Below are 72,089 nucleotides of genomic sequence, written 5' to 3' on the forward strand. Positions count from 1 at the left end.
ATTGACATCAGATTTCAAAATACCAAATATGTACTAGGGGTTTTATTCCGGGGGGGGGGGGGGGGGGGCTAGGAGGGGTCACATTAGTAAGTCACGAAAGACAGTAGTGACCGTCTAGTTATAGTTCTTACCTCGAGTGTCAAATGTAGTTACGGTGTGTGTACATTCACTCTCCGGAAGTTCCCTCTTGCATGCCGAGAGATTGTTTACAAACTTTGATCGAGGTCTGTGGTCTCCAATCGAAAAAATCAAGTTTATATCCGACCATACGTGTAATGTAACGTCTTCTAGTTCATCCATGTTTCTTATTGGTTTTTAGAAATCATTAAAACGTGAGAAAACCGTAAAAATATCAATAGCTGAACCGACACTTTTGATAGCGTACATCATACATGATGCGAAAATCGTAAGACTGAGAGGGCGCTGTTCAAGATCTGCGAGAAATCTAGATTTGCACTGTCGATATCCGGTACCAGGGAGGTATACTTATTGTACTGGTTTTCAAAAGTTCTCACCGAACTGGTTAGTAAAAGTTCTCACCACACTGGTTAGTAAAAGTTCTCACTATATCGATTATCAAAAGTTCTCACCATACTGGTTATATATTATCAAAAGATCTCTCCATTCTGGTTATCAAAAGTTCTCACTGTACTGGTTATCAAAAGATCTCTCCATTCTGGTTATCAAAAAGTTCTCATTGTACTGGTTATCAAAAGTTCTCTCCATTCTGGTTATCAAAAGTTCTGACTGTACTGGTTACACATTATCAAAAGTTCTCACCATACTGGATATTATAAAGTTTTCACTGTACTGGTTACACATTATCAAAAGTTCTCACCATACTGGATATTATAAAGTTTTCACTGTACTGGTTACACATTATCAAAAGTTCTCACCATACTGGATATTATAAAGTTTTCACTGTACTGGTTACACATTATCAAAAGTTCTCTCCATTCTGGTTATCAAAAAGTTCTCATTGTACTGGTTATCCAAAGTTCTCACCGTACTGGTTATCAAAAGTTCTCACCGTACTGGTTATCAAAAGTTCTCACCGTACTGGTTATCAAAAGTTCTCACCGTACTGGTTATCAAAAGTTCTCACCGTACTGGTTATCAAAAGTTCTCACCGTACTGGTTATCAAAAGTTCTCACCGTACTGGTTATCAAAAGTTCTCACCGTACTGGTTATCAAAAGTTCTCACCGTACTGGTTATCAAAAGTTCTCACCGTACTGGTTATCAAAAGTTCTCACCGTACTGGTTATCAAAAGTTCTCACCATACTGGTTTGCAAAATTTGTGACCAAACTAGTTTGCAAACATTCTGTGACTCCAATAGCTCTCATACTTTCAGCTTGTTATATCAAGTGGGTGTTGCTTTTAAAATATTCCTATAAGCTGATTGGCTAAATTGGGGAACAATTACATACATTAGACTAATTATTCAAATGAAGTCATTATGTAAATGAACACATGTAACTGCAATGAACACAGTATGCAACACATGAAGTGTAATAATTTACATACATTAGATTAATTATTCAAATGAAGTCATGATGTAAATGAACACGTATTATAAACTGTAGACAGTCTACACATATACTACACAACCTTACAGGTCATCAGAGTCACAGATCAGCACTGTAGACAATCTACACATATACTACACACACTTACAGGCATCAGAGTCACAGCTCAGCAACGTAGACAGTCTACACATATACTATATACACTTACAGGCCATCAGAGTCACAGCCCAGGACAGTAGACAGTCTACACATATACTACATACACTTACAGGTCACCAGAGTCACAGCCCAGGACAGTAGACAGTCTACACATATACTATACACACTTACAGGCCATCAGAGTCACAGCCCAGGACAGTAGACAGTCTACACATATATTACACACACTTACAGGACATCAGAGTCACAGCCCAGGACAGTAGACAGTCTACACATATACTACACACACTTACAGGCCATCAGAGTCACAGCCCAGGACAGTAGACAGTCTACACATATACTACCACACACTTACAGGCCATCAGAGTCACAGCCCAGGACAGTAGACAGTCTACACATATACTACATACACTTACAGGCCATCAGAGTCACAGCCCAGGACAGTAGACAGTCTACACATATACTACACACACTTACAGGCCATCAGAGTCACAGCCCAGGACAGTAGACAGTCTACACATATACTACCACACACTTACAGGCCATCAGAGTCACAGCCCAGGACAGTAGACAGTCTACACATATACTACACACACTTACAGGTCATCAGAGTCACAGCTCAGGACAGTAGACAGTCTACACATATACTACACACACTTACAGGCCATCAGAGTCACAGCCCAGGACAGTAGACAGTCTACACATATACTACACACACTTACAGACCATCAGAATCACAGCCCAAGACAGTAGACAGTCTACACATATACTACATACACTTACAGACCATCAGAGTCACAGCCCAGGACAGTAGACAGTCTACACATATACTACACACACTTACAGGCCGTCAGAGTCACAGCCCAGGACAGTAGACAGTCTACACATATACTACACACACTTACAGGACATCAGAGTCACAGCCCAAGACAGTAGACAGTCTACACATATACTACATACACTTACAGGTCACCAGAGTCACAGCTCAGGACAGTAGACAGTCTACACATATACTACACACACTTACAGGTCATCAGAGTCACAGCTCAGGACTGTAGACAGTCTACACATATACTACACACACTTACAGGTCATCAGAGTCACAGCCCAGGACAGTAGACAGTCTACACATATACTACATACACTTACAGGCCGTCAGAGTCACAGCCCAGGACAGTAGACAGTCTACACATATACTACATACACTTACAGGTCATCAGAGTCACAGCTCAGGACTGTAGACAGTCTACACATATACTACATACACTTACAGACCATCAGAGTCACAGCTCAGGACTGTAGACAGTCTACACATATACTACACACACTTACAGGTCATCAGAGTCACAGCCCAGGACAGTAGACAGTCTACACATATACTACATACACTTACAGGTCATCAGAGTCACAGCCCAGGACTGTAGACAGTCTACACATATACTACATACACTTACAGACCATCAGAGTCACAGCCCAGGACAGTAGACAGTCTACACATATACTACATACACTTACAGACCAACACAGAAGATAGAATTAATATTATATGTAAATAAAAACATATATCCTTTTATTTTTTATTTGGGTAATTTTCTGTGGTTACAAAGTTAATTTTAAAAAAATAGCACCAATGGTATTGTAGAACAAAATGTGCAGTTTTTAAAAAATGTTTGCCAACATGCTGATCCATACTAGGTAAAGGTGTTCATTTACTGAATAATTATCCAGTTGCCTATCCAACAATGTTATCTTTGCAATATACACAATCATTTGGCTGTTGCTATGGGTATCATGTTGCTAGACATATTTGCATACATTTTTTGAATGTTCGTTCACTGGTCTATGAATACCTGATGTTATCTTTGCAATAGAGGTGATCATTTGGCTGTTTCCTGCATTAACACTGAACCCACAAGGCCTTCACTGGACTTTGGCGTTTATTATTTGTTCTATAAATCACTCATAATCAAAGAGGTCAACATGTGTTTCCATAATTTCCTGATAAAAATGTTATTTCAAACGTAATAAAGACAAAACAAGACTAAATGTAACAACATAAGTGACATCATCTCGCGCAATGCATCCTGGAACCGGAAAATCGATTATTGATTTCATTTTTTCTTTTTATGTACCTTTTGATGTGACGTCAGATTACTTTTCTGTTTGAAAAGTTTACCACAAATATCACATTGGTACGGTGTTTCTCCAGTATGTACCCTCATATGTACTCTCAGATATTTTTTACAACTGAAACGTTTTCTACAAACCTCACAACAAACATTTTTCTCCCCTGTATGTGTCACCATATGTATCTCAAATGTTCTTTTGATCGCGAAGTCTCTTCCGCACACATCACAAAGATATGGTTTCTCCCCTGTGTGTGTCGTCATGTGATCGGCTAAAGTGGACCGCTGGTGAAATCCCTTCTTGCAATATCCACAAGGGAAAGGAAAGTGACCAGTATGATGCCGTTCATGGATGTCACAACTTCGTCTGTGACAGAAAGATTCATCGCAAAATTTACACTGAAACGGTTTTTCACCCGTGTGGATTCGCGAATGAGAATCTAACGAGCCTTTTTGTCGGAAACTCTTTTTACATTTGGTGCATTCAAATGGGCGTATATCTTGATGTATTTGTTGATGTTTTCTCAACTGTAATTCACCACCAAATATTTTGTTACATAGATTACATTCCAACATCTCATGACACTTGAGATGCTCTATAAGATCGTTTTTATCCCAAAAAACCTTCCCACACTCGGGACACAAACACAACACTTCCTCGTGATCTTCCGGTACTTGATTAGGATATAGAAACATTACATGTTGTAGATTTTCCTGCGTTTTTGAGTTTTTGATCTGTTTAACATAAACTATGCCATTGGTGGCTGTATTGTTTTTAGTTGTGTTACTTTTATTCGTCATGGTAACATCACTGGATGAGTGCGCACTCATATTATTACTGGATGAGAGCGTAGTCGTATTATCACTGGCTGAGTGCATAGTCGTATTATCACTGGACGAGTACGCAGTCCTTGTATTGACACTGGATGAGTACTCAGTTGCTGTATTATCACTGGCTGAATACATAGTCGTTGTATTATCATTGGCTGAGTATGCAGTCCTTGTAGTATCACTGGATGAGTACGTAGTCGTTTTATCACTGGATGAGTACGTAGTCTTTTTATCACTGGCTGAGTTCACAGTCATTGTATTATCATAACTCCCATTCTCTGACTTCATATTTCCAACGACAACAAAATGATTCTGCACTGAATCATCATCATGACCATCATCCTCAGCACCGGAATCTATCTCTTCTTTTACAACAATATTTCCATCCGATGATTTCCATTCACCTGTAGAAGTTATTTGTGGAAGTACACTTTCACTTGCTGTTGCTATGATATCTTGTTGGTTTCCATGGAAACTACAATCTGATGAATCTGTAACACTGGGATTCAGTTTAACGCGTTTATTTGGCAGATGCTCTTTTGTTTTTCCATCTCCATCATCACATGACTCACGTCTTGTTGTAACCTGGCATGATATTTTGTTGCATTCAACGTTAATTCTATTTGGTACAGACATTTGCGCTGCTGAAATATCACTATTATTATCAAAATCAGTATCTCTTGTAATTAACAGTAAGGATGAATCAACACTTTTATCGTCTGTATCACTCATTTTACTGCCATCAATATCTATTGTATTTCTCACTGTAGTGTTCTTTGTTACAACATTATTTACAATATTACATTCTTGCAATGATACCTCTGTTGTTTGGATACTTTGTACGGGCGTAGAATGAAATCCGAGTGTACCATCATCACTTTGACATGGTTCTGTGCGTTGAATGTTTCGCTTCACATCCGAGCATAAATCAGCAATATTTTTGGTCTGTACTTCGGTGCTAGGATCAACCCTGAACAAAACTTTGTCACTCAGCACAATGTTATTACTGTATGATGGTGCCCCCTGTTGATGTGTTTCTTTGAATGACATAGAGTTGATTCTTGAACTATCTTTATCATTCCTGTACACCTCTGAAGGGTTAATATTCCCCTTTACATATATAACAGTATTATTAATTTTTCTGCCGTGTTTGTCGGAAATCACAGAGTCTTTCCACGTTTTGTTACTTGTGACAATGCTATCTTCTGACATTAGTAATTCCTCAAGTTGTGTTTTCATTGGGTTTGTAACTTGACATGCAAGCAATGCTGTGTCTTTAGTACTTGAATCTACTTCTTGCAGGGATTTCACAGAACTGATACTTTTCAATCTGGGTAAGTTATCTTCATTATCGTGTAATTCTCTTGTTTGAGCACTTGAAGAATTAGTCTTCTTTAGCTGACTGTCGTTTACTTCTGATTTTGAAGTAACACGCGGTAAAGTTTTGTCATCTAGTGACACACTTTTACTCAACATTTGAGGGTTTTGTCCAACACTGTCAGTACACATGTTATATGTTTCATTGTTAGCCTGGTGTGACACTGCTCTTTGAGCTGTATTTTTCATTTCGATTCTTTTTGTTTCATCATTTTTGGAATCCACTTTTGGATAAATGATCTTGAACACAATCTGTTTCTTTACTTCTTCCGGTGAGTTTGTAGTTTTCTTTCCTATGTGTTTATTATGATCTAACACATTACGTAAAAGTGCACCGATTTCACCAGTATTATTTTCAGCTCTTTGTGGCGTATCTTTTGGCGATGTTTTCAAAATTCTTGCTACCTGTTGTGGAAGACTTTTACCTTCTGGTTGTCCTTGCGTGTTGCTGGTTATCTCTTCTAGTTGTCCTCGCATGTTGCTAGCTATCCCTTCTGGTTGTCCTTGCCTGTTGCTGGTTATCTCTTGTGGTGGTCTTTTTACAGTACATATTGCCTGTTCTGGTAGTTTATACACTGTATTTATAACCCCATCTGGTTGTCCATGCATGTAGCTGACTCTATCCTGTGATGTTCCTATTTCAGACATAGCTATGTTTTCTGGTGGTCCAGTCGTAGATGGATCAATGTTTTCTGGTGGTTTTTGTGTAGTTCTTTTAATGTTTTCATATATTTCTTGCACAATACTACTGTTCAGCTGGGGTGTTCCTGTTTCAACATCATCTAGTTGTTGTGGTTTCGTTGTGATAAGATGTATTGGTCCTTGTACACTACCATCTATATGTGGTGGTTCTGTTGCAGTTTGATGTGGTGGTCCTTGTACACTACCATCTATATGTGGTGGTTCTGTTGCAGTTTGATGTGGTGGTCCTTGTACACTACCATCTATATGTGGTGGCTCTGTTGCAGTTTGATGTGGTGGTCCTTGTACACTACCATCTATATGTGGTGGTTTTGTCATGATTTGACATGGTGTTCCTAATTCAGTACATTCCAATACTTGCAGTGAATCATTCAATGGCTCTCCATCTAGTGATGTCATATTAACTTCTTGTTTCTTCACAACTCCATTCAGACACAGAAAGTTAACCAGGACACTTTTATCTGTGAAAAGAAAGTTAACCAGGACACTTTTATCTGTGAAAAGAAAGTTAACCAGGACACTTTTATCTGTGAAAAGAAAGTTAACCAGGACACTTTTATCTGTGAAAAGAAAGTTAACCAGGACACTTTTATCTGTGAAAAGAAATTCATGGTTTTAAGTATTCACTACAATGTCATTTGACTTATTGAACGGTTCAAACTCTTCACAGAGTATTTCTAAGTTCCTAAACTAACTTCGCAAAATTAAAATGACACTGTTAGATTTTGTTATCTTGAAGAAGGAATATACCTAGCTGTTTTGTATGTACCGATATCTACTGCATAATTGTACTGTGGGTCCTCATTGACTACATAAGGGCTAATCATTTATTGACGTGTTTCTGCGATGCTTGGGTCGCAATAATGTGGAGTCGCAGTAACAACTAACATGTCAACAAATGGTTAGCCCTATGTAGTCAATGAGGACCCACAGTACAAGGATATTGTAGTACAATTATGCAGTAGATATCAGTACATACAAAACAACCATTTTAACGATGTGCCTAAGGACTGTGCAGAGTGTCTAGACATGTTATCATCTAGTGTAGATCTTGTCACTATCCAGCCCACGTCATAATAATTATAACAGTTTTTGTTTTGCTATTTACCATAGTGTGGAATCCACTATCTTATTAACCATTTACTGTAAACAATATTTACCTTTATCTGTTGGATTGTTGTCTTTAAAACGATGTAATAAAAATTGACTACATTTCTCAAAGAATTTGATCAGTCTGTCTGTATTGTTGGTTCTCTTAGCTTCGTCCCATACTTTACAACAATCTGTAAAAGACAAAAAAAATGCATTTACCATTATGGGTGAATAAATTTAGTTTAATCAATTCTCCAATCAACTTAGTTGATCTGTATGTTCATTGATTTATTGCAATAAATGGACATGTGTTTACAATAAATTAAAGTAAATAAATAAACTATGTACAAGAGAAAAATATATCAACACACACAAACACAACATTCATACATCCATCCAAACACCCCCCCCCACACACACACACATACATACATACATACATACATACATACATACATACATACATACATACATACATACATACATATATACATACATACATACATACATACATACATACATACACATACATACACACACACACACACACACACACACACACACACACACCATGGAAGTATAACCCACGTTATACTTCCATGCATACACAGACACACATACATACACAGACACACAGACACAGACACACACATATGAACAAAGAAATACATTTTTTAAGGTCAACTTATCCGGAAAGTAAAATTATGATACATTTTTCCAACGTTTAGTGTAAATGAGTGACTATTTACATGTACACGTGTGTCAAGTTTGAGAATGTTTGGTATGTTTGCAACTTTGTGCAATATTGTGTCATGTTTAATCGCAAATATTATCATCTGCATTGATTGAATCAGGTATCAATGATAAAAAATCTCTGATTACACCACAATCCCTCAACCCTCAGAGAAAATGGTGACCGACAATTCTTACCTCGAGGGTTAAATGTAGTTTGTGTACATTCACTCTCCGGAAGTCCACACTTGCATGCCGAGAGATTGTTTACAGTCACATCGTCAAACTTCGATCGAGGTCTGTCACCTCCAACCGAAAAAATCAAGTTTATATCCGACCATACGTGTAACGTTACATCTTCTAGTTCATCCATCTTTCTTGTTAGTTGTTAGAAATCATTGAAACATGAGAAAACCGGAAAAATAACAACAGCCGACAGAGTTAGTAAATGCTCAAAGCATGATGGGAATACTATATTTGTGAGAGGGCGCTATTCAAAATCAGTGTGGCTTAGTTAAATATCGATCGGATGCACATACAAGAAACTTGAGATGACATATTGTATTATGTGCCCTTGGCAATGTAATGTCCTACCATTCCTACCAAAAAATTTCGAGACTTCATGAAATTCTTTTTTTAAGTGTTTGTTTGTATGTTATCACAAAATTATTGCATGAAATAATTAATAACCATAATCTCTGTGACTTATGTCTAAGAATCAAGAAGTTCAAAAAGTTCACAGAAAGACAAATAATTTGGTGACAATTTTGGGAGGAAAATGATTTTGTAATAAATATATCAAACGAAATATTTAGTGCCTTTCAGCACTTGAGTTCCATAAATATTTAGTGCCTTTCAGAATTCGAGTTATATGAATACTTACATTATTTTTGAATTTTTTGAAAATTATTTAGACACTTTAAGAAATTTCAGTGCAAGAAATTTGTCATAAAAAAATGTTGTTGAGGTCATAATTATTTAGAAATTGAGTTGAGAATATTTTGAAATGTACCTTGTAATACGAGCATGTACATTGTCACTCTGCCCTCACCGGCCTGATAGTGAAAGGGGTTGACTGATGTGTGAGGGCGCTCTATCAGGCGTGCCTTTCAGACTTCTCAAGTGAATAAGGAGTTGAGAACTAGTATAGATGTTCAATCTTATCTCTTTGTGGGATATTGTACAAGAATTCAATACATAAACTATATATATATATATATATACTACTACATCACGTTGTTCCACCCTCCTCTCTCCCAACATGAGAGGGTTGACCGATGGCCCATCCTCACTGGCCTTCTCTCTACAAATATGAGAGGGGTTGACTGATGTGTGAGGGTGCCCCGTGTTTGACTAATGTGTGAGGACACCTTGTCAAGACATCGGCATATTTTATATTACAGATCAACTGCACAGTGAAATAGAGTCATCATCAGTACACTCTACACATTGTTAACAGTGGTGACAAGACTGTCTGATGTCTGGAACACAACAGATCTATAACACTCAACAAAACTCATCAACATTTTCCCAATAGAACAGAGAGCCTCAAATAATGTGGTTCAAATTCTGAAGTACTTTATTTACAAAACATGTCAGGCAAAAACCCCAAACTCAACTATTACATTGTCTGCATTCACTTTTTTGTAACACAGTGGTGAAATATATAGAACAGGAAGTGAAAACATATATAACAGGAAGTGAAATAAATATATGTCTACATTCACTACAAGCTAAATTGCAGCACTTTCTTTTCACAAAAATAAATCTTCTGCCCTTAATGTGCTGCCCCTCAACTAAGCACATATATAAAAGGCTTCCTCATTGGTTGAGGTAGTACCTCCCATCAGCCAATAGAAGAGCACCTTGCAAATGAATATATGTGGGCTCAGAACAAGTGAAGATTTAACCTTAGGGAGTTACCACAAGTTCAGCAATACATATTTATGGAAGGCATCCCCTTATTGGCTATTCAATGCAATGAAATGCAGTACTGACCAATCAAAAACAAGGTTCTACCTCAAGCTACTGGCCCTCGTACAGTTTGAATGAATAGAGCCAATGAGTGTGCCCCTCTTGGCCAATTTGATGTACCACCAACACACCTATCTCATACTATGTGGTGATTTACAAGCAGTATGTCTAAGCCAATTTGACGCATCACTGAATATGTAATTTCCAGCAACATGGTTACACACCAAGTTTGGTGTTCTCCTATCTCTATATAGTGACTCACAAGCACTGTGTTCTTAACAAATTTGAATTGCCACGGACACAGCAATTTCTAGTGATACACCAAAATATGGTGTTTTCCTATCTCTTACTATATGGTCACTCACAAGAAAACATAGATTTTATCATTTTGATGGACAAATCTTTTCTCATTCATTAGAAGATATATATAACCCAATATATGCTATTTTAAGTATCCTAGGTAACGAAATATTATGAAAACAAAAACGTGTAACTGAGTTATCTTGGACAAAATTGAGCCAGATAACCAGATCTGGACTCATTAAAACAATATCTTCTGAATTTACTGTTCAGGTCAGGTTCTTCTAGGAACAATTTGTCTTTTTAAGAAAACAAATGTTCATCAAACTTTGCTAATCTGTCATTTACATTAACACCAACAAACAATAAATTCATTGGGGAAAACCACAGGGGTCAGGAAGAATAAATTATTTATTTTTTCACATTTTTCCTCCTACCCTGTGGAAAATCTTTGTAAAACCGAAATCATGCCAAACTGTTTGCAATATATAGCAGTAAACAAAATGCCCTTCTTTTGAAGTTTTATAAGTTTTATCCATCATTCGTATCACTTTAATAACACGCAATCATAAAAAGTTTCTCAACAGTATTTCATTTGTGACTGCTAGTCTTTCTAAAATGTTAAGTTTTTTGTGCAATATAACAAAATAATCTTGTCGCCATCATTTGGTATTTTCAATTTTATTTCATTTGTTATTTTCGAACATAATAACTTAACACATAGACCCAAAAAAAAAAAAGGAAATTTGAATATTTGATCACAAATTGTAGAATTCATCTCATGAACTTTTGTCTGTTTCTTGACATGTATACAAATGAAAAATAGTTGCCTTCAGCTTTATGCTCTAGATAGACTTGTCGTCTGGGTGTCACATTGTTGTCACTTTGATGTAGTAACAGCAATATGGAGCAGCCATAATGGTGAATTGTTCAGTCTATGTTCTGGATATCACACATTACATGTCATTAACCTTATAGAATATAAACATGTAAAGTATATCCATCACTGTGGCAACAAAACATGAACACATTTGAAGAATTAACAAAAAAAAGAGTCAATTTATCTGCAAGTTAGTGTGTCCTCTATACCAATTTGATGCAAGGCAACTAAGGATAGCCCCTAGACTAGAGTTTGGGGGTCTACAGTTAACGTCTTATACACACACAGACAAATATTACAACTACACTGCTATATAATGTTATATATACACACACTGTAAATGATAATTTCAAATATATGACTTTCTTTGACAAAAAAATTCAAATATAAACACAGTTTTCAGAGTTAGTGATGCCCTCCATTTTATAGAATGGTGTAGGTCAGTCAGAGAGGATTGACTATTTGAAGGTAAAATTAGTGACAGAACCTGTGTCCCTGTATTTTAAATCTCTACCCCACACTCTTAAATATGGACTAATCCAACCTTGTAATATAGAAGGATCATTCCAATATGTTGAGAGTTGAGGGAGATCATGTAGTTAACAATGTCTTGATTTAACACCAGGTGGGTTTTTCGGTTTGGTTTGGTTTATCTGAGTCGTTTTGGTGTGTGATACATCACCATTCTATGTGAAGCAAATATACTTAGTGCTACTCCAAGGAGGGATAAAACAACTGCTGACTTGTTCATGGTCTTTTCAGTGGAATTCTGAAAAAATAAACATAAAATTTGTCAATGTTTTTTTCAAATACAATGGTAAAATATATTACTAATTAAATGCCAATGTGGTCTCTAACTAAACCACATCTGGTCAAAGTCCCTCAATCAGCACAAAAAGTTGTTCATCCAATCAGTAAACCCCAGCTGTTTGTGTGACTATAAGTAGCATCCTGAGCTGACAAATATACCATATTTGGACATTACTGTACCATATTTGGACATTACTCTACCATATTTGGACATTACTGTACCATATTTGGACATTACATAACTGCCTCAATAAACACTAACTTTATGAGGGACTGTGTTATTGGTTAGAATTTTGTGACTGATTGACAAATCATTGCATAATCAGTGGTAGTCTGAGTGGGCTACCAGCTGCAAATTATGGTAGTCCAATGACAAGAATTGGTAGTCTGTGGACATGGGACTACTGGTCATTTCGAGTCCTGCAGACATAAAACTATTTTATTAATACACATATATCCAATAGAGGAAATCTGTTTTTAGTTCAGGAATATAGCATTATTGGTCACAATCCTTGGGCTACCAATTTCTGAAACTGGTAGCCAATTAGGACTATTACAGAAAAAAAGTTAATTTCAAACCCCGATAACATGTCTTTGTTAAAATAATAAATAACAGAATTCAAGCACATAAAAACTAGCTGTGAAAGACATCTATCCTTCAGTATAGACAAAATCTTAATATCTCACCTGTGCCACTCTGTTGCCAGGGGTTACAAATCGGCTAAGTCTGCTGACAATCATGCTTGACTATAGAGGGCGCTATACTGGTTACTGAACTCTCACTGGAGATGCAAAACAACCTTCAATAGAATAGAAAGGATATTTTCTCTGTAAGTTAATCAACTGGATGACTGTTTTTCAGTTCCTGGTATTTGTGATGGGAATGTTAAGGATATAAAAGGCATGCACGGTGTAAACGACAGTGGAAATATTTCAAATAATGATGTATGCAAAGTTCTGAATGTTGTTTACTTGACCCGACATCCCCAGTACCCTAATTTGCAATCTTTTGTTACTCAGTTTCCATTGTATTCCTGTCATTTCGTTAATCCTTTTTCCTGCGGACATTTTAATGTTGCTTTCTGACTTTACTGTCATAATCTTGGTAAATCAACTATAAAATGTTCAAAACATGAAAAGAAAGTTGACCTCTGAGTGTCTAGACAGAGGACAAGGTGACCTTGAAAAATATGTTTTGATGTGCTTGCAGAATTTCACAAAATTTTAACTTAATTCATGGAGGTTGCTTAATTGTGATAGATTTCTTTACAGCTGTACCAATATGTACTAAAATATGTAATTTCTAACTAGTTTTTTTCAGTACATTGCTGAGTACACAGCAGTGCCCTTGACCCAATGGAAATTGTAATATTTTAATCTCATGCAAACATTTTCTTAATGTATTCTTTCACACATGTTTCTCTCTAATATTGATTGAAGTGTGTTGAATTAAAAACGTGACCGCCAGGCGAACAGAGACGGCGACGGTCAACTCCACCGTTATGCAACACACTGCAGACATACTAATAGGTCATTGACACTAGCCATCACGTTACCGAAAACGTGTTTGATCAAACTGCACTCAAAATAGACAAATTCGAAAAAATATTTCAAATATTTTCAAACACAGCAATTACAAACTTGCTTCCGACATTGTAAGGCTACGTCGGTGTCATAGAAAGTTGTGTACTCGATGCAATAAGTCTTCGAGTACTGTACGAATGTAAATTAATGGACAGATTGTAAACAAATAAATATGGCGGAAAATGTGGGTTCAATTTCAAAGACGAAAACAGAAGACCTAAAGTTTTAGAACACTAATATTTTATGATTTTAACAACTCTGAATTAAAAAGAGTGTAGAATTCTATCACTCCCACTCATCCGACCCCATATTTTTCATGCATTCAGAAAAAAACAAATACCGGTTCGTAGTAAAAATCCAGTCAAAACCGGTCGACTACACACCGGTACCATGCCAGTCGGCGGGATGTTGTTGATCACTGGCAACATTCAGGGCAAAATTGTTCAACGTACAATTACAAATGCGATGTTACTGTTCATCAGAGTTTGCCTAAATAATGCTCACGGAATAAAAAAATTATGAATAACAAAAAATGTCGGGTCCTACCTTCTATCGCAGCAGAAAGTGCCCACCTCGCACCTCACGACATTTTCACGTTGCAGCTCAATGTGATTTCGTCATACGTGAGGGCGCTCTAATTTACCACGAAGTCAGTGGAGTGACGTCAGTAGATTTCCGGCCTTATTCGGTAATGTTCGGATAAAAACGGCAGGTCAAGGGTCAGTGTGGTCATTATGCTCGGCAGGAAGTGTCATCCGGTGGAATTTCGGCTCAGTATTTCTTTCCTTTTAGAGGAGCACGCTACTGTAAGTATATTTTCCTTATCCATAGTTCAACAAATACACGTTCTTACGTTTATGTCAGGAGGTAGCGAATGGTGATCGAATCGTACTTTAACTGTTAGATGTGTTCAAAATTTGACAGTTTACAGTCGTTGTTCAATGTACCGGTCAAAATTCCGTTTCTCACTGTCTTTTGTTAATCAAATGTTCTATGTTCATCTCTTTAGCACGAGACGTTGATCTTGTAACAAATCGTTTTAATCCATCAACAAATATTGCACAGTTTATTTATTTATTGTTGTTGTGAATGTCCAGAATCAAAGGCGATGTCTGACTTTCAGTAACTGCCTGGTCGGTCTGTAATAAATGATGGGAGTTGTGTATGGTCTGCAAGACGGTACGTCTGTCGGCCTGTGGGATCTACTTGGCCCAGAGCTTGAACAATAACGAATTGTCTTACATGACAATATAGCTATGTGATGTTATTTACCACATTCCTGCCCCGAAACGTATTCCGTAACCGTTTACAAACACGGAGTTATCAGCTGATCGCCCATATTTCACAAACTGTCTACAGCACCGTTAACATTGTACGCGGTGTGCATTTGTAAATTAGGGAGTGTCGAGCACGGCTTGACCATGTAATATTTTAATTTTTCCACAACCAAAACACGGTGTCAAGCGTCTACAATCAAATTAAATCTAGGTTTAATTTAAAATTGATAAATTCTATAATTAGTTTACTGCTTGTGATGTAGGTATTTGTATAAAACGTTCGAAATGGCGTCTCGTGAGAGAAGTGGGAAGGTTTATTTTGACTCGTCTATACGATGATGTCATCGCTTCATGGAATGAATCATACATTTACTACGCAGGGCTTCCCAGCGATCAACGCATTTTCAGTCCCAACTCATGGTCAAAACATCTACACGTGTCACATGTTTTGTGCAAAATATAATCCACATTTTTACGCATTACACTAAGAGTTGTAAAACTGTGTATATTTTTTTAAACATATTTGCCTTGATTACGTGTTGAGTGGTGGTCCATTATATACTCCATAGATAGCCTGATAGGTGTCATGAATCTCTCTCACAGTGTTGTTACCTTGAAGTAAACCGATTATTATACAAATCTAACATGTCATGTTAAAACATGATTTGAAATAATTTATGTTCACATAGTTTTAAAACTTGAGCTTAGAACTTCACACATAAATTTCTATTAATCTCTCTGCGTCAATCTTGTGAATTTTTTACTCATTAATTTCGTAATAATTATTAGTTCATATCCATATTTTATGTCAAATTTATTCAGATTTTTGAATGAGTACATTTTTTGTTGTAAGTTTTTGATAAAACATTGGATGTATTTTAACTGCCGTTAACTGTCTTGTCAAGTTTAAATGTCTCAAGTTTTTTTGGAAGATATCCAATACCAACAAAGGGTATTGTTATTCATTGTCCAGGGATGCCTTGCTCTGTGTTTGTAACAAGTACATTTAAACTGATACATTGATTCGAAAAATTCAGGGTCATTATTCATAAATAAAGATTTAAATTTTTGTGAAATGTTAAAGGTTCCTATTACATCCCTAACCAAAGTTATGGAACCGTAACTACCATTGTGATGGCCTAACTTAAGTTGGCTAGTTTTAACTACCACTGTGTGATGGTTAATGTTAGCAAACTTTAATACGCTTTCTACCAGGGGGGTATTTGTTTGTTCACAAAAGCTACAAGTTGGGAAAACAGGATTTTAAGTACATGTACTAACTACTGCAATGGTCTAACCAGTTACTGAGTTAGCAAACCTTAACTACTACTGCAATGGTCTAACCTGTTAGCAAACCTTAACTACCACTGCAATGGTCTAACCAGTTACTGAGTTAACAAACCTTAACTACTACTGCAATGGTCTAACCAGTTACTGAGTTAACAAACCTTAACTACTACTGCAATGGTCTAACCAGTTAGCAAACCTTAACTACCACTGCAATGGTCTAACTTACATAAACTAGTGAACCATTATTACCACTATGATGGCAAATGAAAAAATGGTTGAATAAGTGTTGCTCAACAAATTTGTAGAATTTATATGTGTATAAAATGAAATGTAATTTAAGGAAGAAATGTGACACATTGTAGGAGTTGAACTCACATCCCCTGAATAATTTTTTTTTTTTCATTTTTTCATTTACACATTTGCTCATTATACATTACAACTTCTTCTTTTTTAAATAACGAAAGTTGAAAAAGAAAAGCAGATTATTTGAGCATTACCAGTTTCCTGTAGTACAAATATATCCTGTTATTTTCTCAACAAAATGTTTCATTTATGCAATGCCTCTCCAAAATATCCACTGATAATATAACAGGATATGACGTATTGAAAGTTAAAACACTTTTACAGTTTTGGTTTTATATCTTTTAGTTTTTATGTTCATTTGGAAAAATAACTGGACATCAAAAATCTACCAGTAATTCATTTGGTAAGGGACAATAACATAATGTCAAAACAAGCTCTATAAATGAACTTTGTTCATTTAGGACAAACATCCTCCCCTAAACAAACGTTCACAAGTGCCAAATTGACATATTTATATACATGTAAACCATGATGAAAATTGTAGCGGCCACATCGCTATGATCGATGCAATGTAAAAATATGGTAAATACATTCGGAAAGCCAGCACTGTATTTCACATTAGAAGTAAAATTTTAATCAACATATCAACACCTCAGTAGTAAATACAGAACCTGTTATCATTAAAGGCGTGAAAGTTTTCGAAATTTGATTAGAAGTGCTGTAATCAGATGAAGATAATGTAATATTTAGGAACAACTTCTGTCTACCAATCTTCTTGTAAGGAAGACTGCACACTTTAGAAACTTTTCCCCCTCTCTGCTACTTTGGATTTCAAACATTATAATAAAATGGTGGCGTCTGTTCAAATAGTTATTGAATTTGAAATGATTGTTGTTTGCTACATATTTAGTCAGGTGAACTATTTCAGTAAACAGAATCACAAATCTACTTGTAGCAGTGTTTACATGCCACTGAATTCTGATAAAATAGCAAACCTGGTGAGGTCAAGGGTCAACACAGGGTCTGTACAGACATTAATAACGAACCAGACACCACAAGACATGCACAGCTGATTACTGCCATTCAAGATATTCATTGTTGATTACAAAGTTCTACAGGTAACACATTTGTTATAACCCTCACAACATAGTCATGTCTTCTCACCTCCATGTACAGATTTCAAAATTGTTGGCAATTGACCAAATACCGTTGGAGTGTTACAAATTCGACAGTTGATCATTTGAACACCTGAGATGTTTAAAACGTTAACCGGATTATTTAGGAATGTATTATTATCTGGAGAATTAAATTGCATAGAGATTTACAAGTGTTAAGTTTATTAAGTACGCTAATTCAAACAAAAGCCAGTATTATCAACTATACACAGGTAAGGGACAAGAATTTAGAAGAGTTGACTAACTGTACAATAGGTGCACATTTGTATTCAAGCTAGGGAGTTACAGTTAGGTTCAGGAATAGGATTAGACCCCCTAACCTGATTTGTATTAGCAATATGTAAGAATGAAGAACAGTGGACTGATTGTGCAACAGATACACATTTGTATGCAAGCTAGGGAGTTAAATTAGGGTTAGTTTAGGGATAGGAATGTGTTTAGACCCCTTAACATGATTTGTATTATCAGTGTATGGCAAGAACAGTAGCCCAACTGTACCATGATTGATACGTATTTATAATTCAAGCAAGGGAGTTAGAGTTAGGGTTATATATCAGTTTAGGGTTAGACCCCCTCCCTCCCTCCCTGCCTTCCTCCCTCCCTGCCTGTATACATCAGAATTGTATTACATTTTGTATCTGCAGTGAGTTGTGATTGTTCCTAGTGGTGTTCTGTTGAGTATAATAACTTTGTACGTTGTATTAGGTTCAAAATTGAAATGTTTTCCATATGTGTAGTTACCATAGTATAGTGTGCACACAGTTATACTATTATGATGTAGTAGTAATATGTGCTTCAACATGCACATACCTACACACATACATGTACACATACACACATGTACACACATGCAAACATACACATATATGCATACCTACACACACACACACATACATACACACATATACCTACACACATACACATACACACATGTACACACATACCTACACATACACATATACACACATACACACACACATACATACATACATACATACATACATACATACATACATACATACATACATACATACATACATACATACATACATACATACATACATACATACATACATACATACATATGCATATATGCATACCTATACACACATACATACACACACACATACCTACACATACACATACACACATGTACACACATGATGCACATACATACATACATACACACACACACACACACACACACACACACACACACACACACACACACATATGCACACACAAGCAAACAGGAAAAAATGCTATAGATACAACTGTTGCAGTTGCAAAGATCAAATTTAACAAAAACATCAAACAGTTTGAGATTTCAAGGTCTTTGTTTACCTATAATTTGCATATAGTGACATTGGCCTTGAAATGCCAAAATAATGTTTGTATTGGTCAGTTATTTTTGGACAGAAAATCTATTACTCAGCCAAAATAAACATAGAAGTTCAAGGTATAACTCTCTGCCAGGAGTCAGTTACCTGGATAACTACAAATATCCCATGTCTATGTCCTTCAACATTCCAATCTAGTGATGTCATTTTTACCTTCAGGCAAGGATGACTTAGGGGACAGGAAAGTCCATTATTTTTGTTGTACGGGTAGTTGGTTTCTTAAAGACCCAGCAATGTTTGGTGATGTTTGTAACAGAGGATAGAAATCTGATCAACTTTGCATAGATTTCAATACCCTTTCAGCGGTGAACAAATTATTTTTGTGAAATGGAGGTCCTCGGACCACCAGTGCCTTAAAAAATCCAATGGTCCTGCTGAAATAATTAGTGGTCCCAGGTCCCACTAATGTGAAACATTAAATCTTACCTATGAATATTCAGACGACTTTTTAACATATTTATTATTTTATTAACAGTAACTTAATTTGTTCACCCCTGCCTTTGTCATAATTTTTGTGGGAGTGAACCCAGGTAACAGTGGATGGAAAAACACTGATATAGTAGAAAGGAAGTTACATGTAGTCAGTAAAGATATCATGATACTTGTGCCACGGTATTAATCTGAGCACAGGGTTAGATATTATTGCTTAGATTGCCGTTTTCTTAGGAAAATATCATACAAATCTTGCTGCTACAAATGTATCAATCTCTATACTACGTAAAAAGAAATAGTAGTAGTAGTAGTAGTAGTAGTAGTAGTAGTAGTTCCTTACAGGTAGAAATATATATTCAAAAGGTTGTTATATTTAGTCTGTAGACCTGGAAAACAACAATCTATGAAATATTACACCCCCCTATGAATCTGAGGACCTGAATAACACAACGTATCTTATAGTCAGAAGGTAGCCTTGAGAAAAATGACTGGAACTCAGGTAGATTTTACTTTCTGAAATAAAGTGGCAAATAATGACAGTTTTATTGATCTGTTTGATTATAAACGTACTTAACAATCAGACTTATGTCAGTTATAAATCGTTTATATTATTATTATAGTGCAGAATAATTAATTTGTACATTAATTAATCATAAATATTCTAATAAAATTTATGATTTGAGATTTAGTCTTATCACATATTAATAAAAATACACAAAAACAAATAAAATATTAAACATATCAGAAGTTAATTTGTTATTTGTACATTAATAATATGTGTACGTTTTGAACATGTACGACATATGTTGTCATCAGTCATTACAGGTAGGTCATTGACTGGTATAAAAAACACATACACTGTATATTCAACAAGTTTCTGTATGTTTTGTTGATTTTTTCAGTGAATTTGTTGTCCTTTTGTTAAAATTTCTATGGGTGCTATCAGATTAAAAGTGATTAACTTATGAAGGACATCTTTTCTATCACCGACTGAAATTAACTTCTCAACTACAACCAAGGCTGATCTGTCAATCATTTATATTTATATGCAAATTAGCTATTTATATGCAAATTGGATAATCAGTATGCAAGAACACTTGAACTATCTGGACATATCCAGCATGGGTATGAAAAACTAAGGTTGATACAAAAATAAAGCAGCTCGTTTTGTTCATATATAAATGTGGAATTTTCGTTAATGATTAATTCTCATTTAGATTAATTAATTAGTTAATTAATTGATTAGTTAATTTTCATAATTCTCCTCTGCAAGTGTTTGTGTTTATACAACTACATGTAAGTACAAATTGGGAGAAAGAGGGTTAAATTTTACTTGTTTTGCAGGAAAACAAAATTGTAATTTGTACCAAGAATGGTCTAAAATGGACTAAAATGTCACCACTCTCAGTTAAAATTAGTCTTTAGGGAAACTAGTTGAAGACCAGAAAATGGCAATAAATTTTCTAATTGTGAAAAATGTCACTTTACATGATACCAGCTTTGTGTTAATACTGAGCTAGTGTAGGAACATATGTTACTTGAATGACTTTTGTTTTGTACATTTTGGAGTCTGGCGAAATGAACCAGACTGTTTTGGTTGACATAGCAACATCAGCCAAGGTTGTCGCTCTATAAATGAGTTACCTAGCAACCAGATATTTATTTCCCCTGATGTTGTAAATGTAATTTTGTTAAGATATGACTCATACAGTATTTGTAGTTGATATGATATAATCATATCTGATGTATGGATAATGAACCAATATGGTAGCCTAGGTATAGACTATGTAGAGAATAGTAGACACATTCACTTGTACAGAGGATAGTGTGTGTGTGTGTGTGTGTGTGTGTGTGTGTGTGTATGTGTGTGTGTGTATGTGTCTGTCTCTGTGTGTATGTGTATGTGTGTGTCTGTGTCTCTGTATGTGTGTATGTATGTATGTGTGTATGTGTGTATGTATGTGTGTATGTGTATGTGTGTGTCTGTATACTATATGTGTGTGTGTCTATGTGTGTCTGTGTGTCTATGTGTGTCTATATGTGTGTGTGTCTATGTCTTATACACATGTAATTGTAGCTCTTTGTGATACCTTAGTTTAGGACTAATTTCCTTTAAAAATTGATAATCATTTTATTTAACATTCTTGTTAACTATGGTAATTATGAAGTGGAAAATTCACATTTTGTTACCTTTGTACTAAAGTAAATTATAATGTGGAATTAAAAATATGACATTTAAAAAAAATGTGGAAAATAGAATATCCTGTTAGTCATCAAAATAATGGAATGAATGGTTCACTTGATAACCAAGTTATCTCCTGAAATTGTCTCCCATATAATTTTATTTATTATTGACATACATTGTATTGCCAGTGTATGGTACAGTATCATTGAACTTTTGTAAAATAGGTTGAATTCTTTCCAGTCATTTATGATCACTAAAAGGTACTTCAACGTCGTTGAGTCGTTGGTAGGTGTGTGGTGTCCTGGTCCCTGCCCCAGATACAGTGAACAAACACAGAAAAATTAGTGTCCTGGTCCATGCCCCAGATACAATGAACAAACAGAGAAAAATTAGTGTCCTGGTCCATGCCCCAGATACAATGAACAAACAGAGAAAAATTAGTTAAGAATGTAGAATGGAGAAAACAATGCAAGGAATGTGAACTATTGGCAATTCAGGTAACTTTCAAGTTATACAATATACAATGTAATTATATTAAACACTTGTGAACTAAAGTTTATTGGAATGAAGTGATTGTTTTAATAAATTGGTCTGACTCAGCTTTCATTTCTGTACTTTGGTGGTGTGAGTTCCCCAGTCATTTTACCAGGGTTCCCTACCAGTGTTTTTTGTTAAGGATGGTAAGTAGGTAAAATGTACGTGAGTTCCCCTGTCATTTTACCAGAGGGTTCCTTACCAAAACTATGATATAATGCATTGGAAACTCTGCCAGTTTTATTTACCACTAGTATTCCCCTGTCTGGGCTTCCCAACTTTGGCAAAAACACTGGCAGAATGAAAGACCATTACTGCAATGATAATAATTATATTTGATTGAAGACTTAAAACTTGAAGTGTGGGAATGTGGATAAATTTGCATTACTGTTATCATTCCCTAATTAGATTGATTTTATTGTCACATGTTATTATAATAACAGTTATGATAACAATGTAGTCATATCTACATAGTTTTATTGTCTGTATTGATGTTATAGAAATCAATTGACATTAGTTTTATTTATACACAAATTGAATGACATTTAGATGTTATGTAACAATGTGTGTGTAAGTATGTCACTTTTAAAATTATGATGTTGTATAAGAATCTATATGTGTATGCTAATGGTATCAGAGTAGGGCACTTATGGTATTATATAACTATATGTATGTATGTATGTATGTATGTATGTATGTATGTATGTATGTATGTATGTATGTATGTATGTATGTATGTGTGTGTGTATGTATGTATGTATGTATGTATGTGTATGTATGTATGTATGTACATGTATGTATGTATGTATGTATGTATGTATGTATGTATGTATGTGTGTGTATGTATGTATGTGTGTGTATCATGTATATATGTATGTATGTATGTATGTATGTATGTATGTATGTATGTGTGTGTTTGTGTGTGTGTGTGTTTGTATGTACATGTCTGTGTTTGTGTCTGTGGGTGTGTATGTCTGTGTGGCTGTGTCTTTGGGTGTGTGTGTGTCAGTATGTCACTATAATGAAATTCTGATGTTGTATTAAGAATCTATACATTTTGTACATATATGTTAGTATCAGAGTAGGACACCGATGGTATTATATAACTGTATGTATGCATGTCAGTATGACACTTAAGATTATGGTGACGCTGCTAAGATACTCAAATTAAGGTGACACTACTACATGACTAAGAGAGTGTTGTGATATTTATTTTGAATTTGTCTGATGACTGATAGAATTTGAAGTTGTAGCTACTAGCATTCAGATTCCAGATATGGTTGAACAGTTTGATGTACATGTATCTTACAGTATAACATAGACACACACTAAACATACCAATGAAGTGGTAACACATACTGTATGTGCACAGATTACATGTACATATCCACAGACAGACAGACAGACAGACATGCAGTCACATCTGTGCACACACACACACACACACACATACACATACATACACACATACATACATACATACATACATACATACATACATACATACATACATACATACATGTACATACATACATACATACATACATACATACATACATACATACATACAATAACACACACACATATACACAACTGTCATGCATATACGTACACATGCACACACACACACGTATGCACACACACACACTCACACACACTCACTCACACACACATACACACTCACACACACACACACACTCACACACACACACACTCACACACACACACACACTCACACACACACACAGACACACACACACAGACACACACACACACACACACACACACACACACACACACACACACACACACACACACACACACACACACACAGAGACTACATAGTTGTTGCCTTGGTAGTGTCCAACACTTCAATTCAATCCATAGATACTATAGAAGGCCTTCAACCCAACCCATCAAGTACATTGTCCTAGTAGTAGTAGTAGAAGTACACAACTGAGTGATCAAGTCCCTGAACAATGACATCACTGTAATACAGGAATGTGGTCATATAGTAGACATACATAAAAACACTCAAGTGGCTAAACTTGGAATTATGAAGACTGTGGTTTCAACTTATCCATAGACAGTTCCCCTCCATTGTCTCCATTTACGAGTTCATTTAATGGTAGATAATGGGTCGTCATCCGTTGATGTGGAAGTTATCAGTTGTAGTGGACTTAGATAGACTAAATAGAAATTGATGGGTGACTTCCATTTTTGGGAGAGAATTAGGATTAGTTCTTTTGTTGACGTTCACATTTTACACAATTTTATCGCAAACTGAATAATGTCATAACAACAAACTGACAAGTACAGATTACTACTAGTATGATGTACAAGATAACATATATATCGTAGTATAACATGACTATAAGTTGACTATTTAATTTATTTACTAGAAAATGGAATAATCATTTTCAGTCACAAGTGGTATGCATACATTAATTGAAATACACTTGCCTGCATATTTACATACATATACACATAAAGTGACATGTACATTGTGTATGTATTAATTTTATTTATTCACATACACATACATATACACATACATACATACATACATACATACACACATACATATACACATACATATACACATACATACATACATACATACATACATACATACATACATACATACATACATACATACATACATACATACAGACAGACAGACAGACAGCAGACAGACAGACAGACAGACAGACAGACACAAACACACTGTTCAACCTTATTTGGTACACTAGTCACATACCCATACTGTACTGTAATTTCAATAATTAATTGGTGATTTATTAAAACTAATTCAAGGCTATCAAATGCAATTATAGATAATCCTGTCTACAGTTTACATTTCAATAAATACGCAATAATTCAATTTGTAAAAATAATAAATTCGTTGGCTGGTTAGTTTAATTAATGAAATTGTGTGATATAAACAAAGCATGTATTGTTCCACCTAATGTATGACGTCATTCATATACTAAAACAAATATGCCATTTGTATCCAGAATAAATACCCTTCCATTCCCTCAAGTTAAGATTAATAACCCCCTCCCCCATGTTAAGATTAATAACCCCCTCCTCCCCCAAGTTAAGATTAATAACCCCTTCTGATCACAGGCTAATCAAATACCTATGAAATATTAAAACATTTTATTTGAACTAAAATTACATGGACGGTCACTTAGTGAACTTAGACAGTCAGCTGTTTACTATATATGTATAGACAAAACATGTAAAGCTGTGTACTCACACAGCAAAAAAAATATATGAAAATAAAATAATAAATCTATCTACCCCACCTATTCTAAAATTTAGTGTAACCGAAACCACACAATTGTTGTTATTAGGTCTAATAGGGGCACTCAGTCCCAATAGATGATAGGGGCACCCAGTCCCAATGGATGATAGGGGCACCCAGTCCCAATGGATGATAGGGGCACCCAGTCCCAATGGATGATAGGGGCACCCAGTCCCAATAGATGATAGGGGCACCCAGTCCCAATGGATGATAGGGGCACCCAGTCCCAATGGATGATAGGGGCACCCAGTCCCAATGGATGATAGGGGCACCCAGTCCCAATAGATGATAGGGGCACTCAGTCCCAATAGATGATAGGGGCACCCAGTCCCAATAGATGATAGGGGCACCCAGTCCCAATAGATGATAGGGGCACCCAGTCCCAATAGATGATAGGGGCACTCAGTCCCAATGGATGATAGGGGCACTCAGTCCCAATGGATGATAGGGGCACTCAGTCCCAATAGATGATAGGGGCACTCAGTCCCAGTGGATGATAGGGGCACCCAGTCCCAATGGATGATAGGGGCACTCAGTCCCAATAGATGATAGGGGCACTCAGTCCCAATGGATGATAGGGGCACTCAGTCCCAATGGATGATAGGGGCACTCAGTCCCATTTAATGTTATTTCTTTGGATGATAGGGCACTCCCAGTTATACTATAGATAATCTTGTTGTAGTATACATAGTTGATAGAGTGTTGGGTGAATCGGCCATGAATTGACACTTCATCTCAGGTCACTAGTAAACTTTGTAAAGTTACTGGTGGTAGGGTTTAGTCAAACAGATGGTGACTTGATACAGACATGTTCAATACTGGTGTACCCAAGGTAACACACAGACTGCAACCAAAGGATCCTACAAAATTATCAACAGACTGTTCTGTGAAATGGCCCTGAGTTGATGCTCCATCTCAGGTAAAACGGTACTGGTGGTAGGGTTTAGTTATACAGTTGGTGACTTGATACATACAGATTACTAGTGTACCCAAGGTAACATATCAACTGCAGCTACTGTAATCAAACGATCCTAGATAATGTTCAACAGACTTCTGTGAAATGGCCTTGCGTTTATGCTCCATCTCAGGTCAGTCAAAAGTTACTGATGGTAAGGTTTAGTCAAACAGATGGTGACTTGATACATGCATGTATTCCTGGCTGTACATTTAATAATGTTGGTTTCTTATATAGCGCTTTCCCACTCCGTGCTCAAAGCGCTTTACAATTATTACCCCTGGCTCGGATCAGAACAGCACAACGGCCCTTTAGTCTTCCTCAACTCCCCGGGGAGCATACAATCCATTGCAGCCATTTAAGCGCATAGGATTAAAGCCTTCACATTGCAACCTACATCCTACCAGGTCCCCAGTTATACAGCTGGGTTGACTGAGGCACAGTCGTGGTTCAAATCTTGCCCAAGGACTTTAGCCACTCAGCCACATTTGTACTTAACACATCTTTATTAGGCAACATATAGTCCAGTCAAAATACTAGAACAATTATTACCCATCCTCAGAGCTTACCATAGACATGTTAGTTGCATGGGTTTTTATATGCATCTAATATTTCATTAATAATTATGCTAATTATGAAAAACTCATTTTTCACCATGTTCCACCACTTAGATTTTTCTAGACTTTTGATATGTTATTCAGCATAAAATTCTGAGCAAGATGCACTAAAAATAATTTCTGTACAATGTTAGGCCAACATTTTCCGTACATGTACATTTTTGTATATTGACTGGACTCTATAGAGTCTACAATTACACTGTAAACCAAAGGATCCAAATACTATATAACACTACATCTTTAATGTGTCCAGTGTTGTCCATCGCCAAGTACGCCACCAACACTGAAATGCATTCATATTGAAATCTCCATCCATCTCTTAATGTTCTTAACTGTGAAGGTTAAATTTATACAAGCATACACATGTATCTCTCGATCTCCACCACACCCTTCTCACTCTCTCTTGGTCTTCAGTGGCCTCCTGTCAAACATTAGGTAACACTAACTCTGATGATCAGTGACTGTCCAATCTTGTAGAACATCCACCAAGACAAGGACATCACAAACACTGAAATCCATTCATATTGAGATCTTCATCTTTAAATGTTCTCAACTGTGAAGGTCAAATTCATGACCTCAGCAGTCTCTGTTTTGCTTGTATATTAGGTCATACAAAGTACACTTTGTTCTCAGACCTTGGCTGGTTAATACACACACAATACACATTTTGTTCTCAGACCTTCACTGGTTAATAAGATATCCAATATATATTTTGTACTTAGACATATAGTATATATATCAACCTTCACAATCTCAATTTTATCAGTCGTCTGATGATCGCTGAGGAAGGGTAAATTTCCTGAGTAACATCCTTATTCTTTTGAATTCAGTTTAACGATAGTGTTATATGTATGAACAAAATTTGCTGACTCAGCATAACAACATTCTTCCATCACAATATACATCATTTTGATCAAAATCGCTGTGAATGTGTAAAAGAATTTACCATTTCCTCTGCTTTCTTATCACAATCTCAACAAATCGCCTTTTGATTGTCCATGCATACAATACCTCTGTCTCTCTTTAGAGTGTCTGCGTACAATAACTCTCTCACTGTACAGTGACTGCGTACAATAACTCTCTCTGTGTGCAGTGTCTGAACACAATCAGTTTGTAAAGGTATGTATATGGCCACTAGTAGTTTACAGTAAACCGTGTTTAACTTCAAAACATTTCAGAAGCAAGACTTAGAGACATTTGGCACACATTATCTGAGATACGTGCAACACAGTACAGTACAGTACAATATGCTATCCATGTGACGACCTGATGTTATCAAATTAAGGCTGGTGCTAGTACAGACCATCCACAATAACCAACACATATACTTGCATTCAAACAAGATTAACCTCCCTCCCCACATACATACAATACCCTCCCCTCATTCCCAACACATTTAATGTTGAACCCTGAAAGGTATCAATTTCATGAGTACTTGAGTTGACTATAAAGTGATTTAATTAAATGTTACCTAATGATCATTGATTGGCTATAGAGATAAACTACTGGAATTAGTAGAAAGTTAACTGTGTAAATCACATCACGGTATCATAGTGTTTTTATGTCTTAGATCAGTAGGGAGCTATTGTTGAAGAATTAGACCATTTTTTACAGTCCTAAGACTGTTTGCGTCACTAGAAAACCATTTATTGTGTTTTAATGAATAGAAATTAGAGACCTTTAGAATGTTAAACTTCAAGTCTGGTTTACAGTATAAACAAATTCTTGACAATAACGCTGTCAGAAATTGGTCACTCAAAACTAAGAAAATGGGACACGATCTCACCAGGTATTTTGGTAAACAATATTCAGACAAAAACACCCTGAGAATTGGGTACTCAAAGCTTAAAAAGTGAGACGCGATCTTGCGATATATTGTGTTTCGTTGAATTTAGACGAGAACACACACAGTCAATTTCAATACAGAGATGAATTTGTTAAATTCAGCTTGGTTTTGAAAACAATGTATGGAGTTTGTAATATTGAGAAATGGGTGACTCAAAATGAGAGAAAAATGTAGTGCGATCTTACAATGTATTGTGTTTTATTGAACTTGGACTGGGGGAAACAAATTCAAGGAGAAAGCCAGGATTTCTTGTTGGGTATTTTGTGGCACCAAAGTCATAGATTGTCAGTTGTAATTGTAAACTTATCAATTGTACATGTACAACATGTACGTCTAGGTACCGTGAGAGCGGCAGTAAACCGTCGCCTAAAATGGCTTAGGGCCATTGCAATGATGCGTTAAAGGGGCAGTTATTGTATAAAGTGCCAAAGGACCTACTACTATGATGTATGTGAATGACAGTAAAATGTCTTCTACAATACCCAAGAGCCACTGCCGTCGTGTGAAAAATCAGTCCCCACATTCTTTTAATGTGACACTGTAAACAAAAAGACCTAAACTAGAAATTTATGAAAACATCTCTCAACTGTCACACAAATTTGAGACGTTCTCTAATCGGCCTAACAGTTACTAATTTTAGAATCTGAATTTTTGTTTGTTTTTCAAATACATTAGAAAAAAAGCACAGCTGTTAATGTATCAAAGCAATCTGTGACAAACCCTAATAACAGTGATAAATATATGCTCTAAAAAAGCTAGAACCAATTTTTTTTTTTTTTTTTTTTTTTTTTTTGGCAAGGCTGTTGTTGTAATTATTGATTTTGGTGGGTTTTTGTGACTTTAAACTATTAGTAAGTATATGATTGTTTAAATATCTAAGTAGATTTATACAGGTAGTGGTTGCCATTTTATGAACTGTACATTAGTACTCAAAGTCTGTTTTCATCAACGTTTTGTTGTTGTTGTTGTTGTTGTGGGAGTGAGGTGTAGATACATATAAAATCTACCATTTCCGTTGTGTTGGATGACGTTAATAGTCTAGACATTGCTTATTCTTGCCAGAGAGGGTGCTGTTCTGCAAAATGTTAAGGGCGGGCAAAAATAGTAATATTTTTTATTTTTATGTCAGCGCTGAAAATTTGGGTCGGTCAGGTAATGAAAAACATTTTAAAAATAGGGTCAGCCTAATATCAGTATGGAAGGTCTTCTGTGATGTCTTGTAAGTGGTTAAAAGAAGAATGAATTGGTCATAAACATGTGAAAGTACATGTATGTCGGCCGACTAAGTGCAGTGGAGACGATTTCATTGAAATACCAGAGTATTGTCATCATAGCTTAAGCCTTGTTAGTATTAAAAGTAATAGTCGCGTTGTTTAGAGACACCCACGATGGACTTTAAATCGTTTTGATATGCAAATTAACCAACGGCCTCCGAGGTCCTTGAAGAATAGGTATTGATCGTGGTCATACAGTTGGCAAGATGACCTCTGACCTCGGTTATGCTGTTAGTAAGCTGACCTCTAACCTTACTAAAAGCCCACTTACAGTCGTACAAATGACAGTGCGGGTTTTGAATTGCGTATCAATTCCTGTTCACCGAGTCCCAGTTTTGACGAATTCAAGTTTCTGGTAAAGTTGGCAACAAAATGTACATAACTCAAACTCAAACCTGATAAACTTTTATAATCCAATGATGTCATTTATGATAGTATCGATACGTTTCAAAAAATTCCTACTATGCAATCAATTGTTTTAACAATGTCAGAACACAAACTGTAATGTTATAGAAAGCATTTAATATTAACATTATACTAGAATGTGTAAGTATTTTCACTGGAGTAAACAATTCACAAACTCAGTTCGTGCCACTTTGTCTAAAGTTTTGATGTCTCAAGCGTAAGTCTGGTCAAGTTCTGTCATGAGTGAAAAAAAAATTGTCTAAGAGTTTCTGCTTCTAGTTATTTTTATCTGTGTGACTTTGGTTGAAATGATTTAGGAAGTTGAATCTGTCCTTTGTGTTTAGAGAGTGCCTAGGTATGTATTGTATATTATAACAAAGAGTATTGTTGGTAGTGTTGTCAGCTGCAAGGTTGCCGTCATCGTCTATTGTTATTCTAACAAGCCACAACATGCGACTTTTGTCTAGTATTGATCCAAACGTTGGGACTTGTTTTTGCAATCCCTAGTGTGGTATCGTTTTACCAGCTGTTTCACTTTATGTAACTGAGAAGGCGAGGATTTTTACTGAGTAGTTGTTCCAGCGGTAAGTCTCAGACGAAAGACATCTTCCGATTTATTCTTCCTGTACCCAAATAAGTCATGAGGGTGGAAATTTGGAATATTTTTTTATCATTTTACCAGCTGTTCATCCTACGTTAATAAGAAGGCTAACATTTTTACTAAGTAGGTGTTCTACAGGTAAGTCCTAGATGAAAGACGTTTTCCGATTTATTCCTCCCGTACTTACATCCCCCAGTAAGACATTCAAATTCTGAAGAAAAATAACAAAATATTCTAAAATTTTAGAATATTTATTTTTCTTCAGAATTTAAATTTGTCTTTTCGTTTGTGTACCACCCCACCCCCACCTCCACCTCCACCCCCTCCTTAATCCCCCTTGTACTTTTACCAGATTTTCCCCATCTGCAGTACCAGGGTTCCCCATCTGCAGTACCAGGGTTCCCCATCTGCAGTACCAGGGTTCAAATACATGATACAATGTAACTTATGTATAGAATCCATACTTTTACCGTCATTTCAGATTTGACATCAAATTTATCATAGTACACTGTATGTACCAGATTTCTCTCCTCAAGTACTGGGGTTGTCAATTGTTAAAGTAAACTCTGTAAATTACAAGAAAAGTTGTGTAACTGAACAAGGAATAGAGTGTAGTGAAGTGTTCTTTAACAAGTTTGTTAAAATCAAATACACAGTGGTATGTAACATAACAATTGAACAGGGAAAAGATTGCAGTGAGATGTTCTTTAACACAGTTTGTTAAAATTTAATACCAGTACACAGTGGTACGTAACATAACAATTGAACAACGAAGAGATTGTAGTGAGGTGGTCTTCAACAGTTATTTCAAGTTAAATACACAGTGGTACGTAACATAACAATTGAACAGGGAAGAGATTGCAGTGAGGTGGTCTTTTACAAGTTTGTTAAAATTTGATACCGATACTACACAGTGGTACGTAACATAACAATTGAACAGGGAGTAGATTGTAGTGAGGTTCTTCAACAGTTATTTAAAGTTAAATACACAGTGGTACGTAACATAACAATAGAAATAATTACAGTCCAATGTCGAAGAATTTTAAGAATTCAACTTGACACTTAACGTTTATCTGGTGTACTGTACTGTTGATAAAGTACACTATCTCTGTTTGTCTGTGATTTTAGTTTGTGATTTTGTGATAGTTTTGCGAACCACAACGTGAGATGTGACATTTACCCAATGAACTGATACAGTATACATATACATGTATTTGGAGATTTTGTGATTTTGTGAACTTCATTGTTACTTGCAATATTTGCATACATTTACCTGTATGTATACTGGTAGGACAGAGAATGTATACTGTACATACTGATTATTATATCTGCATGTTATGGGTTATGAAATATATGTGTACATAATTAGTAATAAATGAATAAATATTTCAGTTAGAAATATGATAAAATATCCATGTCTGACTACAGACTAATACAGAACAGGAAAGGCTGGGATACAAGGAATAATACAGGAGAGGTTGGGATACAAGGAATAATGCAGGAAAGGTTGGGATACAAGGAATGATGCAGGAAAGGTTGGGATACAAGGAATAATGCAGGAAAGGTTGGGATACAAGGGATAATGCAGGAAAGGTTGGGATACAAGGAATAATGCAGGAAAGGTTGGGATACAAGGAATGATGCAGGAAAACTATATTATCTTGATATTCCAGGCTTTCCTGGTCTAGTACAATGATTAACACTGAAGTAAAACACTTTCTCTATGTGTGTTTATAGAATTCAAATGTAAAAGTATACTGTTTCAATTGGTTTATTTACAAGCCTAGCATCCCTTGATATGGCCTTTCTAATGTGGTCAATTAGCAAATGAAACAGTATACTTTTACACTTGATATATGGATGCTATAAATGATACATACAGAACACACTTTATTTGGTGTTATGGGTTGTACTTGATGTGGATGCTATAAACGATACATACTGGAAAACACTTTATTTGGTGTTATGGGTTGTACTTGATGTGGATGCTATAAATGATACATACTGGAAAACACTTTATTTGGTGTTATGGGTTGTACTTGATGTGGATGCTATAAATGATACATACTGGAAAACACTTTATTTGGTGTTATGGGTTGTACTTGATGTGGATGCTATAAATGATACATACGGAACACGCTTTACTTTGATATTATGGGTTGTACTTGATGTGGATGCTATAAATGATACATACAGAACACACTTTATTTGGTGTTATGGGTTGTACTTGATATGGATGCTATAAACAGTTGTGGTACATACAGAACACACTTTATTTGGTGTTATGGGTTGTACTTGATGTGGATGCTATAAACAGTTGTGGTACATACAGAACACACTTTATTTGGTGTTATGGGTTGTACTTGATATGGATGCTATAAACAGTTGTGGTACATACAGAATACACTTTATTTGGTGTTATGGGTTGTACTTGATATGGATGCTATAAATGATACATACAGAATACACTTTATTTGGTGTTATGGGTTGTACTTGATATGGATGCTATAAATGATACATACAGAACACGCTTTACTTTGATATTATGGGTTGTACTTGATATGGATGCTATAAACGATACATACTGGAAAACACTTTATTTGGTGTTATGGGTTGTACTTGATGTGGATGCTATAAATGATACATACTGGAAAACACTTTATTTGGTGTTATGGGTTGTACTTGATGTGGATGCTATAAATGATACATACAGAACACACTTTATTTGGTGTTATGGGTTGTACTTGATGTGGATGCTATAAATGATACATACAGAATACACTTTATTTGGTGTTATGGGTTGTACTTGATGTGGATGCTATAAATGATACATACAGAATACACTTTATTTGGTGTTATGGGTTGTACTTGATGTGGATGCTATAAATGATACATACAGAACACACTTTATTTGGTGTTATGGGTTGTACTTGATGTGGATGCTATAAATGATACATACAGAACACACTTTATTTGGTGTTATGGGTTGTACTTGATGTGGATGCTATAAATGATACATACAGAACACACTTTATTTGGTGTTATGGGTTGTACTTGATGTGGATGCTATAAATGATACATAGGGAACACACTTTACTTCGGTGTTATGGGTTGTACTTGATGTGGATGCTATAAATGATACATACAGAACACACTTTACTTTGGTGTTATGGGTTGTACTTGATGTGGATGCTATAAATGATACATACAGAACACACTTTATTTGGTGTTATGGGTTGTACTTGATGTGGATGCTATAAATAATACATACAGAACACACTTTACTTTGATGTTATGGGTTGTATATTGCCCCAGATGTATTTTAGTGTGAGTTTCAAGGTTAAAAAGATTTCAAATGTTTGCCGAGTTAGAATAACCTGACACTGTTATATAACGTTATATTGATTTTACTTCATCACATAAATCAATAATTTCTGGAAGTTCTGACAATTTTTTCAGTAGATTAAACTAGTTCTGATATTTCTGCACAAGCATGTGGATGTTTACATGAAATCGTAACCATGACAACCAGCTTGTGCTGAAGAAAATTTTGCTGTTGTTTGTTTGTAAGCCCTATCCTCACCTGAATCAATTCAAAACTGAATCGATTCTGTGAAACTGGTCTCTGTCCCTGTAAGAAGACTAGGCAATGGATTTGATTCTGTAAATCGTTTTTTTTATGGGATCGGGTAGTCTGGATGTGAATATGATATACTAATATCACCTCTAACTCCGTAAAGAGAGATCTTGAGATTCTATGAAGAATAGAATCATCTCTAACTCCGTAAAGAGAGATCTTGAGATTCTATGAAGAATAGAATCACCTCTAACTCCGTAAAGAGAGATCTTGAGATTCTATGAAGAATAGAATCACCTCTAACTCCGTAAAGAGAGATCTTGAGATTTTCTGAAAGATAGCACTTGACTAGGAAACAGAGAACCAATTTTGATTTGATTTTGAGCCGATTACACTATTCCACATGACCGCAGTCACAGGAATGTAGTGACAAGACTGTAGTTTCAAAAAGAGATGTTTATAGTTTGTGTAAATATCTGTTTGTGTAAATGTTTGTTTTGTAATGATTTGAAGAAGTTCAAATGTTTCTTGTTTGTAATTCTTAGTGCAAATGTTGATATCTTCTTTAACAGAGTAACAAGGGTGTTAATCCATCTTGTAATTTCTGAAGAGTCTCTTGAAAAACTGAAAATCATTCTCTAGACTACGCCACTTCACTTTATATTCAGAGATAGTATCAAAGCAGTAGAAGAGATTTAGGTATTAATTCATCAATAGTTTTCTTTGTTCAACCAAGGAAAATACAAGTGACCTAAGGGGCCTTGTCACTATGAGTTGCTAGACTCGACATACCTTAGATCATGAGTATTTTCAGGCTGAATGAATTTTGGAGAATAACATAATTATACTAGCACCAGTAATATCAAAGAAAAATTAGAAAAGTAATGTCAGTTTTGAATGTTTTGATTCACATTTCGTACACAGCAGAACCAGTGACATAAACACTCGTTGTTGTGACATAGATGTACGTTGTCTTGACGATGACCATGATATATATTCCTTATTTTTTGGTTCTAAATAGTTAAAACCAGCATACTCTGCAATACTATTATGGGATGTGATATTATGGGATGTAATATTATGGGATGTAATATTGTGGAATGTGATATGGGATGTAATATTGTGGGATGTAATATTATGGGATGTGATATGGGATGTAATATGAGATGTAATATTATGGGATATGATATTATGGGATGTAATATGGGATATAGTATGGGATGTGATATTATGGGATGTAATATTATGGGATGACTAACGTTTTGTTGTGTTTTTTGTTATAGATGTGACGTTGTTTCATTATGGACCGCCGAGAAAGCTCACCAGTAGATGAAGAAGTAGATAGTAGAGCTGCATCAAATAAAGAAAATAATAATAAACTATATTACGGTGAACCCGAAGATCTCGTAAAGTCGCCAAAGGAACTTTTAGGCGAAGAATTCGCTACAATTGCTGAGTATAATGCACATCTAGCCAGACAGTTCAGACGTCAAGAGCAGACTGTCGCGGATGACACTGATTGTGATTGTCACAAGTATAGCATGGAAAAGTTAGGAGAGAAACAATGGACTTTGTATTGCGATAAACGTGACGTAAATTGGGACCGCGAGTGGAGACTCGTGTTTGACGAGAACGAAGATGATGAAAATAGTTTAAGAGAGCGACGGGAAAATTGGGAAAAGAAATTAAATTTCAAGTATGCTGATGAATCTGATGAAGAAAGCATTCCAGATCAGAAGTCGAAACACGTCTCTATGGCAACGTTTAACGGACCAAGGCGTGATCCTTGGCAAGCTAACGCACCCGCAAATAAAATATCATCGCAGGCTACAATGCTACTCGCACAAAGTTGCAGCAAAAAAATTGAAATAAATCATAACATGCCCGAAAAATCACCGAAATTAGACAAAGGTTTATTCGTGTCAACAGATAAAATTATGTCAACAGAAATAAATGAGAGCGCAATTTTAGTAAATGGACCCTCAGGGAGCGTTGATAGTGTCGCAGATGAGAAAGCAACACAAACGGAAATAAAAAAATCAAAGACACCAGCTAAGAGAACTCTTAGTGATTCCAGTAAAGGTAGTCACAGTGGAAGTAAAACAAGTCTTAACAGAGCTGGTAGTAGAAGTTCTATCGGTCCCTCATCTCCGGGAACGCAGAGAAAATCGTCAAAATATATGACGACCGTCGAAATAATGATAGACAGTAAAAACGGAGGAAGAGCGGGCAAAGAAGAAAATGTTGTCAAACCGGGAAATACAGGTGCTAGAAAAAAAACTACCGGTTGTTTCAAAAAATCCTCCTCACCAACTCAGATGTCAAAAACTAATTCGAGAGAGAGTCGCGTACAAAGTGCGAAGCGCGATAAACATTCCCGAACTGGAAGTATGTCTCCACCGAATGTTGCAAATCGAAAAGCTATGTCGGCAACCGGTGTTCGTAGTCGTAGTGTCGGACCAAATGTATTACTTCAGAATGCTAATGAGAAACCTGTCAGCGTTCGCGAAAAGAAAGCAGCGTGGGAGGCGAAATCGTTAAGTAAAAATAAAACCGAATCTTCCTCGTCTGATCATGGTCACATGACACAACGAAAGTCGTCAGAAAAGAGGAAATCTATCGTCGCTGAAAGGAAAGCAATGCTCTTGTGTAATGTTACTGGGGATAATAAACCAACGAGTACCTCTTCAAGAAAATCCACAGGGTCTACAAGTAAAACCGACGGTCAAGAAAGTAGGCCAAGAAGAAGCTTACCACCTACACCGATTAGAACGGATGCACCGGGAACCTTTGCTCGTACGGCATCAAGATTTACGCCATCGTTGCACAAATCTGATCATAGCCCAGGAACGAAAAGTTCCAACACAGGAAGATCTACATCATTATCGTCATCAGGAGGGAAAGTTGACACAACACACCATCCACGTGCTTCGCGAACTCTCTCTTCATCATCATCACCTGTTGGTAGTCATAGAAACTCACCTACGTCTAAAAACGCACCTACAACAATATTGCGAAAGTCGGATGATAAATCAACCAGTGTGACAAGAAACACTGCTTCTAAGACACTGCCCTCACACAGTATGAAACGGAAAACCCCACCACCCATACCTACAAAACCTGACATCAAAGGACTAAAAAGAGATTCTCCTCCCAGACACTCGGACATGAAAACAAAAACCCGCAGAACACCACCCCCAACCTCATCAAGTCTTGACGAAAAGACAAAAGACTCAGAAAAACCAGATATGGTCAATAAACCAGATATGGTCAATAAACCAGAGATGAAAGACAAAGGTGGACATGTTGAAACTGACAGTGCTCGGAAACCGTCAAAGAAAACTGAAACATCGCCAAGTAAAATGGAGAAAGATGGAAACTACTTTCTGAAAGTCGTACACGGAGAAGAGGATAGACTGAATAAATTATGTAAAGTAACAGAAATAGATCTACAGAAAAATGAACTGACTGAGGACGGTAAGAAATATCTACATTTACATATCATTTGCATATCATTTACATATCATTTATATATCATTTACATATCATTTACATACCATTTACATATCATCTACATATCATCTACACATCATTTACATATCATTTACATATCATTTATATATCATTTATATATCATTTATATATCATTTAGTCATTATACCATGCCTGAGTCAAGTTGAACAAATGAATATGGAATATGTACTATAGTCATTCTATGTCATAACCACATGTGCTACATTGGTTTTGGTTTTGGTTTTGGTGTGTTCAAAATATTAGTCAAAATGTTCAAAAATGTTGGTGTTTTCCCCAATTTTTCTTTGATTTTACTGGCACTGATATAATTATATTATTCTCCAATATTTTTCTTTGTTCAGTTTGAAAATACTTGTGACCTAAAATTGGCACTACTTATCTAGACAAAAATTGTGAAGTCTTACGAGAAATAGTGGATGCGGAAACTGACATCAAATTAAAAAGACAATATAAAACTATTCTTCCAATCTGTAATGGAATCTGATAGGAAGAAATAAACAACACAGAGACCATTTGGAAAACAATGGAAAACCTGAACTAGACACTCGTACAGAAAAAAAATATAATAAAATAAAATAAAAAATCTACCTACCCCACCTATTCTAAAATTGAGCGTAACCGGAACCACACAATTTTTTTTATTACTTCTAATAAAGCCAGAAATACTAAAAAAGCAGTTTAACAGGCCCAACCTACCCATATTTTTTCTAAGTGGCCATTAAATGGAATCTCTAGAATTGATTTGAAACGATTTCTTTTAGAATATGTGAGTGCTAAGTGTTTTTATGGTTGTCAATTCTTGTACATGTATGCTGATAAGAAAGTATGATCACCGAGAGGTCACCGAGAGGTCACAAACTGTCACTATGTGTTGTTAAAATCCATTACTGTATTATCTCATTGATGATTCTACATGATTCACTCCGTACTCTTTGTATCAGACAAGTTTGGTTTTACTTAAAATGGTAGTCACGCTTGTAATGGGATTACGTTATATACTAAAAATACAATGTCGATAGTGTGTCAAGATCTTGCACAGACTGTGAGGTCATTTGAGGTCAATCTAAGGTCATTTGAGGTCAATCTAAGGTCAGTTTGAGGTCACTTTGATGACAGTCATGGCAACGTGTCATGTTTTTTATGTCTTTGAGAGTAATGAGTCATGGAAAAAAAACTGTTTTTGTGAAGGGTGGTGTCGTTTTTTGTGTTTACCTGATTTTTGTGTTTTTCTAGTCATGTTTAGTTGATTCCATGTCAAAATTGTTCAGTATCAAATTTATCCGATCCACCCTATATTTCTAGGGTCCTTGTTTAGGCAACATCTACAACCATAAGGGGATACTAAAATTTTACCAGATTTCTCCTCTGTTGCAAGGTTCTAAAACACAATGTAATTTTACCAGATTTCATGTGACCCTCTCTGTTACCAGGGTTCTAAAACTTTCATAAATACACTGAATGTATAGGAAACTGTAAATTTTACCAGATTTCACCCTCTCTGTTACCAGGGTTCTAAAACCTTAGTAAAAACACTGAATGTATAGGAAACTGTAAATTTTACCAGATTTCACCCTCTCTGTTACCAGGGTTTTAAAAACCTTAGTAAAACACTGAATGTATAGGAAACTGTAAATTTTACCAGATTTCACCCTCTCTGTTACCAGGGTTCTAAAACCTTAGTAAAAACACTGAATGTATAGGAAACTGTAAATTTTACCAAATTTCACTCTCTGTTACCATGGTTCTAAAATCTTAGTAAAAACACTGAATGTATAGGAAACTGTATATATTTTACCAGATTTCACCCCTCTCTGTTACCAGGGTTCTAAAACTTTCGTAAAAACACTAAATGTATAGAAAACTGTATATATTTTACCAGATTTCACCCTCTCTGTTACCAGGGTTCTAAAACCTTAGTAAAAACACTGAATGTATAGGAAACGGTATATATTTTACCAGACTGATTGTTATCAGGGTGATGACCTCACCTCAACTACTGATAGTAAAATGAGTCATATTGGTACACGTATTGTGTTGATAAATTCTACCAGTAAATATAGGTGTCAAAATATCCAGGGTTTTATTTTGATGTTTGATGAGTCATTTTTTAATAGGTTTCATGTCAAAAATAATATCATGTGTTGTGAGTATATGTGTATTTATATTTTTACTGGTATATGTGTAGAGTCAATACCTATCAACACTTTGTTTCATTGGTGTCCAATATTAGGCATGAGTGTTAAATATATTCGAACGCCATTTATCCAAACACAATGGGTGGTCTGAAATTTGTTTATCCGAACAAAGTGGGCTGCCTGAAATTTGTTCAGATAAGCAATTGTTCGGATAAATGGCGACATTGAAAATGACACAATATATTTTAATAATATTATTATAATGATGTTTGTTTTTATATAATACTTTCCCAATCTGTGCTCAAAGCACTTTACAATTATTACCTCTGGCATGGATGTATAGTGGCACAACGGCCCTTTATACATGTACTTCCTTGAATCCCTGGAAAGTGTACAAGCATACAATTTAAATATGGAATACATTCTAACGATATTCAGAATCGTATATTTATTGACCAGTTGGACAGAAGTACAAAAACTACTTGAATTGTGACGAGCTGTGCATCTTAGTTGGCTTTTGAAAGAAAATTTGAACTAAATTAATTTAGAATGGAGCCATAAATATTCTAAAGAATAAATGAATGGACATGAAATGAATACATTCACCCCTGTGGATATTATTCCCCAATATTTGTCTTCATTCAGCCAAGGAAAATATGAGTGACCTAAGGGGTGAGTACAAAGTAGTGACAAGGCCCCTTAGGTCACTGGCGAATGAAGAAAAATATTGGAGAATAACATAACAGTGCCAGTAATATGAAAGAATATTGGAGAAAGTAATGGCAATTTTGACTGATGTAGAACGACCAGGGTATAAATTCTGTATTTTTTGTTCAACTTGGCTTGTGCATGATATAATAATATAGTACATCTGAGTTACTTGGCCATACAGTTCATGATATAATGATATAGTACATGGTGTTCTAAGAGTTACTTGGCCATACAGTACATGATATAATGATATAGTACATGGCGTTCTAAGAGTTACTTGGCCATACAGTACATGATATAATGATATAGTACATGGTGTTCTAAGAGTTACTTGGCCATACAGTGCATGATATAATGATATAGTACATGGTGTTCTAAGAGTTACATGGCCGTACAGTACATGATATAATGATATAGTACATGGTGTTCTAAGAGTTACTTGGCCATACAGTACATGATATAATGATATAGTACATGGCGTTCTAAGAGTTACTTGGCCATACAGTACATGATATAATGATATAGTACATGGTGTTCTAAGAGTTACTTGGCCATACAGTGCATGATATAATGATATAGTACATGGTGTTCTAAGAGTTACTTGGCCGTACAATGCATGGTATAATGATATAGGACATGGTGTTCTAAGAGTTACATGGCCATACAGTTCATGATATAATGATATAGTACATGGTGTTCTAAGAGTTACTTGGCCATACAGTACATGATATAATGATATAGGACATGGTGTTCTAAGAGTTACTTGGCCATACAGTACATGATATAATGATATAGTACATGGTGTTCTAAGAGTTACTTGGCCATACAGTGCATGATATAATGATATAGTACATGGTGTTCTAAGAGTTACTTGGCCATACAGTGCATGATATAATGATATAGTACATGGTGTTCTAAGAGTTACTTGGCCATACAGTGCATGATATAATGATATAGTACATGGCGTTCTAAGAGTTACTTGGCCATACAGTGCATGATATAATGATATAGTACATCTGAGTTACTTGGCCATACAGTGCATGATATAATGATATAGTACATGGCGTTCTAAGAGTTACTTGGCCATACAGTACATGATATAATGATATAGTACATGGCGTTCTAAGAGTTACTTGGTCGTACAGTGAATGATATTTTTAAAAGGTTGAAAACTGTACTTGTCTATAAATATCTACCAGCAAAGCTGGACTATTGAAATTGAAAACTTAGCTAATTTAGTCAACAATACGTCATCCATACGTCTACTACTCAACAATACGTCATCCATACGTCTACTACTCAACAATACGTCATCCATACGTCTACTACTCAACAATACGTCATCCATACGTCTACTACTCAACAATACGTCATCCATACGTCTACTACTCAACAATACGTCATCCATACGTCTACTACTCAACAATACGTCATCCATACGTCTACTACTCAACAATACGTCATCCATACGTCTACTACTCAACAATACGTCATCCATACGTCTACTACTCAACAATACGTCATCCATACGTCTACTTCCTATATACATGTACATATATTTCTAAACATAGCCATCTGTTGATGTTAAAATAATACCACTTACAAAAATAAAACTGGAGTATATTTCCAAATGTTTTCAAATTCATAATAACAGAAATAATGTTGATTGCTAATAATTATAATATTTGTAGTTTTATGTAGGTTGGAATCATTTTACCATCTGGCCGGAAGTCTTCCCACGATTTTTTCAACGCTTTATGGAAGTCGGGGATTTATGTATAACATTGCTTTCAATTTGAAGTTGGCAAGGTGTGGATTGGAGACTAAAATAGCATTGAGTAGATTTATTGTACAATCATAAAGACATTTTGAAACACTTTTGTGTTTTTGTACTATTGTTTATTTATTTACAGCAGTGAAATACATTCAGAAATCATAACCATGTTTTGTTTATTTGTTTATTTGTTTATTTGTTTACAGTAAGTGGTAAAGTCCGTGCAGCTATTGGTAAAGCTCAGCTACTGACAACAAAGAAGTTCAAACAATTTAAAGGATTATGTCAACAAAATCTAGTAAGTGATTTATTAATTATATTTTATTAAAATGCTGTAGAATTTGAGTGGACTTATTAATAATGTTGTCACATACATACATACATACATACATACATACATACATACATACATACATACATACATACATACATACATACATACATACACACATACATATATACATACATACATACATACATACATACATACATACATACATACATACATACATACATACATATGTACGTACATACGTATGTACGTACATACGAAATCCTGCAAGCAAGCGCACATATTTCTCTTGGAGGGTGTGTTTCAGATGATGTCGCAAAGCGGCCAGTGGATTATGATATTGAGTATGGGCAATCCCTGACTTGGGTAGAAATCCAAACTAATACTTTATTGTTGGATTTCAGAGTCCTGACCTAGCAACGTCGTTGAAGACAACATCTTCGGACCTGGCTGGGTTCTGGGATATGGTTATGATACAAGTTGATGACGTTAACAGACTGTTTGACGAAATTGACCAGTTACGACAAAATGGATGGAAATCACCAACACAACAAAGTCCAGTAAAAAAGAAGCAACAGGTAAAAGTGAATGCTATAAACGTTTTTTTTTTTTTTACAAGAAAATTCTGTGATCTGTTAGTCTGCATCTAGTTATTATACATTGAGCTGGTAAAGTCTTTTTTTGTCACATGTCACTAACCAACCAATGTACATCTTTCTTACATTTCTTTTGTTACATGTCAACATGACAACAACCAATGTACATCTTTCTTACATCTCTTTCATCACGTCACTAACCAACCAATGTACATCTTCTGAATTTCTTGTCACGTGTTGTCAACCAACCAACCAACCAATGAAAATCGTTTACATTCTCTGTAGTCAGATTCCACAACCAATCAATGTACATCTCTCTTACATTGTTTTTAGTCACATGTCACCAACCAACCAATATAAAGCTCTCTTTCAATCTCTTTAGTCACATGTCACCAACCAACCAATATAAAGCTCTCTTTCAATCTCTTTAGTCACATGTCACCAACCAACCAATATAAAGCTCTCTTTCAATCTCTTTAGTCACATGTCACCAACCAAACAATGTAAATCTCTCTTACAGTCTAAGAGTACCAAGAAACCCATGACAGTCAATAATACGACAAAAACGTCAACTAAGAAGACACCCGCTACTAAGGCAAAAGAAGCACGCGAAGAAGCTAGAAAACGTCTGCTGGCCGCAAAGAAAGCTGCCGCTAAAAAGCAACAAGAGAATATGGAGAATGATGTCCAGATTTTTATTCACACAGATGAGAGATAGATTTTGTATAGAATTTGACCTTTAACCTTTGTATTTCAGACAAAACGTCACAATTATTTTCTGCAAATGGAATAAACTCCCATAATCCCCATACAAATTTTATATCAATTACAATTTTTGTTACACAATTATTTTAGTTCTTTCCAGAAAAAGCACTTCAACTTTTTTGTTTAATTCGCACAAGATGATATGATATGTTTTGGTTAATAATTTTTTTTGGTTAATAATTTTTTGACGGAAATATTTTTTTTCTAAAATGTAAAGAAACTTGACTTCCACAGCAGATTTTGCGGGAAATTATTCAGAAAATTCATCTGCAGATATTTTTGCATTGAAAAATATACTCAAAGAGTATTTAGGGCGGAATTTTTTTTGGCGGGAAAATTAATTCTGAAGATGAAAAAAATGAAACATTTTTGATGGGGACATCAAGTGTATAGGCTAAACATTAGAAATAGTGCTGCAGTCAATAGAATGACCTTGTTTTATGTCTAGGTCAAAGTTCAAAGGTTAATGTCAAAGATTCTAAAACAAATGCAGCAGTTAGAATTAGATATAGTGGTACATTTTCAAAAAATTTAATTTCGATAACTGTCTTACAATTTGTCCAAGATCAGTCTGTCACCAGAAAGCATTTCGAGCCTCAGATTCTTTTAGAACAAATTCTTGTAAACCAGAAAGTGTCACAAAAAACACCAGCCGTAGAACATATAGCAGGAAATACTCACCTGAATGTGAATCTGATTCTAATGTCACTCGCGTTTATGACAGACTGTTGGCGTAACATAGCAGGGAGTATTCACTTGAATATGAATCTGATTCTTGTTCCAAGTGTAACTAGAGGATATGTATTTGAATGTGAATCTGATTCAGTATTTACATGTAATAGCATATAACCTAGAATACAAAAGAAAAAAAGTTGTTGATGTAACAGAAAAAAAAACTTTTGTCATCTTTTGATGTGCAATACTTGATGTCACATAAACGTAAGAACCAGTAAAACATAGTTTAATACAGGTCAAAGTTCAAAGTTCATATATTGAATACCTATATATCAGAAATCAACAGTACTGGGATTCTTGACGTTAAGGTGGCGAATTACAATTTGTTGTTGCCATAGTAACACCTGTAACTACCAACCCTTTCTGTAAGGTGCTTCACACTATATACATTGTTGCTTGGAAAATGTGTGTAGGTCATTATAAGTATTATGTTTATCGTCATAAAAAGGCAGCCATATTAATATACTTGAAATATTGAAAGTTGTTTCTAAAGACCCCTTAACTCACCCACAATGTGCTTGTTTGTTAATTTTACAAGTCTCATTATAGTTTGCCGTCTTCCAAGTTTGTAGACCCTTACATTTTTTTCCAAGTCATCAAATAATTTGTACTTTATGACATGATGTTGATGTTTTGCCTTTATTTATTCACCTCAGAAAACTATGTACACATTATATATAAACTTCATTATGGTTTTAAATAGAGCTGAAAATATGTAATTTAACAAAAAAATAGGGATTTATGATAGATAAAAACTGTACTTTGTGAAATATTGCACTTTTCTGACCAAAATGTCACCCTGTGTTAAAATTTTGTGAAGTGCACAAGAGATAGATTTTTGTGTGAACAGCGCCATCTAGTGGTGTGAATGGTAATGATTTGCATATATCAGTTCATGTGAGTAAACTAAATGAATCATACCATCAAATTGTAACGTAAAGACAGTTTGTGTCTTTATGCCCCAAGTGCAACATTTACAGACAACACCAGATGGCGCTGTTCACCAGAAATGTCTATTTCAACGATTATTTTTTTTTGAAATATTTCATAATCTGCTTGGTTTTTTTGTCATTGCATTAAAGTTTAGTTTTATATTTTGTTGATAATATGGATTGGATGGGGTGGTTTTGTCAGAATATTGGATAATATTGTATTTGCGTTTTCAAGATCGTGAGTTTTATATAATATAATATATATAAAAAAGTATAATAAAGGGACTTTAATGTATTTGTTAACAGTACTGATATATACTGAAACCATTAACATGCCAGGAATGTCACTATCGTCCGACAATTTCCAACTTGCAAACCGCCATGTTGAATGTTGCATCATGGGAAATGTGATAATACATACTAATGAATTGGTAGTGTAAACAATACATTGTTTGTAACCACAAATGATCAATTCATAGTAACCCTGATCATTGTTGGGGTTTATTTTATCGGTAACTCCAGATTAGGTATTATGATAACCACAGATAATCCCATAGTCCTTTGCATCTGAGCATGCTCAGTCTGGATTGCAAGTTCCCTATTGTATGATGCTTAGTCAAGGGTATTGCTATTTCAGTGCATACTTTAGCAGGAGTCACAGAAAATTATACATATGCATTCACGTGAGCATTTTCATAAGATTCTTCCATAGATAATGGCTGATGTCGTAAGTTACATTTCTCATTTACATATCTGCCCATAACTTGTTTATACTTATGATAACAAAACAAAATTTTGACACATTCACTGGAATTGAAAGTATTTCTGTCCAAATTAAAGTTGAGATGAACCAAAAATTTTGACACATTCACTGGAATTGAAAGTATTCCATCGTCGCAAACCACGGCCTGTTTTATCTGTAATTCCAGTCCAAATTAAAGTTGAGATGAACCAAAAATTTTGGAGAGGCAAGAACTTTTGTCGAAACTGTTCGTGCGAAATTAACATCTGAGAAAGAAAACACTGAAAGGTCTTAACAAGTAGTAATTTTGGGGCTGTGATGTATGCTTTTCATGCCAAGCAGAAATTGTATTTTCAGTGACACCCTTGCTATGTTAGTGGTGATATTAACAATTAATATGTATTAAAATGTCACCTGTTATTTTCATCTTAACATGCTAATTATGTAATTTGCATATTGTTTCATATAAATATTTGCATTTTTATTCAGTTTTAGTTTATGGGTAAGGATACAAATATCTCAGCATTCCAAAAAAAAAACAGTAGTATGCAAATTAACTTTTAGAATCAAGATTACCTTTGACCTTTTCAATAAGCGTGATATCAACTCTAGAGGGCAGTATATCTATCCTTCCAATACACTATTTGCTGAGTACAGAGCTAAGAGATCAAAAGCATTTTTAAAGTGCTGAGATTTTTATTTTTGTTTGTTTTATTTAATTTTGTATACACTTCTATTTACATTTGCTGTCACTGTGCTTAGGAATCTAGAGTATTTAGATCAAAACTCATTAATTTATCACCAAAAAAAGAGTATTTTTGTTTGTTTGTTTTTTGTCAAAGGGTCGTATATATATATTTGTATATGTGTATACAAAAATCTCAATGTGTTGTTGTGGTACACTAGCGTAATAGTGTAAACATTTTTAGAAAAAATTGAAAAAAATTCACTTTATTTTTCTTATTTGAAATTGTCATAACTGAGTATCTATTGTTACCATAGTAACAGCGTAGAGAATCGGTCAGTCTGTATTGAAAAATGTAAATTCTGTATAAAAAAGGAAAATTCAGATATTTTGAAAATTCACATTTTTTTTTGTTTCTGTAATTTCAATATTTTGCAAGTTTTAGTGAATATTTTGTCATGTTTTGTTCTGTGTCAATTTTTCAGAAAAAAAAATAGTAAAAATTACAGAAATTTAGTAAGACTGATGATATGGCATTTTTGATGTATTTGTGCTGTTGCCATGGTTACTAGAAAGTTATTATGGAAATGTTTAGATTGCAGTTTATTTCACGTTTTTAATGATATTGAAATGTATTCAAATTTATTCAAATATATGCATGCATGCATATTGCTATCAACCAATGACAATGATGTAACTTGAGCCACTGCTATGGCAACCTTCACAGCAGCAACTCATGCATATGCATGCATGCATAAATCAGGGCCATATTTAGATATATTTCATACTTTGTAGCGTGTTAAAAGGTACCCATAACATAAATAGTCTAGTCCATTCTTATTATCTTCCTCCAAACAGGTGATGCCATTATAGAGAAGTAGGGTTGTAAGTTACAGCTTAATTAGCATATGTTGACAGTAAGGTTGTGTAAAAACTGAAGCCAGTCAGCCCTGTTCTTTCAAAATTGAGTAACCCATCCCATTGCACCCCCTCCTTACCCCTGTGATAGTAGACTGTTCTTTATTCATAGGAGTGAAAGTCGTCAAAAATCCTAACCCTAAACTCCATCACCGGACGAGATTAGTTTGATATTTCGAGTATACCACAAGTGACAGTTTGTTCAAAATTGTGAAGGGGTAATAATAATATTATTGACTGAAATAAGTATATAATACCACACTAATAAAATATTTAAAGGGCGACAATAAATATATTACCCAAATGTAAGTAACCATTACTCATAATGTAATAATTGTAAGGTAATATTACCAGTGGGGGTGATATTGATAATATTCACAGTGGAGTAGTATTGATGATAATACCACCGGTGGGGGCAATATTATTATACCCCCACCCCCCAGTTAGGGTAATATTGATAATAACACCTTAACTGGGAATAATATTGATATTAAAGCCCCCCCCCCCTCCCCCAGTCTTGTAGCCTGCTTACAGTGCTTGTTACATTCCATTTAATCTTTGATATCTAATGTATGTGAGATTGACTGGAATACACCTGTACACAGGCTAATATCAAGGGTAATATTGATATTAAAGCCCCCAGTGAGGGTACTATCGATATTAGAACCCTCAGTGAGGGTAATTTGGGGTTAAAGCCCCAGTGAGGGTAATATTGATATTAGACCCCCCCAGTGAGGGTAATATTGATATTAGAACCCTCAGTGAGGGTAATGTTGAGGTTAAAGCCCCAGTGAGGGTAATATTGATATTAAAGCCCCCAGAGAGGGTAATATTGATATTAAAGACTCCAGTGAGGCTAATATTGACATTAGAACCCCCAGTGAGGGTAATATTGAGGTTAAAGCCCCAGTGAAGGTAATATTGATATTAGACCCCCAAGTGAGGGTAATATTGAAGTTAAAGCCCCAGTGAGGGTAATATTGATATTAGAACCCCCAGTGAGGGTAATATTGAAGTTTATATACTGAGTTAACGTTCTAAAATTTTGAAAACAATATTCATGCAAGCATTGTATATTTGTAGTGTATTTTATCTTATTTTTTGGTGTTTAATTTTTTTTGTGCAATAAAGGGAATATTGACTGGGTATTTGTTGCAAGTGTAATTTATTTGTTGCAAGTGAGGGAACAGGTTAATGATATAAAAATGGATAAAATTAATTTTTTGGAGCATGTTGGAAATTTTGGAGTTAAAAAAATAGGTTATGATACGATATAAAAAAGGAGCAAACTTGATTTTGTGGAAGTGCTAGGAAATTTTGAGGGAAAAAATAGTATACGACCTAAAAGGAGCAAAATTAATTTTGTTGGAGTGCTAGGAAATTTTTAAATATACCCTCAAAATTGCCCCCACAAATTAATTTTGTTCCTTTTCAGATCGTAACCTATTTTTTACCCTCAAAATTTCCTAGCACCACCACAAAATCAATGTTGATCCTTTTTAGACCGTAACCTATATTTTTACCCTCAAAATTTTGGGGGTAAAAAATATGTTACCATCTAAAGAGACACTGCTTTGAATGCACTATGTGAGCAGGAGGACTTCAAGGAGACATACACATCCTAAGGCATTGATTATCGGCTATGATTGAATTATTCCTTTTGCTGGAAAATCGTATGTCATTCAACCAAAATGTAATTTCTGTGTCTCGGAGTTATTTCTCCTATTAAAATCCTGGTAAAACCTTGTGTGACACTGACAAGATGTACTCTGTCTAAGAAAGACAAGGGTAAGATTTTGCGGGAAATTGTTCAGAAAATTCATCTGCAGATATTTTTGCAATGGAAAATATACTCAGAGTATTTCGATGGAACTTTTTTTGGCGGGAAAATTATTTCTGAAGATGAAAAAATGAAACCATTTTTGGCAGGGACATCAAATGTGAAGGCTAAATATTAGAAATAGTGTAACAGGCAATAGAAAGACTTTGTTTATGGTTTGGTCAAAGGTCAAAGGTCAAAGGTAAGTGTCAAAAATTCTGAAACAAAGCTAGTAGTTACAATTAGTTACATTTTCCATAAAAATGTCTCCCACTGTTTGTTTGTATTTGTTTATTTATTTATTTATTTATTTGTTTATTTATTTATTTGTTGTGAAGTGCACAAAAGATTTTGTGCAGAGTGCCATCTAGTGATTGAATAGTAAAAATAAGACGTGCACAAAATATTTCATGTAAGCATTGCCTTCTAGTGGCGTTATGGTAAAGTTAAGAAGTGCACAATGAGCTTTATATAAATGACACCCTCTAGTGGTGGTGAATGGTAATGTTAGGATTTGCATATATCAGTTCAAGTCAATAAACTGTTTGAATCATACCATCAAATTGTAAAGTAAAGTTGGTTTGTGTCTTTATGCCCCAAGTGCAACATTTACAGACACCACTAGATGGCGCTGTTCACCAGAATTGATTTATTTTTGAAACTGGTTTATTGTCATTGCATAAAGGTTCAGTGTTAAATTTTATTGATAACATGGATAGGGTGATTTTGTCAGAATATTGGGATAGTATTGTATTTGTGTTTTCAAGATGTGAATGATCGTGAGTTTATGATTGGGTGTTACATGTTAGTGACCGTCACATATACATATGCCCAGATCAATCGCTCTTGGCCGTGACGTTTAACGCGAAATATCACTACTGATATGGGACGTTAAACGTCATGATATTCACGTTAAACGTCATCAACGATTCCGAACAGAAACAAAATGGTTGGCGATCTTCGACGCTGAAGTTAGATATCGCAAAACTGAGAAATTTATCAAACAAGGAATTTTGACGAAAATATCCATACCCAAATGATACTATTTATGATCGTACATTAAATTACAAATTCATAACAACACTGATATGAACATGTACGTACATTTCGCAACGGTATCGCTGGCGACGGAGTGTATACTGGCAGTGTTGTTAGTGTTAGGGGTAGTCCTGCTTGCAGACAGTGGGTCTATATTACTGACACAACTATGTTAGGGGTAACTTCATAAGTCACTGTGCGTACCCACTGTGTATTATATGCTGGCCTTACTTTCTTACCAGTATATGCATGATCGAGTGTTTGTCCAATGTGATAATCTCCCAGCAGATGAGAGATAAAGCAAACTGTTAATGTAAGTGATCTCTCCCAATTATAAGATTAGTAGTTTTAATTTAGATAAGAGTGAAGAATGGACAAGGTGTCTTTATTTAGTCAATAAAGCAAAGAGAGAATTACATACAGCCTCAGACTTTTAGTGGTCTGAGATATATATAGCTGAGAGTAAAGTAACCAGGGAAAGAAAGAGATGGTTTTAAAACTCAATGAGTGAATTGATCAATATCACACACAAAATAAGATATATTGCACCACAAAAATTGATCATTCAATCGATCAATCATTCAACCAAATAATCAATCAATCAATAAATCAACAGATCGATCAATCGATCAATCAGTTACATGCTCGCTGCCCCCTGTGGTGTAATTAGATATAGAAAGCCCTACATTGTCACTGAGTGTACAATTTGCATATGGTGCAGGGGTCTGAACTTGTCTATTAAGGTTGAGATGCAGGTTCGTTAGCTCATTTTTCCTCCATCACATTTCACAGTAAAGACAAGATAAATATACCATTTTTTTAATTAATTATGTCGAGTCTTTGTATGAAGTTGTGGTTTCTGTGGTGATTTTTTACATTTTTAACCATATTATTGATCTGTACCCAAAAACTGTGTTTTTTGACGATTTTCACTTAAAGCTATTTAACTTTTACAAACAGTTGAATATAGTCCTCTTTTCGACTTCAAATGAAAGCTATGTACATAAACAAAAAAATGTTCCTCCGGATTTTTTATTTTGTCTCTCATTGTCTTGTTATAATCATCCAAAGTTGTATTTTGTGTTTTTTGCATAAATTACCGCTTTTCACACTTCTCAACGCAATATCTCTTGATTCCCTCAAAAACTAAACAATCCGGAGGAACGTTTTTTCGACACACTGTCTCCGAGTATTGTCTCCAAATTTGACGCAGCTGGGACGTTCTGACGCAAAGTTAAATAGCTTTGAACTTCACACAGTATACAAAATAAAGAATGTAGAAAAATGCTAATTAACACAATTGGACTCCTTCCGCCCGACAAAAGCTTTCAAATTCGACAGACATTGCAACAGCTGTTTTCTGTGACTTGCAAATATGTTACTCAATCCTTGCCATTTGGTTGTGTTCGTTGCTTTGCTACAGACATGAAGAAAATCGGGTATTTTAGGAGGGTCATGAAATGCTACAGATAGAAACGTGTTTGTTTCCCGCGATAAAGGTGTCAAGTCATCTATTATTCATCTACGGGTGGAGACTTTGGTTTAATCTTTTAATACGGTACGCGTGCCGTTCTCGACATTACATAGTATACTTTCTGGTTTGGATTCGAAGCTCTTGCTCTACGCAGTTGGTGTTCGTGTTTTGATTCGAATATGGGCTACGTTCCATATTCCTGCTCATGTATTAGGCATTGCTACGTTGTTGGTGTTTCGTTGAAGACACACAATAAAAAAAGTTAATCCTTTCCCTGAAATCAAATTTCCACACCACGACACCGTACGACATCGGGAATGTTATACAAATTGTAAGATACCCGGCCCAAAATGAACCACTGTTTTCAATGCCTATACCACACGACCGGTCGTACGACCAAATTTTGGTCGTGGATAATAGTAGCATATACTAATACGAGTAATAGGGGCTACAGTAAGAAATACCCGGATGTTCGAATGATCTTGGACATAGGTCGTCTTCTTTACTCATGTTACTTATCAGGAGTTACCATGAGTATGAATCTAAGACCAGACTAAAAATCAGATTCACATTGGAAGAACATATGATTATGAATCAAATCTCCTAATTATGAGGCTGGAACTGGGGCTCAATATATTAGAAGAGTCTGTCTCATAAGTATCTTCAATAACATGAATCTGAATCCAATGACTTTTCTCCACGACCGGTCGTATGGTCGTGGCAAGTATTTATTTGAGTCCCTGTGTTTTCTCCACGACCGGTCCTATGGTCGTGGCAAGTATTTATTTTCCCTTTGGTTTCCCCACGACCGGTCGTATGGTCGTGGCAAGTATTTTTTTCCAATGACTTTTCTCCACGACCGGTCGTATGGTCGTGGCATGTATTTTTCCACCATCTTTTCTCCACGACCGGTCGTATGGTCGTGGCATGTATTTTTTCCAATGAATTTTCTCCACGACCGGTCGTATGGTCGTGGCATGTATTTTTTCACCATCTTTTCTCCACGACCGGTCGTATGGTCGTGGCAAGTATTTTTTTCCAATAACTTTTCTCCCCGGTCGTATGGTCGTGAGAAATATTTTTTTTTTCACCATCTTTTCTCCACGACCGGTCGTATGGTCGTGGCATGTATTTTTTCCAATGAATTTTCTCCACGACCGGTCGTATGGTCGTGGCATGTATTTTTTCACCATCTTTTCTCCACGACCGGTCGTATGGTCGTGGCAAGTATTTTTTTCCAATAACTTTTCTCCCCGGTCGTATGGTCGTGAGAAATATTTTTTTTTCACCATCTTTTCTCCACGACCGGTCGTATGGTCGTGGCATGTATTTTTTCCAATGAATTTTCTCCACGACCGGTCGTATGGTCGTGGCATGTATTTTTTCACCATCTTTTCTCCACGACCGGTCGTATGGTCGTGGCAAGTATTTTTTTCCAATAACTTTTCTCCCCGGTCGTATGGTCGTGAGAAATATTTTTTTTTTCACCATCTTTTCTCCACGACCGGTCGTATGGTCGTGGCATGTATTTTTTCCAATGAATTTTCTCCACGACCGGTCGTATGGTCGTGGCATGTATTTTTTCACCATCTTTTCTCCACGACCGGTCGTATGGTCGTGGCAAGTATTTTTTTCCAATAACTTTTCTCCCCGGTCGTATGGTCGTGAGAAATATTTTTTTTTCACCATCTTTTCTCCACGACCGGTCGTATGGTCGTGGCATGTATTTTTTCCAATGAATTTTCTCCACGACCGGTCGTATGGTCGTGGCATGTATTTTTTCACCATCTTTTCTCCACGACCGGTCGTATGGTCGTGGCATGTATTTTTTCCAATGACTATTCTCCACGACCGGTCGTATGGTCGTGGCATGTATTTTTTCACCATCTTTTCTCCACGACCGGTCGTATGGTCGTGGCATGCATTTTTTCACCATCTTTTCTCCACGACCGGTCGTATGGTCGTGGCATGTATTTTTTCCAATGACTTTTCTCCACGACCGGTCGTATGGTCGTGGCATGTGTTTTTTCACCATCTTTTCTCCACGACCGGTCGTATGGTCGTGGCATGTATTTTTTCCAATGACTTTTCTCCACGACCGGTCGTATGGTCGTGGCATGTGTTTTTTCACCATCTTTTCTCCACGACCGGTCGTATGGTCGTGGCATGTATTTTTTCCAATGACTTTTCTCCACGACGGGTCGTATGGTCGTGGCATGTATTTTTTCCAATGACTTTTCTCCACGACCGGTCGTATGGTCGTGGCATGTGTTTTTTCACCATCTTTTCTCCACGACCGGTCGTATGGTCGTGGCATGTATTTTTTCCAATGACTTTTCTCCACGACCGGTCGTATGGTCGTGGCATGTGTTTTTTCACCATCTTTTCTCCACGACCGGTCGTATGGTCGTGGCATGTATTTTTTCCAATGACTTTTCTCCACGACGGGTCGTATGGTCGTGGCATGTATTTTTTCCAATGACTTTTCTCCACGACCGGTCGTATGGTCGTGGCATGTATTTTTTCCAATGAATTTTCTCCACGACCGGTCGTATGGTCGTGGCATGTATTTTTTCACCATCTTTTCTCCACGACCGGTCGTATGGTCGTGGCATGTATTTTTTCACCATCTTTTCTCCACGACCGGTCGTATGGTCGTGGCATGTATTTTTTCCAATGACTTTTCTCCACGACTGGTCGTATGGTCGTGGCATGTGTTTTTTCACCATCTTTTCTCCACGACCGGTCGTATGGTCGTGGCATGTATTATTTCACCGTCTTTTCTCCACGACCGGTCGTATGGTCGTGGCATGTATTTTTTCCAATGACTTTTCTCCACGACCGGTCGTATGGTCGTGGCATCCATTTTGGGCCAAGCGACGTAATATTGGCCCTAATTTTACATAAGTCATAAGTATGATTGAAGTTTAGGATGATCGAGAATAGCTGAAAAGTGTATACGGACTTTGATCGATACTTGTACACCTTTGCAAACACCTTCGCCACCTCTTACTATAAGAAACGTAATTCATTTGTTTTAGTTCGCAAGAGGAAATGGGAACATGAACGATTTGTCCTATTGCAACGCTTACTATTTCATGCACCATTTACATCGTCATTGGTATGCAAACTAAACTAGCAAAATTCATTCAAAAGTTTAAAGCGTTTTATTAACTCTGCAAAACATTCTTTCAACGGGAAATTGTATATTTACCAGTCTTCGTGCTTTCTATAGAGTCTTCACGCTGTTTCTGTGGTTTCATTTGCCCGTTTCCGCATATCGACACTCAGTTACTTAAAACAGGCACTGCACAATGACCTTGACTGCTTTCACGTGTTTCAAATATCACGTGAAAAAATGTACAAATCTCTCCAAAAAAACTAAAACCATTGCTGAATAATTAATTTTGACGATCGGTCTTTTCGTTTTCACCTCAATAAATGGACACAGGCTGTCGTCGAGACCTGAGTTGACCTCAAATGCGTGACATCGCACCGGTAATTTCCGGATTGTCGTTCGTGTAAGTTTCACGATATGTCGGGCCCACCCCCAACATGACATGCAGCACGGCCTAGCTTTGAACCTTTTTGACAACTCCTTTTCCACATAAATTCTGTTAAAATCAATTAGGGTGACGACCATACAAGAGTCACATGACATGTTGTACACACAGTGTTGTTTATCTCTCTGCTGTTCGATGTGTCCCAAGAGCGAACCCGTGTCGACTTTGGATTCAAAAAAATGTTACGTATAAATCCGAGAAATTTTAGGTACATGTTCATGTAAGTAATTTTAGTAATGTAACAAGTAGAAAGTCCGAGCCCGGGCCGATTCCAGTTCGTCGAATACTACACGATCATTTCTGGTCGTGACAACTACCGCCAAAGGAAGTCTCTATCAATTTGAGAAATTCGGCAAAAAGACTTCTTTTTAGGTGTTGATGAATCCATAATAAAATAAGGTTTTTATAGCAATCACATGGTTGTTTTTGTCACTAATTTATTGCTGAACATTCCATTCAGGCGATGCCATCTTGTGCTGGATAATACTTCACGTACTCCAGTTGTGTTCCAAACCGAAGGTGTCGGCCTACAAAGCATGTAACTTGCAAAATTTAACCTGGAGGTCAAGATTCAAGTTCGCAGCTGTGGGTAATGGACATTGAACCGATTCAAGTTCAAGTTCGATTCGGTTTTAAGTCGGTTTTTCCTGTCCTAACTACGACAAGTTAAACCTGTTCCGAACCGATTTACTTTGAACCGAATCGACCCCCCCCCCCCCAGGTAGTTTCGAACCGATTTAAGGGATTCGATTCGAATCGAAACAGGTTCAGAATTTAGGTCGGGACACAGGGTTACTATCTTGATGCCGAAAGGGGTGTTCTCAATAGGGGGGTTACATGTATTCTGATTAAATCTCATATCAACGAGTTCTGTGTTAAACGTGATGTCGAAAGTTTTTTCCGTCGTTTATGTCTTATCAGGAACACCTTATTTTTAGTTCGTATAAAGGGATCTTACCTGATTTATATATAAACACTTTATTGATGATAATGTTGGTGCAGCTTCACTCAAACTTGCGGAATATGTAACTTCAATCCTGCTATTCAGTATACTTACATGTATGATATTCTGAACTATCAATTTCCTTGTCATCTTTCTTAGGATTGATGGTCATGATATAGCTACATCTGTTAATACTAAACCTACAGATTCACATTTATATTTGCAGTATGGTTCATCACATCCTAATAAATGTAAATATTTCATTCTCTTTGTCTACGTCGTATAATATTTGTAGTAGTGATTTGGATTTCAGGGATAGCCCTGCTAAATTTTTTAACCAACGTGTATCCAGTGTCGGTTACCAATGCGGCTTTAAAGGTGTCTTCTTTGTCTAGGAAGCTTGTATCAAATCACATGATCAGAAGATCAGAAGAGTATTAGGAACATAATAAGGACTTACGTTCTAATAGGATAATTTCCTGACGCACCTTTAACAGCTTGGCGTGGTGATACCAATCTTAGAAATACGGTGGTCCGACACATAACAACATGGATTGGAAGTTAATGCTGGTTCATTTCCATGACATAGTACTCGATGTGGTATATGTCGTTTCATTATTAATACTATAATCGTGCATTTGGCCCTAAGAACAGCGTGGCTGTTACGACAGTAGCTTTACTTGTATTAGTACTACAGACCCTTTTCATCAAATTTCCATCCTATGAATTCATAATTTTTAAAAAAACCATCCTGATAACATATTTCATTCCATATTTCATATCTAAACTATTTATTCAAGTGCAATGTATGTATGTACTACAAATTTGGGCAAGCGCTGGTATATTTTGTTTGACGATTTAAACCCCCCCCCCCCATTCCACATACACGCACATAAAAAGTAAAATAATATGAAATAAAATAAAACGTGAGTTTTCACATAGATTTAATGTATCCAGGTACAACCCTAACAGTTACACGTTCTCTAAGCCATCCTGTAGATCTGTCAATGTGTACTGTGCAAATTAATACACAATGAGCAATATTTTTAGATCGTCTAAATAGTGGATACTAGTACTTTATAAAGTTTAGTATAAAATGTAGAACGATATTTAGATCGTTTAAATAGTGGATAGTTTATCAAGTTCAGATAAAGATATTTAGATCGTCTAAATATAAAATGTAGAGCAATATTCAGATCGTATAAATAGTCGATAGTTTATAAAGTTTAGATAACGATATTTAGATCGTCTAATATAAAATGTAGAGCAATATTCAGATCGTATGAATAGTCGATAGTTTATCAAGTTTAGACGATATTTAGATGGTCTAAATGTAAAATGTAAAGCGATATTCAGATCGTATAAATAGTGGATACTTTATAAAAGTTTAGATAACGATATTTAGATCGTCTAATATAAAATGTTGAGCGATATTTAGATCGTATGAATAGTCGATAGTTTTCAGTATAAAGTTTAGATAACGATATTTAGATCGTCTAAATATAAAATGTAGAGCGATATTTAGATCGTATAAATAGTCGATAGTTTATAAAGTTTAGATAACGATATTTAGATCGTCTAAATATAAAATATAGAACGATGTTTAGATCGTCTAAATGTAAAATGTAGAGCGATATTCAGATCGTATAAATAGTGGATACTTTATAAAAGTTTAGATAACGATATTTGTATCGTATAAATATAAAATGTAGAATGATATTTAGATCGTTTAAATAGTGGATGGTTAATAAAGTTTAGATAACGATATTTAGATCGTCTAAATGTAAAATGTAGAGCGATATTCAGATCGTATAAATAGTGGATACTTTATAAAAGTTTAGATAACGATATTTAGATCGTCTAAATATAAAATGTAGAACGATGTTTAGATCGTTTAAATAGTGGATAGTTTATCAAGTTCAGATAACGATATTTAGATTGTCTAAATATAAAATATAGAGCGATATTTAGATCGTATAAATAGTCGATAGTTTATAAAGTTTAGATAACGATATTTAGATCGTCTAAATATAAAATGTAGAACGATGTTTAGATCGTCTAAATGTAAAATGTAGAGCGATATTTAGATCGTATAAATAGTGGATAGTTTATAAAGTTTAGATAACGATATTTAGATCGTCTAAATATAAAATGTAGAACGACATTTAGATCGTCTATATGTAAAATGTAGAGCGATATTTAGATCGTCTAAATATAAAATGTAGAGCGATATTCAGATCGTATAAATAGTGGATACTTTATAAAAGTTTAGATAACGATATTTGTATCGTATAAATATAAAATGTAGAACGATATTTAGATCGTTTAAATAGTGGATGGTTAATAAAGTTTAGATAACGATATTTAGATCGTCTAAATGTAAAATGTAGAGCGATATTCAGATCGTATAAATAGTGGATACTTTATAAAAGTTTAGATAACGATATTTAGATCGTCTAATATAAAATGTAGAGCAATATTTAGATCGTATAAATAGTCGATAGTTTATAAAGTTTAGATAACGATATTTAGATCGTCTAAATATAAAATGTAGAACGATGTTTAGATCGTCTAAATGTAAAATGTAGAGCGATATTTAGATCGTATAAATAGTGAATACTTTATAAAAGTTTAGATAACGATATTTAGATCGTCTAGATATAAAATGTAGAACGATATAGATCGTCTAAATAGTGGATGGTTTATAAAGTTTAGATAACGATATTTAGATCGTCTGTAGAACGATATTTAGATCGTATATATAGTGGATAGTTTATAAAGTTTTAGATTTAGAGTAAGATCATAATGGTTAACTTAGCTTTCTAATTTCTAACTTAAAAACTTTAGATTTAGATTTAGACACTTCTAATTTATCTTTCTAAACTTCTAGCTAAACTTTCTAAACTGGCTAATACACAATTCCGCACCTTGCTGCAGTATACTTAACATTTTAGAAGCGTCATGTCATCTCATCGTGGACGTATACAGAATCAAAAATATAAATTAGATCAAAGGCAAATTAAGTTCAAACTGACATTTTAAGATACACAAATATTTGCATATTAAAAGGAATCGTGAAAAACCACATCACGTATTCAAAAATGGTATTTAAAAATGGGGGCTACGATCGTACAAAGGTCGTGGGGGAAAGAGAGCAAAAATATTTCTTCATCACTGTCCCATGGTCGTGGAAAAAAGACAGTAAAGAAATACATACCACGACCATACGACCGGTCGTGGAGAAAAGACAGTGAAAAAATACATGCCACGACCATACGACCGGTCGTAGAGAAAACTCATTGGAAAAAATACATACCACGACCATACGACCGGTCGTGGAGAAAAGATGGTGAAAAAAACACATGCCACGACCATACGACCGGTCGTGGACAAAAGTCATTGGAAAAAATACATGCCACGACCATACGACCGGTCGTGGAGAAAAGATGGTGAAAAAATACATGCCACGACCATACGACCGGTCGTGGAGAAAAGATGGTGAAAAAACACATGCCGCGACCATACGACCGGTCGTGGAGAAAAGATGGTGAAAAAACACATGCCGCGACCATACGACCGGTCGTGGAGAAAAGTCATTGGAAAAAATACATGCCACGACCATACGACCGGTCGTGGAGAAAAGATGGTGAAAAAACACATGCCACGACCATACGACCGGTCGTGGAGAAAAGTCATTGGAAAAAATACATGCCACGACCATACGACCGGTCGTGGAGAAAAGACAGTGATAAAATACATATCACGAACAACATAAGCTTACGACCGGTCGTGGAGAAGATAGAATAAATTTATTGTTTATTGTCCGAGGTCAAACGAACATCCGGGTATTTATTACTATAGCCCTGTGTATTATATGATACTAAACATCCACGACCGAAATTTGGTCGTACGACCGGTCGTGTAGCGTAGGCATTGAAAACAGTGGTTCATTTTGGGCCGCATATGAATTGTAAGGAGTGTTACAAAACTACGGTATAAATATAATGGTACTTGAACTCACGTCAACAGTTTTTCTTCCACTGCGAGTGACGTTTTATGATACTCGGACTCGTCGGAGTCGTAGTAGACATTACCTCATTTATTTAAACTACTTGTACCTTCAAAATCTCCGTTTTATAACTTTAATAGCCTTGAGGATCGCTCGGTGCCAAATTCTTTGCCGTTTACGTTCAGACAGCGTCATCGTAGCCGCAAATAAACAACGCAACGCACGTATACTACTACAGTACATGTGACTCGGTGTCGACGTGTCTCGAAAGTTCACGAAGGATCGAGCCGTGATAAGCCGATCGTTAGAGTGTGGTTGCCACACTCAATTTATAGGACCTTAACCCTAATAATATAATATAGTATGTGAAGAGGACGTTGTCAAAATCCACCAACGCGAAAGTTCAAAGCTAGTCTACGGCCACGTTCTGTGAATCTTACAGAAACAGAAATGTAATACCCGGAAATCGCCGATGCAATGTCACGCATCTGACGTGAACTCTCAAGTCTCGAAGATAGCGTGGTTCATTTTCGATGCGCCAACGTGTTGATTAAATCGTTTTATTTTTGTAAACATCAATTTTTTTCGATCGGCTAAAACAATTAGCCTGCAATACTGTTAGATATTCGAGATTTGTATGTTTTTTTTTTACATGCATGGTACTTGAAAACCGTCATCTAATACATCGCCGTCGCGTCGGGTACACTTGAAGGCTGTAGACTAGTGTAGTCACAGTCGCTTGTAAACTGTTATTCCTTTCCTAAATGGTTTTATTCTTGTCTATGACGGTCCTAATACAGAACAATGACGTTATTATAGGGATTGGCGATATTCTTATGAAATCGGTAGCAATGTCATACTCCCCCTCTCCCCCTACGTGTTGTATGTAACTTGTAAGTACCATTTAGGAAAGGAGTAACAGTTTACAAGCGACTGTGGCTGTAGTGCAGTGTAGGCCGCTTCACTGTAACGTTTTTAGCCGATGCACTGGTCAAAATCAACGTGCATAAGTCCAGGTTCAAAGGACGTAGTTTTTTACTTTTTATTGGTTATAACCAAATTTACCGAGTTTGATTGGTTTTGTACAACAACACAGCTAAGAGATAATGTCACGTCAGTCATTGCACAGAGGCCTACTAGCTATGTCTCATTTGCATATGAAAAGACACTCTTCTGTAATCAACGTTTCTGTCAATCTTCTTTATGTATGCAAATCTTTGTACATAAACATTCAGGAATGAAACCATATAAAACACATATAGCGTTAGAGTTTTTTCATTTCAAATTTATTAATGGAAAAAATGAACGATTTTCAAAAAATCTTTTAACCAAATGATGGCACATACCATGAAGCTTCATAATGAGCAAAAAAAAAAAAAAGGCCAAAATTCACCAACGAACCTGCATCTCATCCTTAATTCATTGCAATTTTCACGATGATGTTTAGAGTGGTAAAAATGGTGTCAGTTGTAATGAAGGAGATAAAAAAAAAGAAATCGTCACCAAAAAGTCATGTACTTGGATAAATAAATAACAAAACCTGGCAAATATTGTGTTTTATTAATGTATATTTATTGGCATGACATTTATAAGACAGGATATTTTGGAATACTATTTTCAACATAGTTTTTTTTGACTTATTAAGTTTTTTTTTACATATACTGTATTACTAGGATTGGTCAAACTGTCAGGTTTCAACATTACACACACACTAATAATTTCACAACTTTCAAAAATGAAAACATTTTAATATTGCAGTTTTGAATTCCAAAATAAAATCAGACCTGTCAGGATTGTCTTACATATCAACATAAAGTGAGCAAAAAACCACTGGACAAAATTTTTTTAAAATTCCCCTATTTTGCTGAGAACGAAAAACACAAACATATATGCAGTGCAAACATATATGTAGTGGGTATGAAAGTTCATTTTCAAAAAAAAAAAAAAAAAAATCTTTATTAGAAATTACATCCGGTATATAATCTTTCAGAAACAGGACTTGAGGGAAACATTGGAGTGGGTATGAAAAACAGAAGCTTGCTTCATACCCGCTCTAATGTTTCCCTCAAGTCCTGTTTTCACATACTATAAAAACTGGTGTTTTTCTGTACTTGCACTGATACTTATTCTAAATACAAACCTAAAATATTTAGTCAAAATGTCATATGTTTATATGACTCAATAATGTACAAACTTCTGTCATTGATAATTAGTTGAACACCTCAATTGCAAAATTTTCCTGTACCAAAATATCTGGGGTTACATAGTCCAGTCTAGTCCATACAAAAAAAAAATGTTTGGTTCCGATCTCGTTCAATTTTATAATAGGTGGGTGGTAGATTTTTTATTTTATTTTATTTTTTATATACTTTTTTCTCATATGTGAGTGTCTAGTTCAGGTAGTTATGTTTTCCATACAGTCTCTGTGTTATTGGTTTCTTCTCATCAGATGTACAGCCATTACAGATTGGACGAACAGTTCTTTTTAAGTTGACGTCAGTTTTCACATCCACTATTTCTTGCGAGAGACTTCGCAATTTTTGTGATTTTATTTTTTTTTTCTCAAAAGGCGTGAAAAACTAGGTGGGGGTGGGTTATCGGAACCAAACTATTTTTTTTTTATTAGCCCTTACAGTATATTTTTAAAAAGAGATGCAGACTATAAGATACACCATGTGACTCTATCAAATTCCATTCAACAACCAAATACACAGTATTCATTGAATCTCAAAATAATCGGATGCACCTCCTTAATACAAATCTTAAAACAGTTGCTTTTATCGTTGTTCAAGAAAACCAAAAGCAGAAAATTGATGAACTTTGACTTTTATGAAAATTGGCCTCAAAGGTGTAAACTCATCAGGAATTTGATTATACCACAGGGGCCAGAACGAATAAATAACGTTTTTTTTTTTTTTATGATTTTACAAATTTCTAATATTATTTTCTTATTTTTCTCAATATTTCAAATAAAGTTTTGAATATTACCATCATAAATATTGTTTCCTCTGACTGTCTGTACAGGACACAATAGTATGATGGTAAAAACAATTGGTTGAAATATCGAGAAAAAAAATTAGAAATCAGAAAATCATGAGAAAAAAAACTTATTCTTCCTGACTCCTGCAGTTATAATTTTACTATGTCATAATAAGGAACTTGCAATATAAACTGAGCATGCTCAGACGCAAAGGACTATGGGATTATCTGTGGTTATCGTATTACCTAATCTGGAGCCACTGATAAAATAAACCTCCCACTATGGTCAGGGTGACTATGAATTGATCATTTGTGGGTATAAACAATGTAACATTATTGTTTACAATGCTAATTGATTAGTATTTATTATCACATTTCCCATGATGCAACATTCAACATGGCAGGTTTACAATACTATTTGATTAGTATTTAGTATCACATTTCCCATGATGCAACATTCAACATGGCGGGTTTACAATACTATTTGATTAGTATTTAGTATCACATTTCCCATGATGCAACATTCAACATGGCGGGTTTACAATACTATTTGATTAGTATTTAGTATCACATTTCCCATGATGCAACATTCAACATGGCGGGTTTACAATACTATTTGATTAGTATTTAGTATCACATTTCCCATGATGCAACATTCAACATGGCGGGTTTGCAAGTTCCCTATTACTGGGACATTAAAGAATCAAATCTCTATTCATGTCAAGTGGTTTAAAATGTTTGTCAACAATTTCTGGCGTAACTTCTTCAATTGTTGCAGGTTTCCACTTTGGGGCGTTGTCTTTGTCAACAAGTAAAGCACGAACGCCTTCATAGAAATCATGGGCATTCTGTGAAAATAAAATAAAATGTCGAATTAGAGTTCTCTTTGTAAAAAAAGTACAGCACCTCACTAACACTTGGTTTCGTTCGGCTAAGTCACAAGTGTCATTTTGGTTCCCATTTTTTACTCTGTTCTCTGTCTTTTATTGTTTGTAAATAAAAATATGATTTACACCCAGTACACTTTTGTCGTAACTTATAATAACTGCTAAAGAATATCAATGAGTATTTTTTTATAAAGATTGTTCCAATTGACTAACTTTCAATCCCTGTCAGTGTCTCAACACTTCCTAAGGTGTATCAAGCAACCATTTTCATGAATATAGTCACCAAAATGCAACTATTTTCAAAAATACAGTTTACAAACTATATACAGGGTATAATTAAATAGAGTACAGTTGAAAGGAAATTATCTGTATATTTTATAAATTTTCATTTGTTGTAATTAAAGTGGCCATATGGATGTGAATTGGATATTCATTTTGGATTTTTAATTTCTAAAACAATTTTATCATGACTTCCTACTTGAAAAATCGATGTGAAACAAAATAGACCAAGTCATTTTTGTAACTAGATAAATTGCAAGACTGATAAATATGAAAAAGTTTGTTTTTGTACGTACAACAATGATTTTACATATTTATGATACTTTTTACAATGTATTGAGTTACAAACACAGACTTGGTATATGTTGTTTCACATTGATATTTCACGTAGGTAGCTGTGATAAAATTGTTTTAGAAATTAAAAATCCAAAATGAATACTCAAAATCCCTATAAATACCTAATCCTCATCCATATGGCAAAATCAAAGATGGTCATCAAGAAAACAAAAGAGTGTATAGTTTGGCCACTAGGGGCGCTGTTCAGTAGCAGCCATTTTAACTTTAAATACAGTAACTTACTATGCATCCTTGTGAAATTCTGTACTCCATGGTAAAACAATCAGTAAAACTGAGTTTGGCGCCCTCTTGCAGCTGTCGCAGGGTAACTTTCATTGATGTTGGAGACATTCTTTTTAGAGTCTGGAAAAGGGTACATAGAATAACCAATTAGTAGCAATGACACTGTAGCACCACTGTAGAGTTTAGGCAATGATTTATGTAATTGTCACCTGTGGTGCGATATTCCTGATTTGAGTGATTTCCCCAAAACACACCTAAAAGAATCTCTACTAAATAGCAAGGCAATTGGTTCAGCCCTTTTTGACTTAACACACACAGATATACACAGTCACATGCGTGCATACACACACAGCTGCACACACTGCCACAAACACACAGCCACACACACACACATACACATATGCACACAGAGCCACACACACAAAGCCACACACACATATCCACACACACGCACGCACACACCTGTCTCCCTAGGCATCTGTCTTTTTGCCTGTCTGGCTGTTTGTCAATTTGTTTGTTCACATATCTATCATCTGTCTGACTGACTACATACAGGTCCTTTGATTGCTATACTTGTTCAGTTACCTGTTTGTCTGTTTACCTATCTTAGTATCTATCTATCTATCTATCTGTCTGTCTGTCTGTCTGTCTGTCTGTCTGTCTGTCTGTCTGTCTGTCTATCTGTATGTCTGTCTGTCTGTCTGTCTGTCTATCTCAGTATCTGTCTGTCTGTCTGTGTCTGTCTGTCTGTCTATCTATCTGTGTTTGTTTGTCTGTCTGTGTCTGTCTGTGTCTGTTTGTCTGTCTGTCTGTCTTTTTCCAAATCTGGGTGTCTATCTGTTTGTTTTCTTACCTGTAACTGTTTCAAGGCCCACTCACTTCCATCTCTCTCCAGATTCTCAAATATTGCTTCTAAGGTATCACCACCAAAAAGTTTATCAATTTTATGCAAATGAGGTTTTAGCGGGAATTCTTTGTCTTTGTCAACTGTCGTCTGCAAATATCAACATTGTGAAAACTAAGTAGAAATCTTATAACATTTATATATATATGTATTTATTTGTTTATTTATTTATCGGATAACCAACGAGATCTAGTCCCATTTATAGGCTCCTTTGGTTCAGTGATAGTACAGAAGAAAACCAGAGTACCCGGGGAAAACCTGCGTTGTACGGTAAAGTCAAACTGAACGACACTCTTATTACTTACAGCAAGGCAAATTTAATCAAACCCAGCCAACTGGCCTTTCCAAAATTTGCCACATGGTGGTGCTCTACTTCCTATCTGTGTATACCTTGGGGGTATAGCTAATACTTGGGTTAATCATAGAGCACTGCTGCTTTCCTTGATGTCTGAACAATATGAAAAACATCCCTGATTTACACTTCTACAGAATACTAAGGGACAAAGCTCTTAAGAAACGGTACTGTGAGGTGGTGGTGGTGGTGGTGGTGGTGGTGGTGGTGGTGGTGATGGTGGTGGTGGTGGTGATGATGATGATGATGATGATGATGATGATGATGATGATGATACCCCCAATTTGGGCGAGGGCGCTGTATTCTCAATTTCCTGTTTGCAGTCTGGAATGACCAATTGTGACAAACAGAGAAAACGCTTTAGTTGGTGTTATAAGTTGTACAAGTTAGTTTGTAAAGTTTTGAAAATAAAGTTCAAGTCCTAGATTACCTGGTTGTGAAATTCATCTAAAATATGTTGAACTTGACCTTCAGTTGGACTTTCCAGTTTTATAAGTGAATTCTCAAGATCTTTGATCTGGTGTTGAAAAAAAGAAATCATGCAAAAATGTCAACATACACACGGATAAAAGAAATATCAAATTTGTCTTTACTGTTGGGAAAACTAATCTAATCTTGATCTTCACTTTGTCAATATCTCCTCCAACAGAGAACAATAACACCAAAATTATGAAATATTTTTAAAAATCCTCAATTTTAGCAACAATTTTTGGTCAAGATACACTTCTCAAGCTTATTTGTGTTATGTTTGAGTAAAATGTCTAAGGAATTTCAAAACATTTTCACAAAACCGACAATTTTTGAACTCGCAATTTACCAGAAATTTTGTTAATATCGTACATTTATTTATCAATTAATAATATTATAACAGAACCCAATGACACCAGAGTTCAAGAGTGGCATACTTTGGGTATTTGAATGAGTACTTGCAGTGTTGTCTGCAGCAGTACTTTCACGAGTGTAGTGATTCAAAGTGCAGCAGAAAACACTGCAAGCATGAGTGCAAATATCCCTGAGTACCTACGCTGGAACTAGGACTCATGTGACATACGGTTCTGTTTTATCTGAAACAACAAATTTCTGTAAAAATATTACATACTTTCTTGCACAATGAATGATAGTGTAATCATTTGCATATCAATTATGTAACATTTGCATATCATTTGCATACTATTTGCATACTATTTGCATACCATTTGCATAACATGTAAGCAATAATAATTTCTGTATTGTACTACAAGTGAAACACTGCAGTATGTTTGCACACAACTGCAAATAATTTCAGGTACAGCGACTCTAGTCCAAAATAGTATCAAAATTCTACATAGATCTCTGTAAGATACGTCACGTTGCAACATGGCACATGGTACTTGAAATGATTTGCAGTTGTGTGCAAACATACTGGCAGTGTTTCACTCCCTTACGAAACAATCTTATAAGACTTTTGGCCCCTTTCTTTTAGGATTCATATAGGACATCTTTTAGGAATACTTAGGGAGTCCTGTAGGACATCTTTTAGGAATACTTAGGGAGTCCTATAGGACATCTTTTAGGAATACTTAGGGAGTCCTGTAGGACATCTTTTAGGAATACTTAAGATTCTTGTAGAAAATTATGAAAGGATTTCTGTCAGATGAAATTTGGCGGGAAATCTTACCTTTTCTTGATCGACAAAATGCGTTGCTACACCAGCTTTCTGGACGTCTCTTCCTCTCAGACGAAATCCTGTCAATGCTAAATAAATACCTAATTTACCACCAAGCCGGGGAAGAAAATAACCACCACCAACATCGGGGAAAAGACCAATTCCTGTCTCAGGCATCGCAAATAATGTACGTTGTGTTGCAACTCTGAAGTGACCATGAACAGATAATCCAACACCCTACAAATATGAAAAATATGAGAACAGTGAAATTCATGTTGTTATCCGGGATGCAATCAATTTAAAGTTGTTACACCCCCTGTCAATTTACAGTTGCTACACCCCCTGTCATGATTCAAGCAGGATTTTTTCTGTATAGCCAATTTGTTTGTTCATTTTTATAGTATTTTAAAGTACAGTGAATCTTTCTATCTCATCTATAAGTGGCTACTTTATGGCAAAATACACACACACACACATACACAAATACATACGCACGCACATGTTCACACACACAGAAGCACATGCATACATACAGACACAGACACACACAGACACACACAGACACACACACACAGACAGACACACACACACGCACACACACACACACACACACAGACAGACACACACACACACACTTACCCCTCCCATGGTGACCCCATCAATCAGTGCAACATATGGTATTTGTAATGTACCAATGGCATGGTTCAATATATACTCTTCTTTGAAAAAGTCAGCTGACAATCGGTCACCTTTCCTGCCTGCTTCAGTTACGGCTGAGAGTGAAGACACAAAGTTTGGAAAATGAGAGAAAAGTTTTATGTAAGTTAGAAACAACAGATGATCAATTATTGACAAACTGTTTATTGAGCTTAAGTGACATTGTGCAATCGTCCCTTAGTAAACCAAATGTTCAATTAATGGTGAGTGTACCCTCTAAGACAATTTGACACACAACTGATGCACACAATTTCTAGTGACACACCGAAATTTGGTGTTCCCCTATCTCTTACTATATAGTTGTGAGTGTACCCTCTAAGCCAATTTGACACACAACTGATGCACACAATTTCTAGTGACACACCAAAATTTGGTGTTCCCCTATCTCTTACTATATTGTTGTGAGTGTACCCTCCAAGCCAATTTGACACACAACTGATGCACACAATTTCTAGTGACACACCGAAATTTGGTGTTCCCCTATCTCTTACTATATTGTTGTGAGTGTACCCTCTAAGCCAATTTGACACACAACTGATGCACACAATTTCTAGTGACACATCAAAATTTGGTGTTCCCCTATCTCTTACTATATTGTTGTGAGTGTACCCTCCAAGCCAATTTGACACACAACTGATGCACACAATTTCTAGTGACACACCGAAATTTGGTGTTCCCCTATCTCTTACTATATAGTTGTGAGTGTACCCTCTAAGCCAATTTGACACACAACTGATGCACACAATTTCTAGTGACACACCAAAATTTGGTGTTCCCCTATCTCTTACTATATTGTTGTGAGTGTACCCTCCAAGCCAATTTGACACACAACTGATGCACACAATTTCTAGTGACACACCGAAATTTGGTGTTCCCCTATCTCTTACTATGTGGTGAGTGTGCCCTCTAAGCCAATTTGATGTGCCACAGACACACACAATTTCTAGTGACAACCAAAATTTGGTGTTCCCCTATCTCTTATACTTACTATGTGGTGAGTGTGCCCTCTAAGCCAATTTGACACACAACTGACACACACAATTTCTAGTGACACACCAAAATTTGGTGTTCCCCTATCTCTTATACTTACTATGTGGTGAGTGTGCCCTCTAAGCCAATTTGACACACAACTGATGCACACAATTTCTAGTGACACACCAAAATTTGGTGTTCCCCTATCTCTTATACTTACTATGTGGTGAGTGTGCCCTCTAAGCCAATTTGATGTGCCACTGACACACACAATTTCTAGTTACAACCAAAATTTGGTGTTCCCCTAGCTCTTACTATATTGTTGTGAGTGTACCCTCCAAGCCAATTTGACACACAACTGATGCACACAATTTCTAGTGACACACCGAAATTTGGTGTTCTCGTATCTCTTACTATGTGGTGAGTGTGCCCTCTAAGCCAATTTGATGTGCCACTGATGCACACAATTTCTAATGACACCAAAATTTGGTGTCCCCTATCTTTTACTATGTGGGGACTCCCAAGAAATCCCAATTTTTATCATTTTGACTCACAACAACAAAATTTGGCTATCACTAGGTGGCACACTGATAACAAGAGTTGTAACGTTACCTTTGATATCACCGCCAGCACAGAATGTCACACTGATAACAAGAGTTGTAACGTTACCTTTAATATCACCACCAGCACAGAATGTCACACTGATAACAAGAGTTGTAACGTTACCTTTGATATCACCACCAGCACAGAAAGCCTTTTCACCGGCACCTTTAATAATAACCATCGATGTTTGGCCATCCGCTTCCCATTCCTAAATTTTTTAAGATTAAAT

General features: G+C 35.7%; 4 protein-coding genes and 1 long non-coding RNA gene across 5 annotated transcripts in view; 1 reads left to right on the forward strand and 4 right to left on the reverse strand.

Moving 5' to 3' along the window:
• LOC144450232 (uncharacterized) overlaps positions 1-379 on the reverse strand; it is a 4,124-nt gene extending 3,745 nt beyond the window's left edge. The window contains exon 1 of the mRNA XM_078140824.1: positions 132-379. Within this exon, the coding sequence (XP_077996950.1) occupies positions 132-300 (169 nt within the window). The 5' untranslated portion in view covers positions 301-379. The remainder of the gene's footprint in view (positions 1-131) is intronic.
• A 2,883-nt stretch (positions 380-3,262) lies between these two features.
• LOC144450149 (uncharacterized) lies at positions 3,263-8,990 on the reverse strand. Its single transcript, XM_078140718.1, has 3 exons — positions 8,748-8,990; positions 7,886-8,008; positions 3,263-7,186 (listed from the first exon to the last, which is right to left on the reverse strand). Exons 1-3 carry the CDS (start codon positions 8,920-8,922, stop codon positions 3,801-3,803), a joined length of 3,684 nt encoding a protein of 1,227 aa, XP_077996844.1. The 5' UTR covers positions 8,923-8,990; the 3' UTR covers positions 3,263-3,800.
• Positions 8,991-10,105: 1,115 nt separating this feature from the next.
• Positions 10,106-14,740, reverse strand: LOC144449966 (uncharacterized). The gene is made up of 3 exons (XR_013482200.1): positions 14,644-14,740; positions 13,201-13,313; positions 10,106-12,472 (listed from the first exon to the last, which is right to left on the reverse strand). It is a non-coding gene; the product is annotated as an uncharacterized LOC144449966 (long non-coding RNA).
• Positions 14,741-14,819: 79 nt separating this feature from the next.
• Positions 14,820-50,243, forward strand: LOC144450264 (uncharacterized). Its single transcript, XM_078140860.1, has 5 exons — positions 14,820-14,903; positions 36,562-38,755; positions 43,639-43,730; positions 44,129-44,302; positions 44,841-50,243. The coding sequence occupies exons 2-5, from the start codon at positions 36,580-36,582 to the stop codon at positions 45,036-45,038; spliced, it is 2,640 nt and encodes an 879-aa protein (XP_077996986.1). The 5' UTR covers positions 14,820-14,903; positions 36,562-36,579; the 3' UTR covers positions 45,039-50,243.
• Positions 50,244-65,498: 15,255 nt separating this feature from the next.
• The window catches only part of LOC144450273 (3-hydroxyisobutyryl-CoA hydrolase, mitochondrial-like), a 9,226-nt gene continuing 2,635 nt past the window's right edge, over positions 65,499-72,089 (reverse strand). The window contains exons 3-9 of the mRNA XM_078140872.1: positions 71,984-72,068; positions 70,208-70,341; positions 69,581-69,805; positions 68,354-68,440; positions 67,521-67,661; positions 66,668-66,787; positions 65,499-65,770 (exon numbers count right to left, since the gene is read on the reverse strand). Of these exons, the coding sequence (XP_077996998.1) occupies positions 65,618-65,770; positions 66,668-66,787; positions 67,521-67,661; positions 68,354-68,440; positions 69,581-69,805; positions 70,208-70,341; positions 71,984-72,068 (945 nt within the window). The 3' untranslated portion in view covers positions 65,499-65,617. The remainder of the gene's footprint in view (positions 65,771-66,667; positions 66,788-67,520; positions 67,662-68,353; positions 68,441-69,580; positions 69,806-70,207; positions 70,342-71,983; positions 72,069-72,089) is intronic.

The sequence above is a fragment of the Glandiceps talaboti genome, chromosome 19 (assembly GCF_964340395.1).
Source record: "Glandiceps talaboti chromosome 19, keGlaTala1.1, whole genome shotgun sequence".
NCBI classification, from domain to species: domain Eukaryota; kingdom Metazoa; phylum Hemichordata; class Enteropneusta; family Spengelidae; genus Glandiceps; species Glandiceps talaboti.

What these genes read in the sequence shown, in the direction of transcription:
- LOC144450149 (XM_078140718.1), bottom strand. Translation starts at nt 8,922, where the DNA reads ATGGATGAACTAGAAGATGTAACGTTACACGTATGGTCGGATATAAAC. An exon ending in AACTACATTTAACCCTCGAG is followed by an intron (nt 8,009 to 8,747) that starts GTAAGAATTGTC and finishes TGTCTTTTACAG; the next exon opens with ATTGTTGTAAAGTATGGGAC. An exon ending in CAACAATCCAACAGATAAAG is followed by an intron (nt 7,187 to 7,885) that starts GTAAATATTGTT and finishes TTCTTTTCACAG; the next exon opens with ATAAAAGTGTCCTGGTTAAC.
- LOC144450264 (XM_078140860.1), top strand. Translation starts at nt 36,580, where the DNA reads ATGGACCGCCGAGAAAGCTCACCAGTAGATGAAGAAGTAGATAGTAGA. An exon ending in AAATGAACTGACTGAGGACG is followed by an intron (nt 38,756 to 43,638) that starts GTAAGAAATATC and finishes ATTTGTTTACAG; the next exon opens with TAAGTGGTAAAGTCCGTGCA. An exon ending in GATTATGTCAACAAAATCTA is followed by an intron (nt 43,731 to 44,128) that starts GTAAGTGATTTA and finishes GTTGGATTTCAG; the next exon opens with AGTCCTGACCTAGCAACGTC.